Source organism: Bidens hawaiensis, unplaced genomic scaffold (genome assembly GCF_021521415.1).
Source record: "Bidens hawaiensis isolate Kalapana, Puna unplaced genomic scaffold, B.hawaiensis_p1.1 tig00055172_1, whole genome shotgun sequence".
In the NCBI taxonomy this organism is placed as follows: domain Eukaryota; kingdom Viridiplantae; phylum Streptophyta; class Magnoliopsida; order Asterales; family Asteraceae; genus Bidens; species Bidens hawaiensis.
The window spans coordinates 2,881-74,969 of NW_027499964.1; the positions used below are offsets into that span (position 1 = coordinate 2,881).

At 36.7% G+C, this 72,089-nt stretch overlaps 2 protein-coding genes and 1 non-coding gene across 3 annotated transcripts in view; 1 reads left to right on the forward strand and 2 right to left on the reverse strand.

Moving 5' to 3' along the window:
* Window positions 1–32,815: 32,815 nt before the first annotated feature.
* On the reverse strand, window positions 32,816–32,922 carry LOC143600982 (small nucleolar RNA R71). The gene has a single exon (XR_013147573.1). It is a non-coding gene; the product is annotated as a small nucleolar RNA R71 (small nucleolar RNA).
* Window positions 32,923–59,079: 26,157 nt separating this feature from the next.
* On the forward strand, window positions 59,080–66,492 carry LOC143600981 (subtilisin-like protease SBT2.6). The gene is given in 12 exon segments (XM_077078512.1): window positions 59,080–59,259; window positions 59,689–59,833; window positions 60,575–60,969; window positions 61,057–61,152; window positions 61,635–61,707; window positions 61,807–62,092; window positions 63,128–63,450; window positions 63,919–64,186; window positions 65,138–65,338; window positions 65,341–65,417; window position 65,481; window positions 65,880–66,492. Coding segments are annotated over 12 exon segments (2,442 nt in total). The 5' UTR covers window positions 59,080–59,089; the 3' UTR covers window positions 66,287–66,492.
* A 1,173-nt stretch (window positions 66,493–67,665) lies between these two features.
* The window catches only part of LOC143600980 (protein HESO1-like), an 8,410-nt gene continuing 3,986 nt past the window's right edge, over window positions 67,666–72,089 (reverse strand). Inside the window, exons 7-11 of the mRNA XM_077078510.1 lie at window positions 71,893–71,938; window positions 71,318–71,424; window positions 71,127–71,228; window positions 69,235–69,874; window positions 67,666–67,975 (exon numbers count right to left, since the gene is read on the reverse strand). Coding sequence (XP_076934625.1) covers window positions 67,938–67,975; window positions 69,235–69,874; window positions 71,127–71,228; window positions 71,318–71,424; window positions 71,893–71,938 — 933 coding nt within the window. The 3' untranslated portion in view covers window positions 67,666–67,937. The remainder of the gene's footprint in view (window positions 67,976–69,234; window positions 69,875–71,126; window positions 71,229–71,317; window positions 71,425–71,892; window positions 71,939–72,089) is intronic.

The window sequence follows — 72,089 nt, forward strand, 5'->3', positions numbered from 1 at the left end:
TAAACTCTGTGACACCAAAGTTCTTAAATATTAATTTATAATTATAATATAACAATTTTATGAGTTCTCAATATTGAAGCCATAATGCCTATGGGCTGGATGTTTAGTTGATATACATTAGGGTGGGTGTAGAGCCCAAACCAATTAATTATAAGCTTATTAACCCGTTAGGCATTAAAGGCTTCTCGAATTCCATTGGCCCATTATGTTGTTGAAAACAGAAATTTATCAGAAAATAAAAAATATATATTAGAATGGTGATTAAACTATAGTTTATTGGATAGTTAATTGAATGAATTCTTTGTCTTTTTAACACCCAAATGTTAACACAGTATATTGATTAAACCTTTTGACCTCTGATTCTACACCCAAACCATCTTAGGGAATGTATTCTAACACACATTTTAGGCATAGAACTTTGTAATCGTATAAAAACTTAAATATTTGTAATATATGTGAATATACCATTTTAACTGTTGTTTATTAGTTTTATATGTTTCTCGTAGTTTTTTACTTTTTTTTGAGTAAACTGCGGTTTTCGTCCCTGTAGTTTGTCCAAATCTACGGTTTTAGTCCAATAGTTTCAAATTTGCTATTTTCGTCCCTGTGGTTTAATTTCACTTGCAATTAAACCCGATCACACTAACCCCGTTAAGTCTGGCCGTTCACGTGAGGGGTAGTTTTGTCCTTTTTTCTCCCCAAATAAACCCCAGCTTTAATTCACAAGCCTTCTCACGTGAGAGGGCTGGGTGTATTTGAGAAAAAAAGGACAAAAATGCCCCAGAAGTGAGGGGCACGCTGATGGGTTTAACGGTCAGACTTAACAGAGTTAGTGAGATCGGGTTTAATTGCAAGTGAAATGAAACCACAGGGACGAAAATAGCAAATTTGAAACTATTGGATTAAAACCGCAGATTTAGACAAACCACAGGGACGAAAACCACAGTTTACTCTTTTTTTTTAATAGATCAAACAGAAAATATTTTAAGATTGTTGAAATGTTTTAAAATTATTAAATAACCATGTTTGTAAAAGTTATCTAAAATTTAAATCACACATATAAAATTATGATATACAATAAAAAATATTAACATATAATAACCACATTAGTTATTTACAAATTAGTTTAATCGCATTAAATAATACATATATGACTTTATTGGTACTATTGTTTAGAATTGCTATGATATCATATGAGGGGCATGGCATATAACTATGATCACATGGTTGTGTTTAAACCAAAACATAATTGTCATGGCCCCTTATCCCCCACCTCATCCCCCACGTTATCATCAATATTAATAATTCTTTTACGTAACTTTTTTTTTTCCCTTTTTTGATAAAAAGTAATAGTAACAAAGTTTATTAAACTTTAAAAAAATACAAATACAACAATTCCTTCACTCAAGCTAAATATGTTTGTTCAATATATATATATTATGCCCCACATATTGCTATATTAGATAAGGTTTGAGAGTACACACTAAACAATGAGTCAACATGTTAAGTATTATACCGTAATAACATATCAGGTAGTAATATTATACAGTAATAACACGATTGATAATCCTAATAAACATATATGACCAACGAATGACGACACACATGTCTAACTGATGCAAATTAGTTCAAGCATGAAAGATATTCGTATTTCAAGTGGTTACTATTATCTTTATCTAAATAGGATAATATCTTTTAAGGACACATGTAAACTTTAAGTAAGGGCATACGGAAAAGTTAAAATACAAACAGATATAAAAATAAGAATTGAGAGAATGATTTTTAACCACACAAAAAAACTCTTAAGAAATTCAAAAAAACATAATAAAAAAATCATAACTCAAAATATAAATAAAAAGCAAACAAAATTAAAAAACTAAAATGTTTCCCCCGTCATTTCCGTGAAAAAAAAACCGAAAAGACACAAAACACAATGATAAAAAAAAAGACGTAATGATCTTTTTCCCTCAATATTTTTTTTAGAACAAGGAAGACGGTGGAAACATTTTTGTGTTTTTATTTTTTTAGTTTTTTTATTAAATTTTTGAGTTATGATTTTTTTATTAATTTTTTTAAATTTTTTTAGGGGTTTTTTTTGTGTGTCTATAAATCTTTCATATACTTTTTATTAATTTTTTTTTATTTTTTAAGGGTTTTTTGCGTGTCTATAAATCTTTCACATCATTCTCATTTTTATCCCCCATTTGTAAAATAACTTGACCTAAGAGCATCCACAACAACATATCCACGTCAGCTCCACATCATATTTCAAACTTTTCACAAAAACTCCAACTTTCTTTCACAACAACAAAATTCCACAAACCTTATTAAAATATTAAAATTATATATGTATATATAATATGTATATGAGTATGTGAGAGAAATTGACTTTGAAGCCCACTCTTGATGAGAATCCAAGACAAATTCATCGTTTAGATCTAGTATGATATGATTATGTAATCACTCGATTAGGTTAACTCTGTGTTAGTGTGTGAAACGAGAGGAAATTTGGGCAGCACAACGAGGCAAAACGTATAATAATAAGAACTGATTTATTAGAAAATAAGTTACATGGGTTTATATAGGCGATGACTCATTCGCTATACACCACATAGAGAATGAGCATCCCATTCACTACGCCATTCGCTATACAACCATAGCGAATGACCTTTCATACTTTACTTCTTCTCATTTTAACAATCCTAACGAATGAGCACCAAAACTGTCATTCGCTATACAAGCATAGCGAATGAGCTTACATATTTACCAAAGCTACCCCTATACATTAGATCTATTTCCAAATACGTTAAACAAATAACGAGACGATAAACAATGTATCAACTGTAACATTCGTTACTTTTGAAACCCAAAAACTCGACCCATTTTGAATTTTTGGTTTTGTTTATATATGTGTGTGTATAGGGTAAGGTTAAAATAAAACCCAATTGAATTGTGAAAACTCTATAAACTCATTCTCAACCACATTTTTTTAATTAAAGTTTGAATCTTGTGGTCCACAGTTAAAGTGAATAAAAAATGTAAATATAAATATAACTTTTTCTCTCTCCTGAAAACATATATAAAAATTAGTAAAAAAATATTAAAAAATAGCAAAACAATTTTTTTTTTAGTTTTCGATGTTTTGTATTAAATGTTACAACATATATTACGTGTGTAAAAAAACAAAAAGAAAAACGATGTTATATAGAGTTTTCACGGGTTTTTACAACTCAAGTAAGTTTTCATTCTATACTTTCCCTATATATATATATATATATATAATGTTATTAATTAATTTTCATTGCACGGTTTCTATGTGACAATCGTTATTTTGGTATCTTTATTTATTCATATTCGTTAAACCGACCCGGTGTGTTGTTTCAATGTATTTCATTTATGATTCATCATTAATCAAATATTCCCGATAATTTAAGTAAATCATTCATTTATTTTTTATATTTTTCGATCAATTAATAAAACTCCGGGAAATTAAAGTTTAAACAATTCAGAACTATACGGGTTTAATTCAAAAAATTTCCAAGTAAAATAACTTTATTACATTATTATAACTTTCTCAAAATTCAAGTTTAATAGGTAAATATGAATTCATTTTCCGTTTTAATATAATATCAAAGTTTAGAGGCTAATTGAACTCACCTTGCACAATGTAACAAAACCCTAGTTCGTTCCCAAATGAACCGGCTTCAAAGACGGCCTCTAGTTCATACAAGGCATCATTTGAAGTTGTCATTCGTCATAACAAGCACTCCTATTTAAGATATGTACCGTGTACTACACGGGTGGTTAAAAAATGCAACAAAAAATTTAAATCTAATAATATACATAATAACATACCTTATGGATTCATGAGATATAAATAATAATAAATAAAATTTATAATTCATAAATACTAAAACCTCATTTAATACAACATTTAAAGTTATATTTATAACTTTGTTAGTAATCCTATAACTGGTAATAGTATTAATTGTCATTCTAATTGGCTACACTAGTTGAATGACATATGAATGAATATTTTTGTTTTAGTAATACAGGTAGATTCGCTATAAGGCATTATGATTTATTTAGTGAGTGAAGATCACTTTTCAAAAACCTATGAACTTTACAAATGCATTTTCTTTAAAAGACTATGCAACAAATTTATAAGCATCTATCTATAATATATATAAACGAAAACCCAAAAATCCTATTTGTCGCGATGTGGTCGCTTCTCCCTTTTATTAAAGCCACCAGATTTCTTGATTTTTAGATGGGGGACTCTTATTGATTTAACCGAAATTCATGGGTATGGGTCTTACCAAAACCAGATATCTCTTAAACGGGTTATAACATCTCATTAAATTAAAAATTAATCTTACCAATTATTTGATATCAAAATCCTACAAAATAGGAATATACTAAATTTAATATCCAATTTAAAAAGAAAAAGATATCATTTATAATTAATAAACAATTTTATAGTAAAAAACATAAGTGGGTCATGGGTCACCAAATCAAAATAGCTTTTAAACGGGTTATAACATATCATTTATTTATGAAACCCTTTTATAATCAAACCCTAAGTATATTATTAACTTTCTTACAATAAAGAAAATTAAAATCCAAAAAATAAATATTAAAAAACGAAAAATGTAAAACAACCATTCTCTCAAGCCATCAGATTACTTTATTTGTAAATGAAGGCTTCTCACGCATTTTACCCGAATTCACCGGTAAAGGTCTCACCAAACCCAAATAGCTTTTAAACGGGTTATAACATCTCATTATATTAAAAAATAATCTCATCAAATATTTGATATGAAAATCCTATAAAATAGAAATATACTAAAAATTAATATCCTATTTTATTTTTTAAAAAAATATTATTTATAATTAAGAAACAATTCTATAATAAAGAAAATAAACGGGTAATGGGTATTACAAAACCCATATAGCTTTTAAACCGGATTATAACATATCATTTATTTGTGAAACCATTTCATTATCAAACCTCAAGTATATTAATTATTAATTTTCTTACAATAAATAAAATTAAAATCCAAATATACATATATAAATATTAAAAACGAATAATGTAAAACAACCCCCGTAATACGGGGGATGAAATCTAGTAATATATATAAATGAAAGCTTTTAAAAGCTATCTGGTTGCTTTTAAATTCTCTCAAGCCATCAGATTGCTTTATTTGTAAATAAAGACTTCTCATGCATTTGACCCTAATTCACATATATGAGTCTTACCAAACCTAGATAGCTCTTAAACGAGTTATAACATCTCATTAAATTAAAAATTAATCTTACCAAATATTTGATATGAAAATCCTATAAAATAAGGAAATACTAAAAATTAATATCCGATTTTTAAAAAAAAGATATTACTTAATTAAGAAACAATTTTATAATAAAAAAAATAAGCAATCTATCTCTACAAATGAATTGGAATACTTTAACTTTCTTACAATAAAGAAAATTAAAATCCAAAAAGTAAATATTAGCAAAAGAAAAATGTAAAACAACTCCCGTAATACGAAGGGATAAAACCTAGCATTTGATATTTTTCTATACATATTATATACATATACAATTAACAACATATGTATGCATTCTGGTTTGTACATTAGGCTTTAGTGAGTTGTACTTACTTTTGTTTTGTTTTTCTTTATTTTAATCTTTTACTTTTAACCCAATAGTTTTACATTTTTACAATTCAATATCAACACTTTTCACTTTCAACTTTAGTGTCATATACTTTTCATCTTTTTCAAATTTTTTGTTTTACGTTTCTGTGTAAATTTTCGAGCTAATACGTCGAAACGTGTGTGTGTGGTTCAAAGTTTATTCTTTCAACTTTGATCCCTATACTTTTCATCTTTTGAAAAATTTTCGTTTTACGTTTCGGTCTAACTTTTTTCAAGTTAACACATCGAAACGTTCTTGTGGTTTTCAACGTTTTTATTTTTATTTATTTTTGTTGTTTAACGTTGTTTCAAATATGAAAGGCTATCAACTTTTGTCTAGATCGACTTAGTTATTGTTCTCTATGTTTTGTGTTTCACATGCGTAGTTCAATGTTATTACGTCTACTTTATGTTCGGTTATATTTTTTTATGTTTTTTATTTTTTCTATTTCCTTTTCATACGAGTTTTTTCCGGTGTTGATGGTTGCAAGCGGTGGTGTGGCACGGGTGCTACTTGACATGATTTTACACTCCCTCCGCAACGCGTGGGCATAATGCTAGTAGTTATAACAAAATGTAACCCTTTAGGTATCGAATGTAACAATTCAATGTCTAAGATTAACTACTGGTCATGAACAAGGGTTTTATAGTCTAGCATTGTATACTCTCAAAATATAAAATCCATAAATTAAATTAGACGAATGTAGTGTGTACAACCAAATAAACAAACGTGAATATGGCTTTGTACGCTTCCCTGAAACTTTAGATGACAAATAATCAATCACGAAAAAAAATTAATAAATAAAAGAGCATATTTTCTTGTTATTATTCGCTGAGTAAGAAAATAAACTTGTTCTTGTTCATTCATCAAAGAAATGAACTTGTATGTTATTATTCGATCGATCATTTAGGATAAAACGTGTTTTTGTTTGTTGAGAAACTAAACTTATTCATGTTCATTTTATAAAACGTAAACACACTTAATAAATACGAATAAACAAGGATAAACGAATACATCACCGGTGATCGCAATCAAATATAAAAGAGAATAGACATTTTTTTAAATCAAATATTGAAACTTATATAACATTATTAAACTAAATTCAACAAAGAGAAAGTAAAGAAATATCTAAAATTATTTTTAGAGAAAATCCCCTAAATAGCCCTTTAATGGTGGAAGATTCCAAATTTGTCCTTCAAAATCGTTTTTCAAATTTATCACTCTTCTAACGCATCACTGGCAATGTGTTAGGTAGTGTTGCCAACGAGTTAGCTAACATATAGTCAACGATGTTTTAGGCCTCCAAACACATGGTCAACGATGTGTTAGGCATCCAAACACATGGTCAAAAATGTCATAGGCATCCAAACACATTGTCAAAGATGTGTTCGGCCTCTTGTTTGTTTTTATAGTATTATATTATCATAACTAATTTTACTTATATTTGATTTTCTTTTATAACTTTTGATATACAAAGATTTAATAATTTCGAATATTTCTTTGAGACGTGTGTTTTTATCTACATGTTGACATAATTTTTTTTAAAACCATGCCAGGTCCAATTTTATTGAACTTTTCGATATTAATTTAACGCGGCTCGGTTTTGAGTAAAGTGTCGGTCCGTAGATACTAAAAATGCGTCTCAATAGTATATTCGAAATAATATAAAATTTTATACAAAAAGATTATAAAAGAAAAACCAGTGATAATTGAGGCAAAATCAGGTACACCTCAGTATGTATTTACCGATTAAGCAAATAAACGCTTATTACGTATCGATCGAACGATTAACCGAACGGGTCTGGTTATGACCCCGAAATCCGGGGGGGGGGGGGGGCGGCATCTAAGTGATATACGATTAATATAAGCCAATATATTAGTATTATGGCCTTAGTTCGATAGCAAACAAGTTAAACGAAAACCTGCTTGTTTAACTACCCGCTATAGATTTAAACGCGAAAGATAGTTACAAACCAAGCATTGTATCATCCGTTAAGCCGAAAAAGATTTACCAAACACTTATTTGAAATGTTTTAAACGATCCTTGAAAATATTTTCAAATTTTACAAACGTATAGTATGTTTTATAAATTTATACAAAAATAGCTGAAAAACACTCGTTTTCGCGTTGTTTGTCGTGCCCGATAAATTTTTCGCACCAAAAACAGAACCTGAAATAAATTTGGAGTCAGGATTTCACGTTCGGGAACGAAAACCGAGAAATTTGGCCCGAAAATGGGCCTAAGGGGTCCGGCCGCAAGCTAAGGAAACGCCCCCCCCCCCCCCCCCCCAAAGGGTTTCTTTTTTTTTATATATAATATACAAGATATTTTGTTTACATCATAATCAACAAATTCTGGAAATTTCTTATGGTTCTTCAGCAAGACCCAACAAAACCTAGGTATTTTGATTAATTTTATCATTTTTAACTAATTTTAATTATGTTTAATATCATATAAACATGATTTAATTGTCAGAAATCATTCCTAACCATGTAAAATTCCTAAATATGGTCCATACACATGTTTTGATCATACACATGGTTAGGAACCTGTTTTGATAGGTTTTTTTTTTGCCATAAACACGGATTATAAGGTTTAAACGACGTTTTTACAGTTCAAAAGTTCAGTTTACTACCCTAGCCGAAAACCTAAGTTAATGGGCTGTTATGTTGATGAAACTTGCTTGGTTTGTGATATAGGACCCGTATCTAGCTTGCATAGAAGCACAAGAGCCTGAAAACTTGATTAGAAAGGCGAAAACGACCCAAAACTGCTAAGGTAATACCGAATCACTCGCATACGGGCTGTTTAGGTTAAGGTTGTGATGTGCATACTGTCAGATCATGAAATTTTGCAGGGACATCAGGGACCATATCATTGAGTCCCTGTTCAAATTTGGTAATTTTTAGACCATCTGAGAATATTTGGTCAATTTATTACTGAATTTGGACGTTTAATTGGGAAAAATAGTTAAAATACTTGAAAAACTATGAATTTTGTGGGGAACTCAAATTTGATATATTTTGATCACATATAAAATTTAAGAGCATTTGGAAAATTCTAAGTAGGTTTTGTGCATTCACGTTTACTTGAATTTTCATAGCCGTTTTTAGCTCGGAAATGATATTTGGCAAGATTATTAGAGTTTGGAATTTTTCCAGCATGATTTGGGACAGATTCTGATCACTCAGAAATTTTGATTGAATTTTCAGAGATCGTTTGGTATAAAAAGACGATTTTCGGGCTAAATATAGCAAATAGAATGAATTTTTATAAATTAATAAATCAGTAAATAATTCCAGAAATATTTTTATAAAAATATGCATATTTTAATTGATAAGTGGGTAAATTTTCATAATTTAAGGTTTAACGGATAATTAATTGTGCTAATTTAAAGATTAAATAAATTCAATTCTGATAAAAACCGACGAGTTCGTTATTAACAAACCTGTTGGAATATCAGAACACCAAGAGTGATCAAAAATCATATTTTTGAATTAATTAAGTAAAAACGAACTTTTATGAGAAACCCAGACAATTTGGATGAATTGTGCGCATTCTTTTCTTCAAATCAAACTGAATAAACGGAAACGAGCCTCGTGGCGAATCCAGAACCCCAATAAGTGATCTTTCTTTATAACTTAATCATTTTATCGACCAACACATTTACCCAAGCTTACAACCCCATAACTGTTTTCTGAACACATAAACGAACAACTTGGCCCGGCTGGGAAAACGGGTAAACTAAGCCAAGTTCGATTTTAAGTATTAGACATTGAACAACATCACAAACTAAGCCTATTAACATTTTCTTGGCGTACCGGCTATACCCAGATTAGATATACAGCCCAGTTTAGTATTGAGATTATAATAATATTAAAATATTAATATTATTATAATATTGATTATAGGGACCAGTGATTACAAGTCAAACAAACCTCGAACTGACATGCTATTGAATACTGAGTAAAAAGTGAGTTTCATGACCCATCTCTTTAAACAGTTTTACGAACTTTTGGGGTGAAAAGCATGTTTGATTACATATACATATCTGAAACTTGTAATGATGTGAATTATCTAAGTGCTAACACACGAAAGTCCCACATTAACACAGTAATTAACTTCGAGCCGGTGGCTTGTGAATAGTACTATTGGTTTGACAAACCAAACAGAACCGGCATGGTTGCTGAGACTTTATCCCGTTTGCACATGACCATAACTATAAAAAAACGCTATGTAGTGTTAGACATAGCTACTTGGGGCATATTGTGGGCGGAAAGGGGGCCACAATGGTTGATTGGGCGTGGGAAATGGATGGACGCAGCACAAACAGTCAAGGCTTCACTGTAGCTTAACATAATTACATCATTTACATATATACATATATACTTATATCATGATTACCCAAGTGTTAACTTGTGACTATCCATAACTGTTTTCTTGAAACTCGTGAAACTCACCAACTCCAGTAGTGGACCCGTTTTTAAACTGCTTTTCAAGGTTACCAAAGTTGGAATAAAGTGATGTCGTGCTGTCTATCGTGGAATGTTCTCGATGCTATGTGAATAGACGCAAGCTTATTAGTACGAATAGAATAGTTTAACGAACATATTTTGTTGTAACACCTAGTTTGTAAGCAAAGATAGAACAGTGTAATATAAAGTAAATTAATTTGTAATGTTTATTTATAAACAATGTTGTTGATACCTTAGGTGTCTGTTACATTCCCGTTTTACGCTTCCGCGTTGTGCTAGTTGGCGTGTGACAAAAGTTGATATCAGAGCCATTGGTTGTAAAGGATTATGTTATCCTTAGGGTAACTAAAATATAACAGTAGGCTCGATTAACTCTGGGAAAATAAATAATAATTTAATATTATATACTGATGGATGCCGGGATGAACTAGTAGGGCAAGTGAGTTGTTGTGGTCCGGAACATAATAACAGACTTGCTTATACGAGGGAATTTTTAATCACGGAACATGCGGATAGGTAAAAATGGCAACATATGTGTATAAAAGGTAATACTGAGTATGTATATATATATAACACCCATACGTGCTTATCTTGAACAAGGTGTACGAATACGTGTACGTATTGTACTATCAATAATGGTAAAATCTTATTATAATGAATATTATATTGAATTATATTTAATACTAATTCTTATTATAATTAAAATTAAAATTTTAATAAAACTAATATTATATTTTATTATAATTAATATTAAATCCTGGCATAAGTAATTAACCTCCCATACACTAGTTAACACTAGAAATAAATATGATTATTAAAACTAACCATTGTACAGGATATGGCAAGGAACAACGACTACGTACTGGAAGAAGAACCAGTGATATCTATTGAGGAGGAGGACACAGAAGAGGACCCTGAAGAGGAACCGGAAGAGGATCCGGAGAAGGATGAGGAAGAGGTTGAGGAAGAAGTAATTTGTAGAGAGCTACCTAGTAATGAGCCTGACCTATCCGGCTACAGATGCGATAGTTAACTACTCAGGTCATAACACAGAGGCCAGAACGAAGTTACCAGTCAGTACCGTTCACCTGCTAGAGTAGCCAGATCTCCTACTCCACCTATCCACTTGGGGAGAGCCTTCATGTCCTAGGACAGGTACTCCACCCTCTCGTTCATTGAGTGTACCTACCTCTAACCCCGACCTCCCAAACATAGAAAACAACACTTGGATGACTGTCCTGACTGACTGTGCGATAGACCACTCGATAGCCATAGCTAACATTAACCAGGGGAGGAGAGACGTGACCCAATGCTTACAGACCTTACAACAGATAGTATTAAACTTACAGCAGTCAGATGCTTACCACCGCTGCTACTTGGATACGGTGACAGTCTGACTGTTGAGCTGTTACTGGGTGATTACGGCGCTGTTGTTTTTATGTTTATGGTTAGTCCATCGTTTTTATAGATAGATGTAAGATGTTACTGGTCTGTATATGTGGTCTTTTGACACTCCATGTATGTATATAGTATTATGTCATGCTGACATGGAGTATGATTTTGTGTATTATTACAAGCATTGACCCTTACAGGGTTAAGTCTAACCGTCACTTAACGACAGATTTTGATATTTACATGCAAGCACTGGCCTTTATCAGGCTAAGTCTATGTACCTTTGGTTATCAATGTACAGAGCAGTTTATGAAATACAATGTGTTGTTTGATTTATTTGTACGATCTCTATCGTGATTATTGTTACAATGTGTCATATACTGGAATTAGTATTAATTGGTTTATATATTATTATCATTATAGAATGGCCCTAAAGAAAGCTAATCCTATGACTGAGGCGGAAATAGCCGAGATGATTGCACGGCAAATGCAGGCAGTGATCCCACTTATTGTAACACAAGTAACTGCCGGTGTCAATGCAAATATACAAACAAACCAACAACCAATCAATAATGCTTCCCTAACCAACACTGAAACTGTCAAAAATAACAATCCCCCACCTAATATAAACATCACTCTAAATGCAAATAATCCCCCACCAGATAAAAATAATATCAACAACAATAATGACCCCCCTATAAATACGAACACCGTGGGAAATAATAATCCTCCACAGAAACCAAACAATAACAATAACAACCCTAATCCCCCTCATGGAGAATACTCAATCAAAAACTTCATGGCCTGTAAACCGATTGACTTCAAGGGCACCGAATGGCCAAACGGGTTGATTAAATGGATTGAAAAGACCGAATCTGTCATCAATATCAGTAACTGTCCACCCGAAAGCGTAGTCAAGTATGTTGCGTCTACGTTTACTAATCACACCCTGATGTGGTGGAATACTACAGTACAGATAAAAAGGCAAGATACAGTTAATCGCATGACCTGGGCTAAACTTAAAACATTGATGCTGAAGCATTTTTGCTTAAAGAATGAAATACAGAGGTTAGAACACGAACTCTGGAGCCCGGAAATGAAAGAAGCGGATTATTTAGGATACACAAACCGCTTCAACGAACTGGCTTGTTTAGTACCCTGGTTAGTAACTCCGGAAGCAAAGCGTATTGAACGTTATATTTGGGGTTTGGTCCCAGAAGTGAGGAGTTTGGTTATTCTGTTGGTCACATGTCCTTTGAGAATGTCGTGTCCCAGAAGTGCAGACCGTTAGTGTGTCAGAAGTGTAAAAGAACGGGGCACAATGGCCTAGTTGCAGAGTCAGTATGGAGATTGTCAACCGACCAACCCAAGCAACTCAACCTCGCCGTCCGCAACCACCTAAACCGCAACCGATTCGTCAACAACCCATCCAACAAAACCCAGCCCCAGCAAACCGCCATGCTTGCTATGAATGTGGTAGCACGGAGCATTTTATAAAGAACTGCCCCAAACTATATCAAGGAGTAGTTGCTGGACAAAACCAAGCATCGACGCCTAGTGCGCCTAGAGGATGCTCGTTTGTAATTGGGTCAGGAGAAGCACGACTTGACCCGAACGTAGTAACAGGTACATTTGTAGTTTCTGATCAATATGCTTCTGTATTTTTTGACACGGGTGCCGATAGAAGTTTCGTTTCCACTAGCTTTGTATGCCTGGGAAATATGCCGATTAGTGATCTTACAAATCCCTATACTATGGAACTCGCTAACGGTAACTCTATTACTGTCAACCAAATAGTTCAAAACTGTTATATTATTCTAAATGACCACCCATTCCTTATTGACCTACTCCTAGTAGAGTTAGGAAGTTTCGATGATATAGTCGGCAGGGACTGTTTAACCAAGTATAAGGCAGAAATTATGTGTAATGACAAGATAGTTAAAATTCCCCTTTCGGATAGTGAAATGATTATGGTACAGGGAGAGAAGTCGGGTTCGATATTACCTCTCGTGTCTCATCTCAAAGTGTTGAAATGTTTACGCCAAGGGTGTATGGCGTTTTTGGCAAACGTAACCGTAGAGAACCCTGATGAGAAAAACATTGAAGATATCCTCGTTGTATATGAATATCCCGATGTCTTTCCCGAAGATTTACCTGGATTACCACCGAACCGATAGGTTGAATTCCATATTGACCTAATCTCAGGATCAACCCCTATTTCTAAGGCACCTTATCGATTGGCACCCTCTGAAAGAATTATCCAACCAGTTACAAGAATTGTTAGATAAGAGTTTCATACGTCCTAGCTATTCTCCTTGGGGAGCACTGGTACTGTTCGTGAAAAAGAAAGATGGAAGTTTTATAATGTGCATTGATTATCGGGAATTAAACAAAGTTACCATTAAAAACCGATCCCCTCTCCCACTAATAGACGACTTGTTCGACCAACTTCAAGGGGCAAATTATTTCTCAAAAATCGACCTCCGATCCGGTTACCATCAAGTTAAAATCCAAGAGGAAGATGTGTCTAAAACGGCATTTCGAACTCGCTATGGTCACTATGAATTCTTAGTTATGCCTTTTGGACTGACTAATGCACCCGCAGTTTTCATGGACCTCATGAACCGAGTTTGTAAGCCGTACCTCGACAAATTTGTTATTGTATTTATAGATGACATTCTGATATATTCGAAAACCAAGGAGGAACACGAGCATCATTTACGAACCATCTTGGAGTTGTTGAGGCACGAGAAGCTGTATGCCAAGTTATCAATATGCGAATTTTGGCTAGAAGAGGTACAATTTTTAGGGCATGTTGTTAATCGGCACGGAATCCATGTAGACCCGAGCAAAATTGAAGCCATTATAAATTAAGCCCCGAAGTCACCGAAAGAAATCCGCCAATTTTTGGGATTAGCTAGATATTACCGGCGCTTTATTGCTAACTTTTCCAGCATAGCCCAGCCTCCTTTTCACCAAAAAAGATCGTGCTTATGATTGGGGAGAAGAACAAGAAGTGGTTTTTTAAATTGCTGAAACAAAAATTATGTCAAGCCCCGATACTGAGTCTTCCAGAGAGAACTGATGACCTGGTAGTTTATTGTGACGTGTCCCGGAAAGGTTTAGGATGCGTACTTATGCAAAGAAACAAAGTCATAGTATATGCTTCTCGACAGTTAAAGGTGCACGAGAAGAATTACACCACCCATGACTTGGAACTGGACGCGGTTATCTTTGCGCTTAAGATCTGGAGGCACTATTTGTATGGCACTAAATACACAGTATACACCGACCACAAGAGCCTACAGCACATATTTGACCAAAAAGAACTAAACATGAGGCAAAGAAGATGGGTAGAACTGTTGAATGATTATGACTGTGAGATTCGATACCATCCGGGCAAGGCTAATATAGTAGTAGATGCCTTGAGTAGAAAAGACAGAATCAAACCACTAGGGGTCCGAGCACTTGGAATGATTGTCCAAACTAGCCTTACCAAACAAATCCGTATTGCCCAAAACGAAGCCCTAAAGGAAGATCACTTGGGAAGACTTACACGGGACAGAACAAAACTTTGAGGAAAGAACTGACGAAATTTTGTACTTCAAAAACCGAGTTTGGATTCCCACTCTTAACAAATTGTGGGACTTGATCATGGACGAAGCCCATAAATCCAAATATTCCATTCACCCAGGGACAGATAAAATGTACAAGGACTTGAAGGAGTATTATTGGTGGCCGGGTATGAAGAAGGATATAGCCACGTTTGTTAGTAAATGTTTAACTTGTACGAGGGTTAAGGTCGAATATTAAAAACCTTCGGGAATGCTGCACCAACCGGAAATACCTCAATGGAAATGGGAGCAAATTACCATGGATTTTGTAAGACACCTTCCCAAAACCTCCCGAGGAAGTATGGGTAATAGTTGACCGATTAACCAAATCTGCACACTTCCTTCCAATCTCTGATCGTGATAGCCATTTCACCTCTCTATTCTGGCAAGTTGTACAAGAAGCCTTGGGAACCCGAATTGACCTAAGCACCGCCTACCATCCCCAAACCGACGGTCAATTTGAGCGAACCATACAAACCTTAGAAGATTTGTTTCGCGCTTGTGTACTAGACTTCGGTGGGAACTGGGATCAACATCTCCCACTGGTTGAATTTTCGTATAATAATATCTATCACGGTAGTATTCAATCGGCACCATACGAAGCGTTGTACGGTCGAAAATGTAGATCACCCCTGTGATGGACTGAGGTTGGAGACACTCAAATTACTCGATCTGACTTGATTCAAGAAACCACTGACAAAATCCGTAAAATCAGAAACAAATTGAAAATCGCGCGAGGCCGACAGAAAGCGATGCTGACGTTCGTAGAAAACCGTTATCCTTTGAAATAGGCGATAAAGTGTTGGTGCATAATGTCAGTAGTTCAGTGTCTAGTGTCTGTAATCGCGTTTGTAATGTTTTATGTTTTGTATAAGCGAAGTTGCTAACAAGTTCGCTGATATGGGCGAACTTGTTAGACAAGCGAAGTTAGTGACAACTTCGCCTGAACATGCCAGGCGAAGTTGTCGTGATTATATAAGCCATCTGTTACGGCTTATTAATATTATTGATTCAGTTTTACAGTTTTCGTGTATTCGAGTCAGAGAGAGTCTGTAATCAAGTGATCTTCGTATCACGTGTTTAAGGTTGGTATACAACGTGTTTGATTATCGTGTGTTAATCGTATTGCTTTCTATACTCGTAACGTCTTACGTAGGGATTCCGCACCTGCGTAGTACGTGATATCTCGTGTAGATCCGGCTGGGAACCTACAATTGGTATCAGAGCATTTGCTCGATTGTGTGGTTCGGGATTATCACGCGGGTATAGAAATCGTTCCGTTCGACTATTCGCGGGACGAGTTTTCTGAGTTTTTGTGTCATACTCATCTCCTACAAGCTTAAACAACCCATAACACCTTCACAAACCTCGAAAAACCCAGAAATCTAATCTGCAGAAACTTCGTGTTCATCAGGCGAAGTTGCCGTCACTGTTACTAGTGTTTCGGCGAAGATATAAGGTTAAGCGAAGTTATCCACAACTTCGCCTACCTCTTCAAGTTCGCTTACCTCAAGCGAAGTTACCCACAACTTCGCCTACCTCCCAAGTTCGCTCAACTTAAGCGTAGTTATTCTCAACTTCGCCAATCCGGCGAATTTAAGAAAGTGAGCGACGTTACAAATTCACGCGAAGTTAAGCTTTAAGCGAAGTTATCCACAACTTCGCCTACTGTGCTGTTTGAAAATAAAATTTTTGATTTTCGGATTTCTTTGAGTTTTGAGAAAGATGTCTTCGATAAACATTACCGAATTAGTAAAGATGGAAGTAGAAGCAGGTTCGGCTACAAAAGCACCCAAGATGCTTACGAAAACTGATTATGTAGCGTGGAAAGACCGTTTTGAACAATATGTCAAGTATCAAGATGCGAAGATGTGGGTATGCATACAAGATGGTTACATTCCACCTACTACTAAGTATGAAGGTCGTGATCAGATCAAGAAGTACAAAGAAATGGAAAATGAAGAGAAAAAGATGTATGAGGCAGAAAGTAAAGCTCATGCAGCAATTACAATGGCGCTTCCACAAGAGATTCTGCACACTTTCAGAAAGTACAAGACTGCTAGAGAGCTTTGGGAAGCTCTTGAAAACCGTTTTGAGGGCAATGTGGGAATTCGTGCTTCGAAGATTAAACTTCTAAAAACCCAATTCTCGGTGTTCAAGTATCTGAAAAACGAATCACTTGATGATATCATCACCAGATATTATCATCTGATGACTGAACTCAACAACTATTCAATCGCATACAAAGAAGATGAGATTGTTGAGAAGCTTCTTGATGCTCTCCCACCAAAATGGGAGATGTATACAGTGTTGATGAGAGAAGATAAAGACTTTGCTGACTATGACCTGGAGACAGCAGTTAACAAGCTAAGAACGTTTGAACTGAACATGGTACGAAAGGAGACACCTACCGATCAGGTTCAAGATCCGGGTATGTATGGGGCAAAGGTTAACTCTGGATCAAGTTCGAAAACGGAATCATCTGCTTATTACTCTAAGGGAGAGTCAGGCGCGAGCTCAACACATGAGGGACATGTATCTCTCAACTTGAACGGTGATGTGTGCTATGTAGCTGGAGGGTCAAATGCTTCTCAACCTCAAGCGAACAAGAGTAGTTATTCCCCGAGTGTTTCAAACAACAACTACTCGAAGATACCCATGAGTGTCAAATCTGCTGAACAGCAGTTTGCTCTCTATGCATCTTTTATTGCTTCGTATGAGAACTACATTCAGGGTAAGATCGTTGATCCTGCAGTTTTGGATGAAGACTATGACCAGATCGATGCTGATGATCTGGAGGAGATGGATCTGCAGTGGCAGATGGCCATGATAGTGAGAAGGGTAAAGTGGTTCATGAAGAAGACTGGCAGGAAGTTTGTCGGTGAGAGGCCAGGGTTTGATAAGTCGAAGGTTCGCTGCTACAACTGTCAGCAGAATGGCCACTTTGCAAAAGAATGCAAGAATGAACGTGTAGAACGCAGTCAGAACAGATCTACACAGCAAAGTGGTAGTGGTAATGACTATAGAGCCATGATTTCCAGACAGAACGAAGAATACAACTGGAATCTGCATGTTGAAGAAGTATTTGAACATGCCAACTTGGCAAACATCGAAAATGCAGATAGTGAGAAGGGAACTGGCGAAAATGAAGCGTACATGGCAGATGTAGCAGACCAGCTCTCCGAGGTAAGTACCGAACTCCCTTGTGCTAAGTGTGAACTTCTGTCTGAACAACTGACAACTCTAACTGATCAGTTTGTTAGTTTGGATGCGCAATATAAAACTTTAAAAGAAGATCATCACTTCACTAAAGCTAGAGAAAATAGTTACAAAGTAAAAATTAAAGCTAGTGAAACAGATATTAAAAGTCTTAAAGCAAAGCTTGCTGAAAAAATTAATATGATTGATCTTAGCTATGAGGTTCTAGAAGAAAAAACCAAACTAATAGCTGAAAGAGAAAAACAGATAGCTGATCACCAGGTAAAAGTGGTGGAACTTAACAGGAAACTGGAACAATTCAGAAATTCCTCCGCTATACTTGATCACCTTGTTAGTGATCAAGGTTCTCCAAAAAAGGGAGGAATTGGTTATCATGAAGTTCCACCGCCTTTCAATCATAATTACACTTTTAACCCTTGTAATCAGAAATCTGTCGATGTTGACTATGGTCAGACAGTTACAGTTCCAGTTACTGCTAAAGAAGCAGAAGTTAGTAAGCCTGTTGCAAGTGTTAAAATCTCTGCTCCGAGTCCTGTCTCATCTAACTCGGACAAGTCTTATGAGTCGAGTGAGACAAATCAAGAGGAAGTGTTACCAAAAAGTGGAGAAAAAAAGAAAACATCTGAAAAGAAGTCTCCACTAAACCCGTATGTCCCACCATATGTGAGACAAACGGGCAGTAATACAGCCTCAACATCTAAGACAACTTTTGATAAGAAAGTTGAAAACAGGTGTTGTTTTAGATGTAATCAACAAGGACATCTTGTTGCTGATTGCCCTCTGAAGCAAAAATTCAGAGGTGTGAGGCCTTTAAAATCTGAGAAAAGAGCTAACAGTAATCAATTTAATGATAAAACTGAAAACCCATCTAATTTCAGAAAATGGACTAATCCAGGTTTTTAAAGAAATAGATCTCAGTTTTTCACTGGTAACACCCAAACCATAACTAATAATTCATTTAATTCAAGACGGTTGGGATGGCCTCATAGACAAGCCACAAGAAGGTATCCTGTTAGGACTCACAGAAATGATTATAATACTAACTTTGGACAGCCAAGGTACGGGATGTATCGACCCAAGACCAAGAGGTCTTGGGTCCCAAGATTCTAATAATTTGCTTTAATCGTGCAGGAACAGTTGAACAGGGCTGCCAACAATCAATGGGTTGTGGATAGCGGCTGTTCCCGGCACATGACGGGTAACAAGAAATTGTTACAAGACTGGAAACCTGTTCAAGGTGGGAGAGTGAGTTTCGCAGGAGAGAGCGGTGGAAAGATCACAGGAATTGGGACTGTGACTAACGGGAAGATGACGCTAGAGAAAGTTAACTTTGTTGAAGAACTGAAGCACAATCTGCTGAGTGTTTCGCAGATCTGTGACAAGGATTATACCGTGCATTTCACGAAGAATGAGGCGATAGTGTTGTATCCTGGTTTTAAGATACCAGAGGACTGGATTGTTATGAAGGCTCCGAGAGTGAAGAATACGTATATCATGGATATGAGGTCTACTGAAATGGCCACTGAAGAATCGTGTCTTTTGTCGAAAGCGACTGAATAAGAGTCCGAATTATGGCATAGGAGAATGGGGCACATTCATCTTCGTAAGATGAACTACCTTGTCAAAAATGGGCTTGTGTTGGGGGTTCCCTTGAAGAATTTCAACTTCGAAGACAAATGCTTATCATGCAAGAAGGGAAAGCAACACAAGAAATCCCATCTCACCACGAAGGTCAATTCAATTGTCAGTACCCTAGAATTACTTCACATGGATCTCTTCGGTCCCGTGAATGTAAAAAGTCTAGGAGGAACATCGTACTGCTTGGTGATTACTGATGATTTTTCTCGATACTCGTGGGTATATTTCCTGAAGTCGAAGGATGAAACTGTTCAGATGGTAATAGATTTGATTACCAAAGTTGAGAACATTATGGGAAAAAGAGTTAAATACATCAGGAGTGACAATGGGACTGAGTTCAAGAACTATCAGATGGAGATCTTCTGCCAACAGAAGGGGATTGAACACCAATACAGCGCACCGTATACTCCGCAACAAAATGGAGTGGCTGAGAGGAAGAACAGGACTTTGATTGAAGGAGCCAGGACCATGCTGGCTGATTCGAAACTTCCCGTGGTGTTCTGGGCTGAAGCTGTTGCTACAGCCTGTTATATCCTTAATAGAGTGTTAACTGTTAAAAGATTAAATAAAACCTGCTATGAACTAATGCATGGGAGAAAGCCCAACTTGAGTGGTCTTGAACCATTCGGGTCCTCGTGTTCGATATTAAAGACCAATTCAAAATTTGGTGAAGTAGCCGACGAAGGAATCTTAGTCGGATACGTTGTTGGGACTCCCAACAGACGGGTCTTTAATACATCGACCAGCAAGGTTGAGGTGGTGTGTAACACTGATATCACAAGTTACAAATCACCAAAACCAAGCACGGGACCCGCTGGGGTTTTTGACTATGATAGACTTTTTAAATCTTTTAACATGCCTTATTTGGATTTTGCAGAAGATGAGGAACGAATTGCTACGAAGATGATATGCGATGAGGAAGACACTTTGGTGCAAAGACCACAGTATGATGAATGTCAGCCTTCCTCGTCAAATGCTGTCAATACCCCTGCTGCCTCTACTGAAGAGGAATTCATCAATCCGTTTCACTCTCAACATCAATCAACCACGGATGAGCTATCTTCGAACTTGGAAGATAATCTAAACGTCAGTTCGGTTCCGACTACGAGAATTCACAAAAATCACCCGTTGGAGAATGTGATAGGTGATCTGTCCGCCGGTGTACAAACAAGACAAAGCTTGAATGAGCACACCTGTGTTTACACAAGCATTAAAGACACCGGCATTATCAACGAATGCTTGTACACCTGCTTTATCAGCCAGATTGAACAAAAGAACTATCAAATGGCTCTTAAGGATAGCTCGTGGGTCGAAGCCATGCAAGAAGAGTTAGCTCAGTTTAAGAAAATGGAAGTATGGAACTTGGTCGCAAAACCAAGAAATGTGCATGCGATTGGCACAAAATGGGTCTTTAAATGTAAGAGAGATGAGAAAGGGGTTGTTATCAGGAATAAGGCGAGGCTGGTTGTTAAAGGCTTTAATCAACAAGAGGGGATTGATTACAATGAGGTGTTTGCTCCTGTGACAAGATTGGAAGCCATTCGACTGTTTTTGGCATTTGCTGCTCATAAGGAGATGAAAGTTTTTCAGTTGGATGTGAAGAGCGCGTTCCTAAACGGTAAAGTCGATGAGGTTGTGTATGTTGAGCAACCTCCGGGTTTTCCTGACCCTGACTTTCCCGATCACGTGTACAAGCTAAGTAAAGCGATGTATGGACTACATCAGGCACCTCGTGCCTGGTACTCAACGTTATCCGATTACTTGCTTGAGAATGAGTTTGAAAGAGGTAAGATTGATAGCACGTTGTTCTTCAAGAGAAAGGGAAGCGACTTTCTGCTGGTGCAAGTCTACGTGGATGACATTATCTTTGCTGCATCAAAGGTCACCATGTGTCAGGAGTTTGAGGCCGTCATGAAGAAGAGATTTGAAATGAGCGCTATGGGTGAACTAACTTTCTTTTTAGGATTGCAGGTTGATCAGAAGAAAGACGGGATGTTCATTCGTCAGACAAAGTATGTCCATGATGTTCTCAAACACTTCAAGATGGAGGACAGCACTCCATATGATACTTCAGTCTGCGTCAATCACAAATTGGGTGTTGATTCAGATAACGATGCAGACGTGGACCCAACCCAATATCGGGCTATAATAGGTTCTTTAATGTACTTAACTGCTTCTAGGCCTGATATAATGTTTGCTGTTTGTCTTTGTGCACGCTTTCAGGCAAACCCAAAAGAATCTCATTTGAAGGGTGCAAAGAGGATACTGCGGTATCTCAAGGGCAAGCCGAAGCTGGGGTTGTGGTACCCGAGAGGAGGAGACTTGGAGCTAGTCGCTTACACAGATTCTGATTATGGATGGTGCAATCAGAGTCGGAAATCTACAACTGGTGGATGTCGGTTTCTTGGTGGCAGATTGGTGTCGTGGCAATGCAAGAAGCAGACTTCAGTCGCAATTTCAACCTGTGAAGCAGAATACATGGCAGCATCCAACTGCTGCTCCCAGGTTCTTTGGATTCAACAACAGTTGCGCGACTATGGTCTGAATTTCTCACTTACTCCTATTTGCATTGATAACACTGCTGCTATCTCAGTAACTAACAATCCCGTGAAGCACAGTAAAACTAACATATTGACATACGTCATCATTTTATACGGGATTGTGCTGAGAAGAAGCTGATTGAGCTCGAAAAGGTTGATACGTTAGATAATTTCGCTGACTTATTCACGAAAGCGTTTGACAAAACTAGATTTCAAAACCTTGTTGAGCTGAATGGGATGATCAATCCTGAGTAACCATGCTTTGTGTTTGATTAAAAAAAAAAAAAACGTCACTATCGCTTAGAATTATGTCGGTTGCCTCAGTTTGAAGGACAAGTCTTAGGATATGTTTGGTCCTCATTTCCACTTGTAGAATATGAGGATAGCCATTAACCAGATGACTGAAAGTGACCGGGGCGGTTTATGATGAGTTTTCATTCTTTCGCTTAAAATTAGTCGATCATACTTAGTTAGAAGGACACATACTAGTATGTGGTCGGTCCAGCTGATCCATTGGATCTTCGGGATAGCCGTTAACCTGAAGACTTTGATTTGGTCGGGGCGATAGAAGTTAAATTTTTCTTTTCGGGAGATGAAATTATTTTTCAAGTCTACTACTTCGTAAGAAGTCACTTTACTATGTTTAACAGAAAATTGATCCAACCTTGGAAAGTGATAGATATACTGATTCTGTGTGCTTAACTAGTGAAGTTATTAGGCTTAAAAGTCTTTAGAACAGTCATTGTATGTCATGGTAGCTTTTTATGGTGCGTAAAAGTAGAAGTGATACTAACTAAATCTACTCGATTTTTTGTGGAAACTCCTTAAGAGTTGTGCGTGTCTTCATACATATCTTTTCGAATGATAGGCAGAAAAGCGATTACCCAGTCATACACGAGCCCGTGAGTGCTCTGATTCCGTGAAGTTAGCGTGTCAAGACACTGCAGTGATCCAGATTCGGGACTTGCAGTTATTTTCTACTTGAAATTGTGTATATACATGTTAGATTAAAAAAAAAAAAAAAATTTAGAGTTCATAATGCTAATGATTATCAATCAAGACACAAGAAGGTGAACGGGAAGCAGAGTCTAAGATCGAAGAGTAATTACTACTTAATCAGACACTACGGGTCAAGGTTAATTCGGGGTGACTTGGGGAAAGCCAAATACGCTTTGAGAATAGATAGGAGGCATCATAATCTCTGAGTTGTTGCCCACTTAAGTTTTGAGTTTAATTGAACCTAACTCGTATCACAGAAACGATGAAAACCATTCTAAGTAGATTACCTGCTTACAACCTGTTTCTTTATGTCATAATACAGTTGAACACGGATCTGTGTGACAGTCACGAAATTAGTATGATTCCTGTTCGGATCTTTTCTAAAACATGGTAGTCCCTGTCGAGACTGAAATTTGATCCCGTGTACCTTTATTTTAAAAGTTTTTCTATTTTTGGAGTTGTATGATTTTATACCTGGTTACTTGGTCTTGATCGTTTCATTTAACACTTTAAAGGATGTTTTTAAAACTTAATTGCAAATTGTTCAAATTATGGGGTTTGTTTTGAAAAATTTTTAATTTCAGCGAAGTTCTGCATAACTTCGCCTTATAGGCGAAGTTATCCACAACTTCTCCGGTACATCTGTGGCCCTATATAAAGAAGTTTTAAAGTCAAACAGTATCATTATTTCAAATTCACAGCGAACTTATCTTTCTAAACCTAGGCGAACTTATCGATTCTATTTCATCAATCTTCTGTGTTCATTCTTTTCGATTCTAATCCGATTCAAGGTGTGTAGGGTTCCATATTCGTATAATCATTGTCGTTAATGTTAATCACAGGTCGATACGACCCGTTTCGTGACCTCGATTATTTGAAACCTAAACACCCGATTTTCAAACTTGATATTACGTGTTTGTAATATACCTGAACGTATAAAACTTCATAAAATCATGTGTTACGGAGTCCTCGATCTCCAATTTCATCATCTACACGTCGTTCGATAAACCTATCTGTTGCCGATTCAATTTCGGCGAAGTTACAGTTTAGGCGAAGTTATCCGTAACTTCGCCTGAGGTTTAACTTCGCCTGAGGTTTATCTTAAGAGGCGATGTTGTGATTAGGCGAAGTTCTCATTAACTTCGCCTGGACCATTTTACTTAACTATTATCAGACGAAGTTCAAGTTGAAGCGAAGTTGTTTTCCAACTTCGCCTCACCTTTAACTTCGCCTATACAGAATTGATCACAACTTCGCTCATGGTAACAGGCGAACTTGTGATTCGCTTTGACGTTTATCTAACTTAACCTGTTTGTTGCAGATATGGCTGCTGTTGCTGAAGCAGGAGGTGCAGGCGGTGATGACGGAGGTGATCAACAAAGACAGTTCTTCCCGGGTCACAACATGTATATCACCTTAGACCCGGAAGCGAGCGGAGTTGATGATTTCCGCGAAATCATCACATTCCTTTTACGCTCGAGGATATTCCACGCCATTACAACGACTCTGCCGATATCCTTACCCAACATTGAGTATTTCTGGCAGACCGTGGAATACGACTGTAGAGTCGAACCCCGGTGATGCGAGCAACAGTAAACAATCAGATTGTTCAGTTCTCTTCTGAACATATCCGGGCGGCTCTGCGGTTTGGAAACGAGACAAGGGATGACCCGACAGAGTTTGTAGCTCCTTTCCGTGATGGAGCATTTTTGAGGATGGGTTATTCTGGTCCCTTGGGGGATTCGCAGAGAAGGAAGGGATTTCTGCTTGACCAGTGGCGCTTTCTCACGCATGTTATGATAGTATGCATGTCAGGGAGAAAGGCGGGCACTGATGGCATGGGCGCGACCATGCAGTCAGCAATGACTGCTCTGACATACAATAAGCGATTCAGCTTTAGTCAGATGGTCTTTTATAAGATTGATCGTCAACGAAGAGCGATGGCGCGTGAGCGGTTCATCATGTATCCAAGATTCCTTCAAATGATCTTGAATCATGTTGCTCCAACACTTCTCAGCGCCGTCCGATCCGATATGTTGAGAGTGTGAACAAACGAATCTTCGCCCAATGCAGATCCTCCAGTGCGAGGAGCAAACCTGAGCTTCGTCCTCGCCATACTCCACTCTTTGGGTACTTAATCAACCCGGGGTATGTGCCTGCTCGTGGGGATAAGTTTAGGGACCCGGCACCACAACAGGCAGGAGCACCTCAAGCTATACCTGCTGCTCCTGTTGTGTCACCGGAGGAGAATGTGGACCTTGATGCAGAATTTGGTGGTCAAGGCTTCTTTGATATGGATAGGGTGGATCCGGAGGAAATCGTTCAGGTCACAGTTGAACGTGCCTCGACTGTGCATGTTACTAGGGCAGCTACAACGGTGGCTGGCTCAGATTCTGATGATGAAGTGGCAGAGGCCAGAAGGATTATGGTGACTCGAGAAAGACTACATAGGAAAAGAAAGAGAACAGATGATGATGACGAGTCAGATTATGAGGAAGAGGTACAACAGTTGATAAGGAGGTCAAGAAGGGAACGGATAGGTGCAGGATCAGGAGCCGGTGAGAGCTCTAGGGTGGTACGTTTCACTCCACCAGCACTATCCGGTATGACAATGGTTCCCTCATCACTACAGGTTACAAGGCCAAGCGCTACGGGTGTTCCCGTGGTGGCTACCTCGTCTACATTTGGCCTCCCACCCACTACTTTCCAACTTTCGACTCCCGAGATCGTTTCATTGCCGCCTCCGACCGTTACTCAATCGGAGGTTGTGGCACAATTTATAGAGTCGACTGTTGTGGCCACTGCAGGGTTTTCAATGACGATACCACCTGCGGTTACGTCTATTTCTACTTCTGAGGTCCCGGTGACATCGGAAATCCCTCCTCAGTACACTCACGATTTATCGCATATGAGGTTCGATTTCGATGCAACCCTCTCAGATTCAGAACGAATAGCAGCACTTGAACGGGTCGTGGCAGAGCAGTCAAAGATTAATCTTATCCAGACCCAGGCTATTCAGCGCCTAGTTGCAGAGAATCAGATGCAGTCGTCCCTGCTGGTAGAACATGGAAAGATCATAGATGCTCTGAAGGAGTTCTTGGCATCTCAGGGGGAGACGAGCTGTAAAGGCGATGAGTTGAGGACGAAGAGAAGGAATGATAGAGACGATGATCCCAATGCGTCGAAAGATGCAGGTGGTGAGCTACCAAGAACTACTCAAGCTCTTGGAACTTCCACAACTCAGGGGGAGTCGACATCTGCAGTTGGTGGTGATGATGTGGTGGTGGTGGACGTAGAAGAGATGGATGATAGCTTGGTTGGTGATGATGATGTATTGCCAAGTGATGTGATAGAAAAGATTGGAGAAGATATTGTGATTGATTATGAGATTGAAGAGGGAGAGATAGTAGAAGAGAATGTGGAGCATGACATTCCAGATGTTGAGAAAGCCGATATGGGTAATGAGATGGCAAATGATGAGACTGAATGGGAAGAGCAGCCTAGGTGGAAGGAAGGCTATGCTCAGTGGTTCGTCAAAACGAAGAAACCGGCGGTCCCTACAATGTTTAAGAAGAGTTACAATATTAAAGGCTATGCTGAAGCGAAGAAAGGGATTATTTGCTGGATCTATGATGAGCAGTTGAGGCTCTTCGTGATTAAAATGTATGACGGTGTTCAGTATTTTAAAAGACTGTTAAGATCGTTGAATACACTGCCGGAATGTGAAGTGAAAGACTTAGCCAGATTGGGGTTAATCAATCGAAGTGACGATAATATGGCTAGAGTTATTGGGAAAATTGTATGGAAAGAAAGTATAAAAGAGAAGAAATTTGAGCTGTTAAAACCACAGAAGGGAAAACTTGTTGAAGACAAGGATAGAGGTTTGAGAGCTGATGGAAAGCCTTGGATGGTCATGAAGTATAAACCGATCCGGTGTTTGAAAGAAGTACCGATGAAGCTTATGCCCAAGGATGTGCTTAAAGACCTAAAGTGGTGGTTTGTAGATTGTGAGACAGCTGAGGCAGTGATGGAAGACGAGGATGAACAAGAGCTTCTAAGAGTTTACGATCCGATGCATTTGGTAAACTTATCGCAAGCTGATCTGCAGGTGCTCAATGAGAAGAAAATCTTTTATATTCCTGCTTGGAAAGACGAAGCGAGGAAATATCAAAGAGTTGTGTCGGTTTGTGTTAGAGAAGGAGTGCATGCGTGAAGATACAAGATTGAAGATTACAAGACACGTGTTTGAAGCTAAAGAGATGAAGCTACTGCCAAGGGGGAGTCTGTTGGTGCATAATGTCAGTAGTTCAGTGTCTAGTGTCTGTAATCGCGTTTGTAATGTTTTATGTTTTGTATAAGCGAAGTTGCTAACAAGTTCGCTGATATGGGCGAAATTGTTAGACAAGCGAAGTTAGTGACAACTTCGCCTGAACATGCCAGGCGAAGTTGTCGTGATTATATAAGCCATCTGTTACGGCTTATTAATTTTATTGATTCAGTTTTACAGTTTTCGTGTATTCGAGTCAGAGAGAGTCTGTAATCAAGTGATCTTCGTATCACGTGTTTAAGGTTGGTATACAACGTGTTTGATTATCGTGTGTTAATCGTATTGCTTTCTATACTCGTAACGTCTTACGTAGGGATTCCGCACCTGCGTAGTACGTGATATCTCGTGTAGATCCGGCTGGGAACTTACATAAAGTATTCCTCAAAGTATCCCCGTGGAAAGGCGTTATTCGATTCGGTAAAACCTGTAAACTTGCTCCACGATATATTGGGCCTTATGAAGTTATTTCTAAGATCGGTCATGTAGCCTACCGACTGAAACTTCCTTCAAAGCTGAGTTCTATTCACGATGTCCTTCACATTTCGAACCTGAAAAGTTACCTTACTGACTTAACCGAAATTGTACCACTAAATGACTTCAACATAAACGAGAAACTAAACTTCGTAGGGTAACCAGTGGAAATACTAGAGGGGAAAATAAAACACTTAAGGCACAACAAAATCTCTCTGGTCAAAATTCGGTGGAATTCAGAATGGGGACCCGAATTCTCGTGGGAGCGGAAATCCGAATTTAAAAAGAAATACCCGCACCTATTTCCAAAGAAGGGCAAAGTTGAACAATCGAATTTCAGGGAAGAAATTTTCTAACGGGGGGAGAATGTGACAATTGAGGCAAAACCAGGTACACCTCAGTACGTATTTACCGATTAAGCAAATAAACGCTTCTTAAGTATCGATCGAAAGATTAACCGAACGGGTCAGGTTATGACCCAGATATCCCGGGGGGCATCTATAAGTGATATAAGATTAATATAAGCTAATATATTAGTATTATGGCCTTATTCGATAGCAAACAAGTTAAACGAAAACATGCTCGTTTAACTACCCGCTATAGATTTAAAAGCGAATGATAGTTACAAACCAAGCATTGTATCATCCGTTAAGCCGAAAAATATTTACCAAACACTTATTTGAAATGTTTTAAACGATCCGTAAAAATATTTTCGAATTTTACAAACGTATAGTATGTTTTTATAAATTTATACAAAAATAGCCGAAAAACACTCGTTTTCGCGCTGTTTGTCGTACCTGATAAGTTTTTCGCGCCAAAAACCGAACCCAAAATAAATTTGGAGTTGGGATTTAACGTCCGGGCATGAAAACTGAGATATTTGGGCCAAAAATGGGCCAAAGGGGTCCGGCCGCAAGCTAAGGAACCCCCCCCCCCCAAAGGGTTTCTTTTTTTTTATATAATATACAAAATATCTTGTTTACATCATAATCAATAAATTTTGGAAATTTCCTTCTGGTTCTTCAGCAAGACTCAACAAAACCTAGGTATTTTGATTAATTTTATCATTTTTAACTAATTTTAATTATGTTTAATATCATATAAACATGATTTAATTGCCAGAAATCATTCCTAACCATGTAAAAATCCTAAAAATGGTCCATACACATGTTTTGATCATACACATGGTTAGGAACCTGTTTTGATAGTTTTTTTTTTGACATAAACACGGATTATAAGATTTAAACGACGTTTTTACGGTTCAAAAGTTCGGTTTAATACACTAGCCGAAACCCAATGGGCTGTTATGTTGATGAAACTTGCTTGGTTGGTGATATAGGATCCGTATCTAGCTTGCATAGAAGCACAAGAGCCTGAAAACTTGATTAGAAAGGCGAAAATGAACCAAAACCGCTAAGGTAATACCGAATCACTCGCTTACGGGCTGTTTAGGTTAAGGTTGTGATGTGCATATTTTTAGGTCATGAAATGTTTTAGGTACGTCTGGGAACATATCATTGAGTCCCTGTTCAAATTTGGTAATTTTTCGACCATCCGAGAATATTTGGCGAATTTATTACCGAATTGGGATGTTTAATTGGAAAAAATAGTTAAAATGCTTGAAAAATTATAAATTTTTTTAGGGAACTCATATTTGGTATATTTTGATTATATATGAAATTTTAGTGAATTTGGAAAAGACTAAGTAGGTTTTGTGCATTCGCATTTGATTGAATTTTCATGGTTGTTTTTGGATCGGAAATGATATTTGGCAAGATTGTTAGAGTTTGGAAATTTTCCATGTTGATTTGGAACAGATTCTGATCACTCAAAAATTTTGGTTGAATTTTTGTAGATCGTTTGGTATAAACGGACGATTTTTGGGCTAAATATAGCAGATAAAATGAATTTTTATAAATTAATTAATCAGTAAATAGTTCCAGAAATATTTTTTTAAAAATATACATACTTTAATTGATAAGTGGCTAAATTTTTATAATTTAAAGGATTAACGGATAATTAATTGTGCTAATTTAAAGATTAAACAAATTCAATTCCAATAAAAACCAACGAGTTCGTGATTAACGAACCTGTTAGAATATTGATATAATGCTAAATATATATAATTCCCTTGTATATTTTATATAATATTTTATTAGTTTTTATTATAATTTGTATATTACTAACATATTTGAATAATATAGGTTGCGGAGGTTTATCGTGGTTAAAAAGATCGAAAAAGCCAAACCGGTGAACTGGAGCATCAGAATTGAACCGGACCGCATCAGAATTGAACCAGACCGCATCAGGAAATGAACCGGACCGGTCAGCCCCCCTCATCCGGAGCACCGAGCGACTGGGAAGCAAATTCACGCCGAGCTGCGCTCTGGACACACAGTTTCACGTATTTTTTCGTGTTTTATCAGTTTTGGGCCTAGAAAACTTATATAAACACCCCTAAACTTAATCCTGGGCATACCCTGCGAACCAGAGCAGAATTGGAGTTTCTTGGAGCTTATGGTTGCAATATTTGGCAGGTTTGAAGGCAAGGAATCAGCCGGTGAAGTGCCAATCGATCAAGAACGAAGACTACGGGTTTTATCACCTATTTTCTTCCGTTTACATTATTTTTCACCATGATTTCCTTTAAGTTTGTTTTGTTTTACTTTAAGATGCTAGGCTAAACATTATAGACTGCCTAGGCTTATGATGAACCTACTTTGACGACGTGTTTTGATTTGAGATTTTTTATCGTTATGGTTTTATGATTTAGTAAAAGGTTTAATTATATTAAATTGATGCGTATAGATATTTAGGATTGTCTGATTAATTGTTATTATTCCATAGTTGCCTTGATTATTGTTTGTCATTATAATAGGTTGCTATTAGGTCATCTACTTTGTATTTTTGACTATTTTATGATTGATTCGCGATTAGATCATAGGAATAATAATTATTAATTAAATAAACCTAAGTGTACTGCTGAACTAAATCTGTAAAGTGCTAGGTTATTGATAGATCTTTATTATTTGATCTTGCTAGATTTAGTTCTTCGTAAGGAGTCCGTCTAGGTTTGATTATTTAATTATTGTCTATTGAATCAATTGAATATATTACACTGCCTTTGATTTCTGCGCTGTATGGTAGGATTTCGTATAAAGGAACTAGTTTATAAATAACTAGGTGACCATAAGGAAACTTGATTTTTAATACCGATGTGCGTTAAAACTTATTAGAAATCCAGAGGTGTCTCTTGAGAAGGGTCAGGGGTCCTGTTCGGGTTTTCTCTTAGGTGTCTATTTTACGATCCCAGTCCATAACTAAATATTTTTCCAATTAATTAACAACTGAAATTTAGGGGATTCTAGCCTAGGTAGTTATCTCATCATCATCTGAATTAAGTCCAAGTTCTAAGTTTAGTCGTTTTTAATTTTCTTAATTAGTTTAAATTAGTTTATTAATAAACCCCCCTGAAACAAATAATAAATAAATAGTCGTGTCTGTAGTTGAGTCTAATTTAGCTAGTTTACGTAATTAAAAGAGTCTCGTGAGTTCGATATCCGGACTTACTTAGCTGTACTAGAGTCGACCGGTTCACTTACCAGTTAGTAGTTTAGTTAAGAGTCTAGAATTTATTACTTAGTGTCTAGATTAGCGTGTTTTTATTAGACTACTTTTAACACATCAAGTTTTTTGCGCTTGCCGGGGACTCTTGGCCATTGCGCAATTAGCTTTGATTAGATTTTTCTGCTACATACGTGCTACTTTTGTTTTGTTTTGTTTTTGAGTCGTAGGAGTCTAATTAATTTTAGTTTAATTTTAAGTCTAGTGTATTTTATTTATTCTTAGTTTTTATTTTCGTATTTGCATAGAGTCTATTGATTTGGTCTTGTGTGTTTTTCAGGTTTCTGCCACATCTTCGTTCACAAGGACCAACGCCGTTAAAGTCTGAGGCCAGTCCGTCATCACAGATCATCATAGATTCTCCACCGAAATCATCACCACACATTTCACCACCGTCGTGTCCCAGAACCATTCCTGATTTTCAAATGGCCGACAACCGAACCGTTTACCAACAAGCCTTCGAGGGTTTCAACGGAGATCACTCTCCCATCATCACTCCCGCAATCAATAACCCAAATTCATGGCAGATTCCCTCTTATGTCATAACCAATCTCACCAAGAGTAATCTATTCCATGGCCATGACGATGAAGATGTACCAGCGCACATCAACCGTCTCACATGTTTGCTCAGAACGTTCAATTTACAAGGTGATAATGAAGATACTCTTTTCCTTTTCCTTCACTTATTCCCGTTTTCACTTACGGGTCGTCGTGCCACCACTTGGCTTGATTCGCAACCCGCTGGAGCATTCACTACTTGGGAGGCGTTGCGTACCGCTCTCTTGAAGAAATGCTTTCCGCCTGCCAAAGCATCTCATCTCCGAGATCAGATTCATTTTTTCCACATGGAGCCGGATGAGCCGTACTATCAAGCATGGGAGCGTTTCCAGAACTTACTGTCCCATTGTTCATAGCATGGTCCTACTCCATGGGCCCTTGTTAAGAACTTTTACAATGGGCTGACATTTGAGACTCAGGCTCGTTGCGACACTGCTGCTGGAGGTAACTTAATGGATAAGAAAAGTGTAGTTGAGTGTAATGAATTGTTTGAAAGTTTTTCCTAGTCCGAGTTTGCTAAAAAACCACGTCATGGGAATTCAAATCCCGTCACTAGTACACCCTCATCCGTCCGAGGTGTGCACCAGGTTAATCTGGATACTAGTGTGGCGACTGCCTTAGAGAGTCTAGCCAGTGAGATTCAAAAGCTTAAGGCTAAGGTAGATAAGTGCGAGTTGTGTAGAGAGGGGCATGGGACTTTAGATTGTCCGTTGATGCGTCAGGAGCAGGTAGAGTTCATAGGAGGGCAAAATAGGGTTCCTAATACATTTAATGGTAATAATAATTCAAACTGGAACAACTATAAAAATAATAACTATTAATTCTAATTAGCGTTCTTCCGGTACACCCCCAAGTTTCCAATCAAATTCAAATCTTAACCGGGGGCAGGATCAGTCGTTTAGTGGGGATCAAAGTAGTGAAGGTGGGAGTAATGGGCAAGATTTGAGTACTGGTATTGGTAGGTTAGAGGAGATGATGAAGCAAATACTAGTTAGAGATCAGGAAACTCAGAAAAAAGTTGCCGATCATGATTTTCTTTTGAGGAATCACCAGTCCGCACTCTTAGATCTTCAGAGAACCGTAGGTGATATAGCCCGACGTTTAGATGAGACACCCCAGGTTAGTTTTTGGGTTCCACTCAGCAAAATCTGGTAGCTCAGTTAAATGCCATTTCTACTCGTAGTGGTAGGGTTTTAGGCCCGGAGAGAGAGATTGAGGTAGAGGAGAGAGATGAGTTAGTTGATAAGGAGATAGTGATAGAGACTCCTGAGAGGGAGCAACCTAGGCTAGGCCCAGCAAGTACCGCACCAACCAGTGAGCCCATAGTTAGAGGAAGTGAGGAAAAGAAACCGAGAGATGTTAGGCCTTCACCGCTTATAGATCATGCTCGTTTCCCGTATCCAGCTCGTCTTAAGAATCAGAAATTTAGTAGAGAATACGGGAACTTCTTAGATATGTTTAGGCAGCTTAGGATTAACCTTCCGTTTATCGAGGCCCTCCAGCATATGCCGAAATATGCAACATTTTTGAAAGATCTTCTTAAACAAAAGGAAAGTCTGGAGGAGCTTTCAACCGTTCCACTGAACGGAGAGTGTTCGGCAGTAAGGTACCTGAAAAGTTACCCGATCCCGGTGTTTTTACTGTTCCATGTTTGTTTGGTAAGGATACCTCGTGTCAAGCGTTAGCGGACCTAGGAGCTAGCATAAACTTAATACCATATTCGTTGTTTGAGAAGCTAGGCCTAGGAGAACTTACACCCACCCGCATTTCAATATCTTTAGCTGACCGTTCGGTAAAGTACCCAAGGGGAATCGTAGAAAACTTGCTCATGAAAGTCGATAATTGGGTTTTCCCCGTAGATTTTGTGGTTTTAGATATGGAGGCCGATGAGAGAGTTCCTATTAGTTTAGGTCGTCCATTCTTGCGTACTGCTAGGGCACTTGTTGATGTATTTGAAGGTAAGATCACTCTTAGAGCCAGTGACGATAGTGTCACTTATGTTGCCAAATCCATGAGACACCCGAGTGGTCAAGACGGTCTCATTGATCCATGTCATCTCGTTTATGCGATCGAGTCTTTTATTCCGGGCATGGATCCACGTCTTGAGCACCCCCGTTCCGTCAAAGTTTGTTTGGAGGAGGAAAGAGAGGTCGAGAGTTCTCGAGAATCGATGAAGTTTGATATAGAGAGAGGCAGTGGAAAGCGAAAGTTTGTGGAGTTTGGAAAAATTGACGATGAATGGTCGTATCGTGATGCAGTTTCTTGGAGGACCATGGAGTTTTACTGTGGTAGAGGAAGCTCCACTCGGACAGCCGAGTAGTTCATATAGGAGAGTGTCTTGAGTGAAAGCTCAAGTGTAGAGTTTGTACATTTGTCCTGTCTTTATTTTTGAGTTTTTTATTTTATTTTATTTCATTTTTTTTATTGAGTCGTGTCGAGTCACTAACGTAGATTTTTGTAGTTTTCTTTGTTTTTGTTTTTAAGTTTTGCAGGTTTTGAGCTAGAAAATGACCCCCATGAAGAATAACGCAAAATTCAAGTGTGGGGATGGAGCAGCCGAACTATATACTTTTTATTATTTGCTGCTATTTATTCATGTTTTATACATTGGGTGGGTTGGTTGGTCTGGTAAAATACTTAAGTGCTTCACATCTATCAAATTGATAAGATATTTTTAGATATTGTTTGTTGTGTTTTCCGTTTCCGTTCATGTGTGAGAGAAGGAGATATCATTTGCTGAGAACGTTTGGAGTTGAAGTGCAGCTATGGAAGAAGACTTTAGCATCATATCGTCATACGCATACTACTAGCTAAGTCTTTTCCATTATTTATCTTGCTTGTTTATTTTTATTTTTGTTTTTCTTTTTAGGTTTTTTGTATTCCGAATTTATTTTTATTTTTCGTCCTTATCCTTGCATTGAGGACAATGCTAAATTTAAGTGTGGGGATAGGACATTTGAGTCACAGTTAAAGTTTATTAAAAAAAAAATAATAAAAAATAAAAAAAAAGTTTTGAAAAATGTCCCTTGATTTTGTTTCTTTTTGTACTTAAATGGGAGATGAGGATATTTATCGGGAATCGGTTTTTCAAACTACTAATAATAACATATAATTAAAGAAAACGTACTTAACTTGGGATGTGTCGGTAGGCCCAACTAGTCTTGAAAGGTTTCCCATTGCATATTCTTAATAAACCTATTAAATCTTAGATTTTGTGGGTTCTCATCCTAAGGGGGGACAGTGAAGCTGAAATTCGATAAGGCATAGAGAGTATTACCATAAGCTGATTACCCTAAGGTGATGAGAATTGAATGCACTTTAAAATTAGCACGCGACTCCGTTTTATGTAAATAAATAAAGAGTGGTGGTGCCCCGCAAATGTCCAATTTTATACGAGCTTTAATCTTTAGTTATATATTTTTAGGTTAAAGATGTCTAAGTGCACAATGAAAAAGATAAATAAATAATAAATAAATAAGCATTCCAAACGTTGATTTGAAAAGAAAAAGTGAGAAAAGTTATGTAATGAAAAATGCCAAAGAAGCATTCTCAAAAATAGAAAAAGAGGCCAAAGTGCACATACTAGATGATACACTATTGGGGATGGCGACTCTGATGATACACTATTGGGGCTCGAAGTTTTTAGTCAATAAATATTTTCTTAGAGCATATATAGGACAAAGTTCAATAATATTTAGGGCATGCTCGTACGACCTTACTTGACCTATCATCCATTAATTCCATCTATGTGCATTTTCTTCTTACCATTAAAGGGTTCTTATCTTACGGTGATATGTGGAACCAGTTTGCTTCAACTCGATTATTTTTAATTGTCTTTACTATACTTGAGATGGGGTAGGTGAATCTTAACTCTAAAGGTGTGAGACCCATAGGTTTTTGATATCACATGAACTTAAATGCTTAATGTGCATGGGGGCTTGATAGGCTGGTGGCTGGGTTTAAGTGGAAAACAATATCGGAAATCACTGTTTTTACCCAACATTGATCATAAGTCAAACACGTAGCACATTGACTTTCTAATCCAATCCAGTACCTGAAAAACATGTTAAAACGGGTCAACTACAAATAGTTGGTGAGTTTCACGAGTTTCAAGAAATCAGTTGTGCGTACAACAATCATAGTTTGTAAATACGCAAGTATGTATGTATGTACGTTCACAAGTACGTTTGTTTGTATGTTTATGATGTAATTATGCTAAGCTACAGTGAAGCCTTGACTGTCTGTGCTGCGTGCATCCATTTCCCACGCCCAATCAACCTCTGTGGCTCCCATTCCGCCCACAACATGCCCCGGTAGCTATGTCAAACACTACATAGCCTGTTTGTATATGTATGGTCATATGCAAATGACGCTATGTGACACGGCAACCAGGCCGATTCCGTTTGGGTTTGTAAACCCAATAATACTATTCACAAGCCACCGGCTCGAAGTTAATCACTGCGTTTGTGGGGACTTTCGTGTGTTAGCTTTTAGATAATTTCCATCATCAAACAATTCAGAGTATATATATATATATATATGCATCAACATGTTTTTAACCCCAAAAGTTCGTAAAACAGTTTAAAGTGAGGTCATGAAACTCAAGGTTTAATAGGGATTCAGTAGCGTGACAGTTCAGGTTTTGCTTGACTCGTAATCACGGGTCCCTATAATTAATATTATAATAATATTAATATTTTAATATTATTATAATCTCAATACTAAACTGGGTTGTATATCTAATTTGGGTATAGCTGGTATGCCCAGAAAGTGACAATAGGCTTAGGTTGTGATGTTGTTCAATGTCTAATACTTAAAACCGAACTTGACTCAGTTTCCCCGTTTTCCCGGCTGGACCAAGTTGTTAGTTTATGCATTTAGAAAACAGTTATGGGGATGTAAGCTTGGGTAAATGTGTTGGTCAATAAAATGATTAAGTTATAAAAAAAGATCACACATTGAAGGTCTGGATTCGCTACAGGGCTCGTTTCCATTTATTCAGTTTGATTTGAGAAAAAACGTGCACAATCTATTCAAATTGTCCGGGTTTCTCATAAAAAGTTCGGTTTTACTTAATTAATCCATAAATATCATTTCTGATCACTCTTGATGTCTTGATATTCCAACGAGTTCGTTAATCACGAACTCGTCGGTTTTTATCAGAATTGAATTTGTTTAATCTTTAAATTAGCATAATTAATTATCCATGAGTTCTTAAATTATGAAAATTCAGCCACTTATCAATTAAAATATTTATATTTTTATAAAAATATTTCTGGAATTATTTACTGATTTATTAATTTATAAAAATTTATTTTATCTGCTATATTTAGCCTGAAAATCATCCGTTTATACCAAACGATCTCCAAAAATTCCACCAAAATTTCTAAGTGACCAGAATTATCCCAAAACAACCTGGAAAAATCCGAAACTCTAACAATCTTGCCAACTATCATTTTCGTGCCAAAAACAAATATTAAAATTCAATTAAGCGCAAATGTACCAAACCTACTCAGGCTTTTCCAAATGTTCCCAAATTTCATATGTGATCAAAATATACTAATTTTGAGTTACCCACAAAATTTCATAATTTTTCAAGCATTTTAACTACTTTTCCCAAATAAAACGCCCCAATTCGGTAATAAATTCGCCAAATATTCTTGGATGGTCGAAAAATTACCAAATTTGAACAGCGATTCAATTATATGGTCCCTGATGTCTCTGCAAAATTTCATGACCTAAAAATTTTCACATCACAACCTTAACCTAAACAGCCCGTAAACAAGTGATTCGGTATTACCTTAGCGGTTTTGGTTCGTTTTCGCCTTTCTAATCAAGTTTTCAGGCTCTTGATGTCACACCCCAACCTAAGGCAGAAATTTCAGGGCGTGATCCGATTTCTCACAGCTCGAAGATACTATCATAATATAAAAGTGACAATATCTAATTAATTATTTTATTTCAAACATACACACAATATCCAAATACAACAAAACTATTCAAGTAAATAAATATGATAAGTTTAAATCCATGTTTGTCTTCATTAAAACCTAAGGTCTTTCTAAATGTCCATACTTCAACTTCAATACAAGCAACCTGCATATGCGTAGAAAATGGAGTTTGTCAACAACACATGTTGAGTGAGATAATCACCAATTTTGACACAACAAATAATATATATATATATATATATATATATATATATATATATATATATATGAGATAGATTATTGATAAATGATAAGTGATAAATACACAAACCAACCATGTGATAGTAATCAATCAAATCATAAGAAAACATGTATATAACCAAATCACAACCAAAGACTTGATAGTGTGCCAATGAATCATTGCCAAGCGAATCGGGCATTGATTACAATGACTGAGATTGTCGGTTTACCTTTGCCAAGTGAATCAGGCTCCGGTTACTAAGACGGTCATATGATCATACTAATGAGAATCCAATACTTGATAAAATACAAACACACTTAAACAAGTAGAAATTAGCAAATAGCATTTAATTGATATAACACACAATGATTATGTTTGCGCTTGTTTAGGATATATATATAATAGAAAATATGAATAAATACGCATATGTCCCCAAAACATTTGAAAATAGTGTAGAAAACGGGGAATGATCAAACTCACCTTAGATTAATGTCACACCCCAACCTAAGGCGGAAATGCCGGGGCGTGAGCATGATTGCTCATAGCTCAAGGTAACTATCATACAATAATTGTGACAATATCTAATAATTTATTTTATTCCAAATAAAACAATAATATCCAAAAATAGCAAATAAATTCCAACAATAATCCATAACAAATAAAGAAATAATCTAGGTTAAAATTTAAGTAAATTGTCTTTATGATTTCCTAAAGTCTTGACTAGTAATCCAATACTTCAAGTCCTTAGTTCATGCAAAAACCTGCATATACGTATAAAATACAATAGGTTTGTCAACAATAATGTTGAGTGAGCAAGTTATTAAGTTTTGCAATAATGTATAATATGAAAAGATAGCAAAACGTAGGTAAAGTGGTTAATAAACCAAACCAATGTGCAAATAAAGTGTCAAGCGAACCATTGCCAAGCGAATCGGGCGCTGGTTAAACTAGACGGTCGTATGATCATACTATAATGAGAATATGGTGGACCTCTCCGAATGCGCAAATTAAACAAGTAATCAAATAGCAATTATGTCTAGCAATTCACATACATTACAACGTTTGCTAATGACTAAGATATATATAATACAAATACTTTAAGTACGTATACGCCCCCAAAACGTTTGAAAATATGTGAAAACGGGGGAATGACAAAACTCACCTTAAGGATTAAGCGAGTTAATATGATTTTAAAAATAAACGAAGAATCTCCCGATTAATGCGCCGAACGAAGATAATAAACAGAACCTTAAACTTAACGGAATGAAAGTATAAGTAAAAGCGAAACTATTGCCGCTAGAATCAATCCAAACGGATAAGTATAACTCGAGTTATGTCGATTTTAATGTTTAAACGAGTTGAGTCTGACCAGAATCCGAACTTCGAGTCGGGGGGTTGGGGTTGGGTCAGAACCCTTGAAATTTAATTACGAGAAGAAAATTCTTCTGGACCGAACATTGAATCCGACCAGAAGTGTGAGAAAAAGAGAAGTCAAACAGATTGACTATTTTACCCTTTATCGGGTTTTAGAGCAATTGACCGGCCAATACCCTTCAATCTCAGAAATTGATTGAAGGTTATCGACTAGAGGAAGTTTATGAACAAAACTCAGTTTACAACTTACCCGGAATGTGAATGAACAACGAGATATAACGAGTCAAAGGTCCTTGGACTAGCAAAGTCAACCGGTTATGAGCGGTTCTTCAACAAAAACACCAAAAACCGAGCTAATCTGAGACGGGCAGCAGGTATGACGTCTGAGAGGATGATGTTTAGGGTTTGTGTAAAGATTTGTGGTAGGGTTTAAGGCTTGTTTATATATAAAAACATAAACCGAACTAATTTTAGTTTTTTTGGCCCGTTAAGCAAGTACATATGTTTTAATGAAAGAATCAAGGAATATAATCATAAAGATTCATTCTTGGGCAGTAAATAATGAATTAGGACTTGTATCTTGACTATAATACATTTACTTGGTCCTTACTTCTCGCGATTCATGCTTAAAATAACCGATTTTATGCCATAAACGAGCTAATAAACAAAAACGAACTAAGATTTATCGCGAACTGACTGTGCAGTAGCACTGACCAGCTTCTGGACCACCACCGCACGGCGCTCCGGCGTCTAGGTGGGTCAAGTTTCAGCCGTTGACAACTTTAGTCCCTAATGTTTGTATTTTGGCCATTTTATGAACTTTTAAAGATATAATTAGGGTTTAAACAATGAGTAAACAAGAAGGGCTTGATGTGAATATAAAGAAACTTAATAGTTCATAAATGCAAAGTTATTAATAGAAATTAGGATCCGAATAACGTTCAAACACGGATAAAACAAATACGATAAAACCTGAAATGTTATAGTATCCCCTACTTTTAGGAATTTCGTCCCGAAATTAGAGAATAGCCGTAGCGAATAGGTGAGGATACTTCTCCTTCATTTGATCTTCACGTTCCCAAGTAAACTCAGCTCCTTGCTTCGATTCCCAACGCACCTTGACTAATGGTATACGACTACGCTTAGTAACTTTATCCTTGTGATCCATGATCTCAACGGGTCTTTCAACGAAATGCATGGTCTCCTCAATATGAACTTTATGGAGAGGTATTTGAAAATTACCCTCGGCAAGACACTTCTTCAAATTCGAAACATGAAATACCGGATGAATATTTGAGAGTTCAGATGGGAGATCAAGTCTATAAGCAACAGGACCAATACGCTCAATGATTTCAAAAGGACCAACAAAACGAGGAGATAACTTCCCTTTCTTTCCAAATCTCACAACACCTTTCCATGGAGATACTTTGAGTAGAACACGATCACCAACATTAAACTCCAGAGGTTTCCTACTCTTATCCGCATAACTCTTTTGACGACTACGAGCAACGAGTAAATTTTGGCGAATTTGAGCAATACGATCAGTCGTTTCTTGAATTAACTCCGGACCAGTAATTTGAGATTTACCAACTTCATTCCAACAAATAGGAAAATGACATTTGCGGCCATAAAGAGCTTCGAAAGGTGCCATACCAATACTAGAGTGAAAGCTATTGTTATACGAAAACTCAATAAGCGGTAGATGAATATCCCAATTGCCACCAAAATCGAGGACACATGAACAAAGCATGTCTTCAAGGGTTTGAATCGTACGCTCGGATTGACCATCAGACTGTGGATTATAAGCAGTACTAAGATCCAAACGAGTTCTCAAAGCGGATTGGAGAGATTTCCAAAAACGAGAAGTGAAACGACCATCTCTATCGGAAATAATGGTTAATGGAGTTCTATGATGACAAACAATCCTTTCAACGTAGATATGCGCCAATCGATCAACCGAATACGTTTCTTTGATGGGAATGAAATGAGCAGACTTCGTCAAACGATCGATGATTACCCAAATACTATCATGTTGCTTTCAGGTAGAAGGAAGCTTAGTAATAAAATCTATAGCAATATCTTCCCATTTCCATACGGGAACGGGAGGTTGCTCGAGCAAACCATAAGGTCGGTGATGCTCGGCTTTGACTTTACAACAAGTGAGACATTTTGCAACGTAGAGAGCAATGTCTTTCTTCATTCCTGGCCACCAAAAGACGGAACAAAGATCAGCATACATTTTATCAGCACCGGGATGTACGGAATATCGTGACTTATGAGCCTCGTCCATTATGAATGTGCGAAGATCATCACGATCGGGAATCCATAAAGGATTAAGAAAATAAAGTAAACCATTGGGCTTGGTTTCCAATTGAGATTCCGCACCACACGACATCCCGTCATACATATTGCCTCCGGTGACGGATTTGTGTTGCGCGTTAAAAACACGCTCTTTGAGATCATTTTGAACGAGAACACACATAAGCAACAATGATTTGACTTGTTTCTTACGACTGAGAGCGTCGGCCACGACATTTGCCTTACCGGGATGGTAGCGAATCTCGCAATTATAGTCGCTAAGCAACTCGGCCCAACGACGTTGTCTCATGTTGAGTTCCTTTTGATCGAAAATGTGTTGGAGACTCTTATGATCGGTAAATACTACGCATTTAGTACCATAGAGATAATGTCTCCGAATCTTCAAGGCGAATACAACGGCACCAAGCTCGAGATCATGCGTCGTATAATTCTTTTCGTGAACCTTGAGTTGTCTCGAAGCATACGTTATAACCTTGCCCCGTTGCATGAGAACACAACCTAGGCCTTGGTTAGAAGCATCACAGAATACAATGAAATCTTCACTACCTTCGGGAAGAGCAAGAATAGGAGCATTGCAAAGCAAGTCCTTCAAAGTTTGAAACGCTTCCTCTTGCTTTGACCCCCACTCATAAGGTTTACCCTTATGTGTAAGAGTGGTGAGGGGCAATGCAATCTTTGAGAAGTTATGAATGAAACGACGGTAATATCCCGTCAAACCAAGAAAAGAACGAACTTTAGTGGGAGATGTCGGTATCTTCCAATTCTTGACGGCTTCAATCTTTGCGGGATCGACATGGATACCCTTGTCGTTAACGATATGGCCCAAAAATTGAACTTCTTTAAGCCAAAATTCACACTTCGAAAACTTGGCATACAATTGTTCATTCCGTAGGAGGTCAAGGATAGCATGTAGATGCTCTTTGTGATCGTTTTCGGATTTCGAGTAGATCAAGATATCGTCGATGAAAACAATTACTAATTTGTCCAATTATGGTTTACACACACGGTTCATGAGGTCCATGAAAACCGCGAGTGCATTGGTTAGCCCAAAAGGCATAACACAAAATTCGTAATGCCCATATCGAGTACGGAAAGCAATCTTGGGTATGTCATCTTCATTAATGCGAAGTTGATGATAACCCGAACGGAGATCGATCTTCGAGAAGCAAGCGGCTCCTTGAAGTTGATCGAAAATATCATCTATACGAGGGAGCGGGTAACGTTTCTTGACGTTAAGCTTGTTGAGTTCACGATAGTCGATGCACATGCGAAATGATTCATCCTTCTTCTTCACAAACAAAACAGGTGTGCCCCAAGGAGAAGAACTCGGGCGAATAAAATCCTTATCGGAGAGTTCTTGCAATTGGCTCGAAAGCTCTTGCATTTTAGACGGTGCAAGACGGTAGGGTGCTTTAGCGACGGGATTAGCTCCAGGTACGAGATTAATGCGAAACTCGACTTGACGAATAGGAGGAAGTCCAATAACATCATCAGAAAAGACGTCGGGAAAATCGCACACAATAGGAATATCTTGAATCTTCTTCTTCTCCTTATCTTTCTCCACCATAAGCGCCAAAAATGCAACGTACTTCTTACGCAAATAACGTTGAGCTTGGAAGCACGACATGAGATTAATCTTAGATGCAGGCGTACTACCGAATACTTTAAGAATACGACCATCTTGAAGAGGTATACGAAGGAACTTATCAAAACAAACGAACTCGACGTGATTTAAAGCCAACTAATCCATCCCAACTATGACATCAAAACTCCCCATTTGCATCGGAATAAGATCTATCCGGAACTTGACCTTATTAAGAACTATGACACAATCCCGAATAACCGAATCGTTAGTAATCGAATTCCCATTAGCTACTTCTACGGTAAAAGGCTTAGACAACCTATCCCAAGGCTTATCAATAATGTATGCAAAGTCTAACGAGACAAAACTCTTATCGGCACCAGTATCGAATAGCACGGAAGCAGAATGGTTATTAATAGAGAACGTACCATTCACCACATCACTTGAGCTTTGGGCTTGATTCACATTCATCATGAAGGCACGACCATTCGAACCTTGAGGAGTTGGTGCAGCTTGATTGGTTGGAGGGGCTTGAATAGCAGGGACTTGAGCAGTAGCAGTCGGTGGAGCCATAAGTTGCAGAACTTGAGGAGCATAGGAGTGAGGTGCAAAGCTTTGAGGGAGCGGGGGTTGATAAGTTTGGATATGGTAGGCTTGGCTAGTGTAGTATGGTGCGGGAAAAACTTGGGCTTGATGAGCATAATACGGTGGAGGCATCACATGGGCTTGATTGGAACGAGCTAGCACTAAGCACATATTGCGGAGATGACTAGGATCTCCATAATGGTAGCAAGCACGGGTATTTGGAACACCGGCTTGAGCTTGAGGTTTATTAGCAGCTCGAGGAGCAGACGGTGCGGGTTGTTGAGGAGCGGCTAGTGCATTTGGAGGTGCACGACAAGTTTTGGCAAGATGCCCATAACGGTTGCACGAGGTGCAAAGGCGGCAAGTGGTTGATGCGGGATGATGACGGTTACAGATTGAGCACAGAGGATGCGGTCCATTATACGGCTTCTTGTTGGATGCATTTTGGTTAGGGGCTTGGTTGTTTGGTTGGTTCACAGCATAGTTTTGGTGATGAGTCTTGCGCTTTTGGCCATTGTTGTTGTTCTTGTGGTAACGGTTAGAGTTGTTGTTTTGGGCAGGCTTTGGGTCGGCTTTAGCATCAATAGTGGATTCGGCTTTACTCTTTTCAGCAGCAGGCTTGGAGTCCTTCCGGGATAAGGTACCATCACGAACATGATCATCAGTCAAGGAAGCAGCGAGGGTTATGGCTTCCTCTAGCATGAAAGGGTCTCGATTGACAACGGCGTCATGAAAGATCGTGGGTAGTCCACGGATATACTTGCGGATACCGTAGGCTAAAGGGGTTACAAGATGTGGTACCACTCTGCTTAGTTCTTTGAATCGGTTCGAGTAAGTAGAGTTATCACCACCAATTTTCTTTAGCTCATAAAACTCCGTCTCGAGCCTATGTAGTTCGTGCTTGGGACAAAACTCTCTCATCATGGCTTCCTTAAGCTCCTCCCAAGGCATGGCTAATGCTTCATCCACACCTTGGAGGTCCTTGAATGTGGTCCACCAAGTAAGGGCACGTTCCTCGAAAACACTAGTGGCAAAACGAGTCCGTTTGTCATTCGGACACTCACTATGGATAAAATGTTTCCATCCTCTCAAACCAGCGGAGAAGCTTTGTAGCATTCTCCTCACCAAGGTAAAGAGGAGGTTTGGCACTCGTGAAGTTCTTGTAGTGGTAGTTGTGGGTGGGTGCAGCCGAAGTAGCAGATCCATTCGAGTTGATGTTTTGTAGTTGAGCCACCACCTCGGGTAAAGCAGCAGTGAACTCCTTCGTGATGCGAGTAGCCAAACGGCGATCATGAGCAGCCGATGGACGGCGGTTGCTACGGCGACGAAGTTGAGAAGACATTCTGCGGGGACCAAACGAGAAATATGATAAGAATTGGGTAAGTTGTGTAAACGAGTCAATGAAAGACAATGAGTAAACGTGACTAATACGTGCTAGTGGTTGTCATGACTTGAGGCTAAGTCGCGATATAAAATAATGTGATTAACTTTGAGATAGTTAATTAATTAAAAGGTTTATTTCAAGTTTAAAGTGTAAAATGTTATTGGGTTGGGCTTTCCATGGGCTTCCTATGGTAGCTCAAAACTTAAAATAAATAACGAATTAAACCAAGTGAGTTGGCCTCCCATGAGCTTTCCATGGCAATTTGAGTAGCCCAACTAAATTGTAAAACCAAGCTTCGTGAATTGGGTCTCCCATGAGCGTCCCATGGTAGTTTAAATGACCCCAATTACATAACGGGACTTATATATTGAGAATTGGGCTTCCTATGAGCGTTCCATGGCATTTTATTGGCCCAATTAAATAACGATTAACAAACAATTTGAGTTGGTCGGCCCATGAGCATTACATGGCATTTTAACTGACCCAACTAATTAATGAATTAACAATTCAATGGTGTGGGTCGACCCATGAGCGTTACATGGCATTTTAACTGAGCCCACTAATTATCGAATACACGAATCAAAATGAGTAGTCGAAGAATCTCGTGAATCACCACAATGATATCTCCAACAAAATATCGAATCAAAACGGGTTGTGAAATGGATAGTTGGAGTGCACATGGGTTGTCATGAATTTTCCACCCAACTAAACATTTAAAATAATTAAAACGCAATTTTGGAAAGTTTCAGAATTTAACCACGAACCACCGTGAATTCGGTTTTTATAAAAGGAATGCAACCGGTTGATTGGTCACGTTTGATTCACTTAAGGTCCGGTTGTATGACATATTGTCCAGCTTTGGCCTAGGGGCTTGAATACTGTGGTCAGGTTATCCTCCAGGTAAGGAATAGCGTCTTACCTTGGGTTCTCGGAACCGTTTTGCCAAGGCCCGACTCATAGTTATCGTACCCCTTACAATTACTACCGAACACGTCATACCCCCATGCCCTAAGGAGAGGGAGTAAAACCAAATCTTAGGAATTCTTAAGGGATTTCCCAAATTAAAAAATGCAATCTACTAAACATTTTAAAAGATTTTTAAAAATTTGAAAAATATTTTGAAAGTGAGGCTTAGCCTCAGATCTTGTGTGTGTAATAATTACCAAAAATAAAAGATCTAGTGAATATTTATTAAAAATAAAATATTTAATAATAGATAATTACCTAAAATAAAAGATGCAACTAACTAACTACCTTAAACGAAAAGATACGTTAAATAACTACCTAAAATAACAGATATGATAAATAATTACCTAAATAAGCTACAAAGAATTAAGGAGCAATTAAACAGTTCATATAGGCAGGTATAGGGTTCCTAACATATGACTAGGACAATTTCTAACCACCTATCTTAAACTTTCGGCTCTGATACCAATCTGTAACACCCCAACCTAAGACGGAAATGCCGAGGCGTGAGCATAATTGCTCATAGCTCGATGTAACTATCATACAATATTTGTGACAATATCTAATAATTTATTTTATTCCAAATAAAAGAATAATATGCAAAAATAGCAAATAAATTCCAACAATAATCCATAACAAATAAAGAAATAATCCAGGTTAAAATTTAAGTAAATTGTCTTTATGATTTCCTAAAGTCTCAACTAGCAATCCAATACTTCAAGTCCTTAGTTCATGCGAAAACCTGCATATACGTAGAAAATATAATAGGTTTGTCAACAATAATGTTGAGTGAGCAAGTCATTAAGTTTTGCAATAATGTATAATATGAAAAGGTAGCAAAACGTAGGTAAAGTGGTTAATAAACCAAACCAATGAGCAAATAAAGTGTCAAGCGAACCATTGCCAAGTGAATCGGGGCCGTTTAAACTAGACGGTCGTATGATCATACTATAATGAGAATATGGTGGACCTCTCTGAATGCGCAAATTAAACAAGTAATCAAATTGCAATTATGTCTAGCTATTCACACACAATACAACGTTTGCTAATGATTAAGATATATATAATACAAATACTTTAAGTACGTATACGCCCCCGAAACGTTTGAAAATATGTGAAAACGGGGGAATGACAAAACTCACCTTAAGGATTAAGCGAGTTAATATGATTTTAAAAATAAATGAAGAATCTCCTGATTAACGTGCCGAACGAAGATAATCAACAGAACCTTAAACTTAACGGTATAAAAGTATAAGTAAAAGCGAAACTATTGCCGCTGGAATCAATCCAAATGGATAAGTATAACTCGAGTTATGTCGATTTTAATGTTTAAACGAGTCGAGTCTGACCAGAATCCGAACTTCGAGTCGGGGGGTCGGGTTTTGGTCAAAACCCTTAAAATTTATTTACGAGAAGAAAAGTCTTCTGGACCGAATATTGAATCCGACCAGAAGTGTGAGAAAACGAGAAGTCAAACAGATTGACTATTTTACCCTTTATCGGGTTTTAGAGCAATTGACCGGCCAATACCCTTCAATCTCAGAAATTGATTGAAGGTTATCGACTAGAGGAATTTTATGAACAAAAAATCAGTTTACAACTTACCCGGAATGTGAATGAACAACAAGATATAACGAGTCAAAGGTCCTTGGACTAGCAAAGTCAACCGGTTATGAGCGGTTCTTCAACAAAAACACCAAAAACCGAGCTAATCTGAGACGGGCAGCAGGTATGACGGCTGAGAGGACGATGTTTAGGGTTTGTGTAAAGATTTGTGGCAGGGTTTAAGGCTTGTTTATATATAAAAACATAAACCGAACTAATTTTAGTGTTTTTGGCCCGTTAAGCAAGTTCATATGTTTTAATGAAAGAATCAAGGAATATAATCATAAAGATTCATTCTTGGGCAGTAAATAATGAATTAGGACTTGTATTTTGACTATAATACATTTACTTGGTCCTTCTCACGATTCATGCTTAAAATAATCGATTTTATGCCATAAACGAGCTAATAAACGAAAACGAACTAAGATTTATCGCGAATTGACTGTGCAGTAGTACTGACCAGCTTCTGGACCACCACCGCGCGGCGCTCCGGCGTCCAGGTGGGTCAAGTTTCAGCCGTTGGCAACTTTAGTCCCTAATGTTTGTATTTTGGCCATTTTATGAACTTTTTAAGATATAATTAAAGTTTAACAATGAGTAAACATGAAGGGCTTGATGTGAATATAAAGAGACTTAATAGTTCATAAAGGCACAGTTCTTAATAGAAATTAGGATCCGAATAACGTTCAAACACGGATAAAACAAATACGATAAAACCCGAAATGTTACAATTAAAGACAAGTGAGTATAATTAAGAATAAACGAGTCAACGGATAAGCGAGTCGTCCAATACGCGTCAAACGAGATAACAGATCAGAACCTGAAACTTTGTGATATGAAACTATAAATAAAAACGAACTTAATGCCGCTAGAATCAATCCAAACGGATGAGTAGAACTCTTGTTATGTTGAATTAAACGTTTAAATGAGCTGGTACTGACCAGAATCCGAACAGCGAGTCGGAAGTCAGGTTTTGGGAAGTAGCCTTAAAATTACGTTACGAGAATAAAAGTCTTCTGGACCGAACATTGAATCCGACCAGAAGTATGAGAAAAAGGATAGTCAAACTTGTTGACTATTTTGCCCTTTAACGAGTTTTAAACGATTTGACCAGTCAACACCCTTCAACCACCGAAATTGATTGAAGTTTATTGACTAAGGAATGTATATGCATGATTCCTATGTTTACAACTTACCCGGAAAGTGAAAGAATCAAGAGATATGATGAGTCAAAGATCCATACGCATGCAAAGTCAAACGAACAAGCATTGTATCTTCAACAAATAAGCAAAAACCGAAGAGTTTGGTGATGGTCAAAGGTAGGTGACTGCTAAGAGGTTTCTCTAGGGTTAGGATACATGTTTGTGGTAGAGAATTATGATGTGTTTATATAGAGATTACAAAAACGAACTATATTTGGATGATTTACTCGTTTAAGTAACAAAATACGATTTTAATGAGAATATCGATGTAATATATCAAAGATTTGGTGATTTATCAGTAATTTAAGAATATGGACTTGTATTTTAGTTATAATCATTTTCTTGGACCTTAATTTACCCGATTTATGCCAAAAATAAGTGATTTGAATGCTAAAAACAAATTAGGAAACAAAATAAGCTATTTAATGAGAAAATCTAGTATAATAACTAACAAAATTTGGCTTGGACACTAAGAAAACGAAATTGGACCGGCTATAACATTTCTTGGAGTTTAAGTTTCATTAATTTAATCGAAAATAGGAAAGAATTGGCAAAACTAGTCCCTGTAATTCCCGAAAATACGATTTTTAGCCGTTTTAAGCGATTTTAATGGTTTCTAAGGGCTATTTGGCATAATTCAATGTTGTGAAATTATAAAATAAGTTTAACCAAGTTAAATACCAATAAATACAAGTTTTAAATAGTTCGGAAGATCCAAATTACGTTCCCAAATCGATTGAACTTAAACGAATACAAATACGAAAAAATCCGAGATGTTACACTTGAGCTTCTATGAAAGCTAGATACAGGTCCTATATCATAAACCAAGTAATTTTCATCAACAAAACAGCCTCCTAACTTAGGGTTTCGGCTAGGGTATAAAACCGAACTTTTGAGCCGTAAAAACGCCGTTTAACCCTATAATCTGTGTTTATGGCCAAAAAAAACTATCAAACCAGATTCCTAACCATGTGTATGATCAAAAAATGTTTTTGAACCATTTTTAGGATTTTTGCATGGTCAGGAATGATTTTTGGCAATTAAACTATGTTTATATGGTATTAACTATAATTATTAAGTTAAAAAAACATGATAAAATCAAGATTACCTAGTTTTTTTTGAAGGGAATGATAGAACGCAGATTTTGAAGCTGCTTTGGGGTTGGACTTGGTTGAAAATGACGTTTAAGTAGCTTACTAATGAAGTTATACTAAAAAATGGGATGAACCCCCCTGTGAACGGAAGTAATACTTAGGCCCATTTTGGGCCCATTTGGCCCAATATTCTGAATCCACAATCCCCAACGCGAAAACCCAAGTCCAAATTTATTTCGGGTTCGATTTTTGGCGCGAAAAAACATATCGGGTACGTCAAACAGTGCGAAAACGAGTGTTTTTCGGCCATTTTTGTGTAAATTTATAAAAACATATTATTTGTTTGTAAAAATCGAAAATATTTTCATGGATCGCTTAAAACATTTCAAATAAGTGTTTGGTAAGTCTTTTTCGGCTTAACGGATGATACAATGCTTGGTTTGTAACTATCTTTCACGTTTAAATCTATAGCGGGTAGTTAAACGAGCATGTCTTCGTTTAACTTGTTTGCTATCGAACTAAGGCCATAAAACTAATATATTAGCTTATATTAAATGTATATCACTTATAAATGGCCCCCCAGGATATCTGGATCATAACCAGATCCGTTCGGTTAATCGTTCGTTCGTTACACAATAAGCGGTTAATCGCTTATTCGGTTTGTAAATACTGAGGTGTCTCCAGTTTTGTCACGAATATCACACTAAACATTATAGACTGCCTAGGCTTATGATGAACCTACTTTGTCGTTGTGTTTTGATTTGAGATTTTTTATCGTTATGGTTTTATGATTTAGTAAAAGGTTTAATTATATTAAATTGATGCGTATGGATATATTTAGGATTGTCTGATTAATTGTTATTATTCCATAGTTTCCTTGATTATTGTTTATCATTATGATAGGTTGATATTAGGTCATCTACTTTGTGTTTTTGACTATTTTATGATTGATTCGCGATTAGATCATAGGAATAATAATTATTAATTAAATAAACCTAAGTGTACTGTTGACCTAAATCTGTAAAGTGCTAGGTTATTGATAGATCTTTATTATTTGATCTTGCTAGATTTAGTTCTTCGCAAGGAGTCCATTTATGTTTGATTATTTAATTATTTTCTATTGAATCAATTGAATATATTAGACGGCCTTTGATTTCCGCGCTGTAAGGTAGGATTTCGTATAAAGGAACTAGTTTATAAATAATTAGGTGACCATAAGGAAACTTGATTTTTAATACCGGTGCGCGTTAAAACTTATTAGAAATCCAGAGGTGTCTCTTGAGAATGGTCAGGGGTCCTGTTCGGGTTTTCTCTTAAGTGTCTATTTTACGATCCCAGTCCATAACTAAATATTTTTCCAATTAATTAACAACTGAAATTTAGGGGATTCTAGCCTAGGTAGTTCTCTCATCATCATCTGAATTAAGTCCAAGTTCTAAGTTTAGTCATCTTTAATTTTCTTAATTAGTTTAAATTAGTTTAAAATTAGTTTATTAATAAAACCCCCTGAAACAAATAATAAATAAATAGTCGTGTCTGTAGTTGAGTCTAATTTAGCTAGTTTACGTAATTAAAAGAGTCTCGTGAGTTCGATATCCGGACTTACTTAGCTGTACTAGAGTCGACCGGTTCACTTACCGGTTAGTAGTTTTAGTTTAGTTATGAGTCTAGAATTTATTACTTAGTGTCTAGATTAACGAGTTTTTATTAGACTACTTTTAGCACATCAATTATCAGAACACCAAGAGTGATCAAAAATCATATTTTTGGATTAATTAAGTAAAAACGAACTTTTAGGAGAAACCCGAACAATTTGGATGAATTGTGTGCATTCTTTTTTTCAAATCAAACTGAATAAACGGAAACGAGCCCCGTGGCGAATCCAGAACCCCACTATGTGATCTTTCTTTATAACTTAATCATTTTATCGACCAATACATTTACCCAAGCTTACAACCCCATAACTGTTTTCTGAACGTATAAACGAATAACTTGGCCCAGCTGGGAAAACGGGGAAACTGAGCCAAGTTCGATTTTAAGTATTAGACATTGAACATCATCACAAACTAGGCCTATTAACATTTTCTGGGCGTACCAGTTATACCCAGATTAGATATACAGCCCAGTTTAGTATTTAGATTATAATAATATTAAAATATTAATATTATTATAATATTGATTATATGGACCAGTGATTACAAGTTAAATAAACCTCGAACTGACATGCTATTGAATATTGAGTAAACAGCGAGTTTCATGACCCCTCTCTTTAAACAGTTTTACGAACTTTTGGGGTGAAAAGCATGTTTGATTACATATACATATCTGAAACTTGTAATTGTGTGAATTATCTAAGTTTTAACACACGAAAGTCCCACACTAACACAGTGATTAACTTCGAGCCGGTGGCTTGTAAATAGTACTATTGGTTTGACAAACCCAAACGGAACCGGCACGGTTGCTGAGACTTTATCCCGTTTGCACATGACCATAACTATACAAAAACGCTATGTAGTGTTAGACATAGCTACTTGGGGCATATTGTGGGCGGAAAGAGGGCCATAATGGTTGATTGGGCGTGGGAAATGGATGGACGCAACACAAACAATCAAGGCTTCGCTGTAGCTTAACATAATTACATCATTTGCATACATACATATATACTTATATCATGATTACCCAAGTGTTAACTTGTGACTATCCATAACTGTTTTCTTGAAACTCGTAAAACTCACCAACTCCAGTAGTGGACCCGTTTTTAAACTGCTTTTCAGGGTTACCAAAGTTGGAATAAAGTGATGTCGTGCTGTCTAACGTGGAACGTGCTCGATGCTATGTGAATAGACGCAAGGTTATTAGTACGAATAGAATAGTTTAACGAACATATTTTGTTATAACACCTAGTTTGTAAACAAAGATAGAACAATGTAATATAATGTAAATTAATTTGTAATGTTTCTTTATAAACATTGTTGTTGATACCAGAGGTGTCTGTTACATTCCCGTTTTACGCTTTCGCATTGTGCTAGTCAGGGTGTGACAAAACCAAATATAAGTAAAATTAGTTATAACAATTAATACTAAAAAAATAAACAAGAGGCTAAACATATCTTTGACCATGTGTTTGGAAGCCTAACACATCATTGACTATGTGTTAGCTAACTCGTCGGCGAGACTACCTAACACATTGTTGGAAATGCGTTAGAAGAGTGACAAATATAGAAAAACGATTTTGATGGGACAAATTTGAAATATGATGAGGGACTATTTTAATAGTTTTTTATAATTTTTATACATAAAGTAATAATAGTAAATGTATTAACTTCTTTCAATCATATCGTTACCGGACAAAGTGTTATAATATATGGGGGGGGGGGGGGAGAGTATAAAATGAAAACCCACTTGAGTTGTGAAAACCCTATGTAATTTCTTTTTTTTTTGTTACACACGTAATATATGTTGTTACATTTAATACAAAACATTGAAAAATCAAAAAAACATTTTTTTTGCTATTTTTAATATTTTTTTACTAATTTTTATATATGTTTTCAGGAGAGAGAAAATGTTATATATATGTTTACATTTTTTATTAACTTTAATTGTGGACCATAAGATTTAAACTTTAATTAAAAACATGTGATTGAGAATGGGTTTCTAGAGTTTTCACAACTTAAGTGGGTTTTTATTTTAACCTAACCCATAACATCTAAAGCTAATATTTATTCTTCAAAGTGAAAGAGTAATAAATCTAACTTTTTTTCAATCATCATTACTAGTCGAAGTGTCGTATGTACATTGTCCCGTTGGCATAATCCTAAAAGGCAAAATTCTTAAAATGTCTCAAATATGGAAATAGATTCTATTTTTGTACCTCAAACTTAATAATTCCAAAAATGATCTCTCTTACTTATTTTTGACCATGTGTTAGGAAATCTAATGCGTCTTTGCGTCGTTAAAGACGTGTTAGATTTCCTAACACATGGTTAAAGATAAGTTAGGCATCTAAACACGTAGTTAACGACGTGTTAGCATCAAACACATAGTCATAGATATGTTAGCCTTTTGTTTGTTTTTTTAATATTATATTACTAGTTTTATTTATATTTGTTTTTCTTTTATAACTTTTAATATATAAAATTTTATATTATTTCGAATATACCAACGAGAAATGTTAGCTTTTATCTACATGTTGACATAAATTTTATTTAAAACCGAGCAGGGTCAATTTTATTGAACATTTTGATATTGATTTGACACGGCTCGAGTTTGAGTAAGTTTATGTCAGTCCGTAGATAAAAGCAAGCATGTCTCGTCTGTATATTTGAAATAATATAAAACTTTATATATTAACAGTTATGAAAGAAAAACAAATATAAGTAAACTAGTTATAAAAATATAATATTAAAAAAACAAATAAAAAGCTAACATATCTTTGGCTATACGTTTGATGCTAACATATCTTTGCCTACGTTTTTGGAGGCCTAACTCATCTTTAACAATGTGTTAGGAAATCTAACGCGTATTTGACGACGTGCTATGCAAACATGCCGTTAAAGACGTATTAGATATCCTAACACATGGTCAAAGATGAATTAGAGAGTGACATTTTTGGAATTATTAAGTTTGAGGACAAAAATGGAATGTATTTCCAAAACAGGGCCTTTTTGGGAATTTTCCCATCCTAAAAGCATCCTCTTAAGTAGTTACGTGTGTAAGACTTGATTAGGGTCGTTTTCGAGAATCGTTAAAAAAATTTAGGTTGGGGCGAAAAAAAATTAGGCCTTAAATAAAAAAGTTTTTTTTCTTGGGTTTAAACAATTAAATTTTATATGAGCTTATTTGGTTATGATTTAGGCTATACGGTAATTTGTTTATATATAAAAATGGCTTAAATGAGTTGAGTAATGGATTTAAATATTAACAATCCATATATTTTTTTTCAAAAAAACAAAATATTTATAATTATTAAAGAAAATTTGAGCCTACCAGGATGATCGGGCTGGGGGCGGTCCCCCCCCCCCCACCCACCCACCCCCCAAGCCGACTCTTGACCCAACCTTAACATGTTTAGTGGTATTCTCAGACTCGGGACCTGACCCTATTGTAAATAACTGGGTCTGATCAATTCGAATCTCACGGGTCTTACCCGGTATATTTAAAGAGAAAATGATCAGACCCGTAAGGCTTGACTCATACCCATTTATTGATATTTTTAGAACCTGGGAACCGACCATATTGTAAATAACCATGTCTCACGGGTTATGATCACCCCTATTAAGTAGTCGTTTTATTCGCAAAATGTTGTGAAAGAATTAGGATAACTTTTCAATTTCTTCGAATTCCACGAACAAGACGGGGTCATAAGGTGAATAGACAGCATAGTGTAGTAGTGTACATAGACATTTTCTTCACAAGGTGTGTAAAATTGGGTTAACTATTTCAATCGAATCTTAAATGATGCTTGATTTGTTTAACGACAAAACCATGAGGTCATTCTCCAGTCTCACGTGGGTTGGGTTAAGGCACGACCCCCAAAATCTAAATTAAATAACTAAATATCCACTACTTCAGTATGATTCTCATCATATTTTAATGACACACAATACTAAGGGGTGGGGTGTTTGAGATTCTTTATTTTAGCCTCCTTAGACTCTCTTTTATGGGCTGTAAGGAGTGTTTTAGGGGGCGATTTGGGGATGAAACATTGCCAAGGAGCGTCTTGGAGGGGTGAATTTGGTTGGGGCGGAAGAAGGGGTGGCATGGAGGTGAGGCCATCCAATTTTTCTTTCTCTCTCACATTATATATATATATATAGGCTAAGTTTAAAATAAAAACCCATTTGATTTGTAAAAACTCTAGAAACCCATTCTCAACCATATGTTTTTAATTAATGTTTAAATTTTGTGGTTTACAATTAAAGTGAATAAAAAATGTAAATATAAATAACTTTTTCTCTCTCCTGAAAACATATATAAAAATTAGTAAAAAATGTTAAAAAATAGCAAAACATTTTTTTTTGATGTTTTGATGTTTTGTATTAAATGTTACAACATATATTACATGTAACAAAAAAAAACAATGTTACATAGGGTTTTCGCGAGTTTTCACAGCTCAAGTAGGTTTTCATTTTAACCTTACCCTATATATATATATATATATATATATAATTGAGCAACAAAGAGACAACAAATCAGCGGAACGTTATGGAGAGCAGCAACAAACCTACGTGACGGTGATGTGACACTCTGGAGGGCTTTAAAGGCCCCTCTATAATGAATGGTCTTATGACTTATAGACAACTTTCTCACTCGTATCATAAGGACTTTAGCATCATTTAACTTTTTAAAAAGTTATAAGGGGTCTAAATAAGAGATTCCAAACTAACCCTAAATAAGTTATTAATTATACATATATATTGCACGTGTCAAGGTTTTCTGGGGACGAATTAACAAAGGAAATGGAATCCGACAACTTGATTAATGCCTAAATTGTAACAGCTTTAGTTTTCTTGTTTATTTTTATACTATATTTATTTTTATATTTTAATAATAAAAAAAAACACCTAGACACCAACAAAAACAAGAAGATTGTACATGTTCAATACATTTTTAGAATCATTTTCCCCTTTATTTTTTGAATCATTTTTAGCTATTATGCCAAGGCTTTTTTATGGAGAATTAGGTTTAATTCCTTCGTACAACATTTTGAGTAGGGCATGGGTGACTTTATGCCAAGGCTTTTTGTGATCTCCGGTTTGATTCTGCGGGTAATCAGGTTTTACAGTGGGCCTTTGGACGGATGTGTTTTCTTGGAACTTGAAATAACTTGGGCGCTTAACGGCTCCGTATTACCGTATAGATTGGTCGGGCCAGCTAGCAGTGATCTTTTGTCATTAGGTCACCCTGTACGAAGTATGCAGATAATTCTTTGTTTATTTGCCGTTCAAAAATTTAAAAACGAAACAAAAAATATATACATATTATTTATCACAAGGTTTTCTTAGTTTTGTTATAAACTAACATTACCCAAACGTTGAGGAAATAAATCTATGGGAATTCGATGGTTTCAGTTACATGCATTATTCTACCAGAAGTAAAACATTCTCAGACTAACACCCTCTTGAGTCTCTAACTTCCGAATCCTAATGCCCAAAATACTTGCCAGTCGGCCACTCCTGCCTACGATAAAGTGAAGTGAATATTTATGCCGGAGGCTGCAAGGTCTCAAGTTCGAATATGATCTAATTGAGTTTTATCGCAGTGGGCATTCGAGCGGCATGTTTTCTCTGGAACTCCTATGAGAGCATTTAGCCTGCCCCCTATAAACATGTGAGCGAGTTTTATAAATTATATGGTATAGTTATGAGTGATTGTAAGTAAAGGAGAAAGAAGATACTATATGGAAAAGTTAAATATAGGTTTATACTGTTCACACCGTATAGTTTTTTAATATTTTCTAAAAGTGGTTGTGAGTAAAATAAAAAGAAAAAAATGATAAAGGTATAAAAAATATTATTTAATTAAGCATAAAAGAAAAAAAAGTAATGATATTTATTGTATTATATAGATATGGATATGAAAATGCTACGAGGTTGCATTTTGTCATTGAATTATCCCACTTGTCTGAAAATTGAAGGTCAATTAATAGACACAGGAAGACTCCACTTTTGTACCTTCTCCAACTCTTCCCAAAAAGTGAACAAAACACCACACTAACCACTGTTGTCCTTTCACTCAACTTTTCCATTATTATTTTTTTACTCAAAACTCATCATTCCACATTTCTGTTTGCCACTTGCTACTGTAGATCAGTTACCACTCCATCAAGTTTTCGTTTTATTCTTTTCTTCCCACAAATCACATTAATGTGAGCACTTAAAAGTTCTCACCTTTTAATAATATTATTATTCCTTCTTCAGGGTTTTGAGTCTTGATTCTTGATTCAATAAGTGAACTTCACAAAATCACTTTTTTTTTTTAATTTTAATATTCTTTTCTTGTAAAGATTGGTTTTTTCTTAATGGGTATGTTCTTGTGTGTATAAAAATCAGGTTTTTGATGTAATTCCAAGTGGGTGCTGCAGATAGTTAGATCCATATATCAAACTGGTATGATTCTTGAATCTTGTTTTATTAAATGTTAAGATTTTATTGTTAATATATGTTAAAACAATCATGTTCATTGGATTTTATTTTAATGTGTTATGAAGCATATTAATAATTTGCTTGGTTGGAAACAGATTTGTGGTGATGAAGATGAAGATGATGATGTTTTTGGTTTTATTTGGTTTGATGGTTTTTGTGAAATGTGAGGTTTATATTGTGACAGTTGAAGGAGATCCAGTGATAAGTTATAATGGTGGCATTGATGGTTTTGAAGCAACTGCTGTTGAATCTGATCACAAATTTGATGTTACTAGGTTAGTGTTCTTGAAAGGGTGTGGCTGTATATTCGGGCCCGTATGATGCTAACTCAAGTATGCACACTAGAGTCCGTCATATCATATGATAGGGTGAAAAATGGTCATTCAGGTCGTGTTGTTAGTGGTCACATCAGTCATTTTTTTTTGTTAAATGGATTGCTTATATATTTCATTATTTAAAGAATTATAAAATTACATAGTTAAATGGATTTAATCGTGTCATAAACGTGTCGACCCATTTACGACCTGAAACTGTTTAACTGGAGCCCAAACCAGTTGAACTTTCGGTCGTGTTAGCGGTGTGTGGATAGTGTACCATTGGTGTTTCTTTAGACATAGTCTCTGAAATGAATCATGCTTTCATTTTATGATTATTATCGCATTTCAAGCATCGTGCTTTTGCTAACTGTTTTGCTTTATACGCAGTGAATCGGTTATGTCATACTCTCAACACCTTGAAAGTAGGCACGATACACTACTTGGATCACTATTTGAAGACGAAACCTACACAAAACTATACAGTTATAAGCATCTTATCAACGGGTTCGCAGTCCACATGTCCCCCGAACAGGTCACAATCCGAACACTTTACTTCCGCTTATACTGAGTTTTGATCACCAAATTCACGGGTTTGAGTTTAGGCTTAGCGGTTTGGGTCAGTTTTGGGTTTATTTACTTCAACCATTTAAAAAAAGACGTGTGTTTTGATCATTTGTGGTGATCATGTAGACTTAGGAGTGTAAACGAGCCAAGCCAAACCCAAACTCAACTAGGCTTGAGCTCGGCTCGTTTAACTTACTAGAGCTTGATTTGGTTTTGATCTCTAGAAATCTCGAGCTTGCATCTTTATTTTTTATAATTAATTTATATATATTATGCATATTTTAATTATAATTTTTATATAAATAATATATATTATTTAGTTCCCTTTTATCATAATTTTATATATAACAATAAGTATTACATATATGTATATCTAATATATTAATTAATTTATATAAACTTATAGTTATTTTTACATATATTTAAATTATAATTTTTATATATAACGTAATATATATTTTGTTATATTTTATCATAGTATTATTACAACACATAATAATAATTATTGCATAAATGTATATTTGATATATTAAATAAAAGTTTTATAAATAATAGGCACGTTTAGGCTGGCGAGCCAGCTCAAGCTCGATAAGTGAAGTTCAGACTCGGGTTCATTTACTAAACAAATTTAGGTTTAGACTCGAGCTAGGATCTCGAGCAGCTTGGCTCGTTTACCTGTTTACTTATATGTTTATTCGAATATTAGTAGGCAGAAACGCTTAGGCGAGCCCCCGGTGTGAAGTCAGTTGATAGAGATTGGAAGGCGAGAAAACTTACAACCCACACACCACAGTTTCTAGGACTCCCAACTGGTGTGTGGCCCACAGGTGGCGGGTTTGATCGGGCGGGAGAAGATATTGTTATCGGGTTTGTAGACTCGGGTATTTTCCCGCACCACCCAAGCTTTCAAAACACCTTAACCGAGCCTTATGAACCGATTCCAAGATATCGAGGGAAATGCGAAAATGATGCCGACACGAAGAGGAGTTTTTGTAACGGGAAGATTGTCGGGGCCCAACATTTTGCAAAAGCAGCTACGGTTTCTGGTGCGTTTAATCCCGAGGTTGATTTTGCTTCTCCTTTGGATGGTGATGGTCATGGAAGGTAGGTGTTTTTTCTTAAATTTTTTATAAATTTTTATAGTTTGTTATCAGGCTTTTAGTTAAAGACGCTATGATTATTGCTTTGCAGTCATACTGCAGCCATTGCTGCGGGAAATAACGGGATTCCAGTACGGGTACACGGGTATGAATATGGAAGAGCAAGTGGAATGGCGCCTCGTGCTAGGTTTGAACACTATTCTTTTGACCCGTTGGCCCATTTTTCTTTAAACGGGTTGATTCAGTTGTGTTGTGTCAAACAGTTTTTTTAGGTGGAAGTAACGTAGTTTTTTTAACACACCCGACCCAAACTTTTTGACTAGGAGTGGTAATTTCCAAAACAACATGGAAATAATTTGGTTTTGGGTTGGTGTATCTAGCCTGTTTAAAAAAAGGGTCGTGTTCGGGTTCACTAGTTTAATTAAACAGGTTGTGTTTAAGTTGACTGCTTAACTCGTTTAGTTATATAGGTCGACCCACTAACCATATAACACAATGTATACAGCCCACCAACTTAATTAACACGTTTACAACTTGGTTATCACTCACCAACTTGTTTGGCATGTTTAGAAAAGTGGGTTATATGGGTGGTGCTCTGGCTAAAAAATTCAACCTGCCAACCGAACATGATTAAAACCTCTTTTTTTGACCCTTTACAAATCTGAATAGGATTGCGGTGTACAAGGCTCTCTACCGGCTCTTTGGAGGCTTTGTTGCGGATGTAGTTGCAGCCATTGAACAGGTTTCATTTCATTTCTTGTCAGGCCCGAGTAACAAAACATATTTTCATCTAGTTCATTTCATTTATTACTCTAACTGACATCAACTAACATGTTAACAGGCGGTTCATGATGGTGTGGACATTCTAAACCTCTCGGTAGGGCCCAACAGCCCGCCAGCTACCACAAGGACCACTTTTTTGAACCCATTTGATGCGGTTCTTCTCTCAGCTGTAAAAGCTGGAGTTTTTGTTGCTCAAGCAGCCGGAAATGGTGGCCCGTTTTCCAAAACTTTAGTGTCGTACAGCCCGTGGATTGCTTCCGTAGCTGCTGCAGTTGATGACCGGAGATATAAAAACCATTTAACACTCGGGAACGGGAAGATCCTACCTGGCATCGGCATGTCTCGTATGTTTGGTTATATTTTATAGTGGTGTGCATAAAACTGAAAAAACTGAAAACCGGACTCGGACAAAAAACCGACGGTTTAGTTTTATGTTTTCGTGAAAACCAGATTTTCGGCTCGGTTTTGCATTATCAAAACCGAAAAAACCGAACCGAATTTATGGATTTTATTTTTTATTTGAATGTTATGTAACTATTAAGACTTTTAACAAATAGTGTAACACAAATAAGTTAGCCCAAATGTATAATAATCACTTAATCATTAATTAACAAAAAGGTTTAGGCCCAAGTTCATTATTTTGAGCCAATTTTTTTCCCGCCCAAAAACTTTTATCCCAAATGGTAAAACCGTAAAACCAAAAATCCCGAAAGCGAACGGTTTTCAAAAACCTAAAAATCGAATTTTTGGTTTTTTGTTCGGTCTTGCTTGTACTTAAAACCAAATCGGACTGGATTTATGGATTTTCATTTTTTATTTCAAATGTTAAGTAATTTATATTTTTTCCACAATTCATTATTTTGGGCCATTTTGTTTTTCTGGCCCAAAAATCTCAAGCCCAAATGACAAAACCGAAGAAAACATATCCAAACAAAAACTGACGATTTGGTTTTTTGTTTTTGTAAAAATCGAATTTTCGGGTTGGTTTCGGTTTCACATGTAAATGAAACCAAAAAGGCAGGACGGAAATGAATTATGGATTTTCATGTTTTATTTTGAATGTTAATTAATTTATTACAATTTAATAAACTGTGTAACCTAAATATTTTAGTCCAAATGTATAATAATTAGGTAATCATTTATTAAAAAGATCAGGCCAACATTCATTATTTTGGGCCAAATTTTTTCCGGCCCAAAAATTTCAAGCCCAAATGGTAAAAAGCCGAAACCGAACTGAAAAACCGAAGCCAAACGGTTCTCCAAAACTCAAGAACCAAGTTTTCGGTTTGAACCAAAAGTTAACCTGAATCGACCCATGCACATTATTCTGCTTCTGACTATTTCATAAAATTAATCTAACTTTATATTAATCAATGCAGCTGCAACTGGTATGAATCAAAAGTTTACACTCGTGGCAGCTAACGATGTGTTGTTGGACTCTTCGGGAAAGTCAACTACCGCGGATTGTCAAAGACCCGAGGTTTTAAACAAAAATATGGTCAAAGGGAACATACTTCTTTGCGGGTATTCGTTTAATTTCGTTATCGGGACCGCATCGATGGCTAAAGTGGCTGAAACCGCGAAGGCTCTTGGTGCAGTCGGGTTCGTTCTTGCCGTGGAAAATGCATCACCGGGCACAAAGTTTGACCCGGTACCCGTTGGCGTGCCCGGAATTCTCATCACTGATGTCAGCATGTCATCGGTATGTGTATAGGGGTGCTAAATGGGTCGAGTTTGTGGGTTGGAAGCCGAATATCATGTTAGACACATGAACCCGTGTTCGACACAAATATTTGCGGGTCGACACTAGCATGAACACGCCCGTTAGACACATTTATTTATTTTTTGAATGGGTTATAAGAAAGTTGAAGGGGCTAAAGTGGCAAGTTTAGTTTAACTAACTAGTATTTTATAAACATATATTTTGAAATAAAAATGGGTTAAGCGGGTCAGCCTACGAACCGCCGGATTGAAACGAGCACGGTCCGTTTAGCTAAACGGGCTTGACCAGAAACTGACCTGAACCCAGTTATACTAAACCTAAACCTGTGAATTCCGTGTTAGGTTCATGTCGTGTGAGAAATTCACACGCGCACTTCTATACTAGTTTAGTTAATTTTATTGAATAAACAACTTTATAAACGTTATAACCTTTTTTATATTGGTTTAGGATCTTATCGATTATTACAACGTGTCCACTTCAAGGGACTGGACGGGCCGGGTCAAGAGTTTTAAAGCAGTCGGGTCAATTGGAAACGGGCTGGAGCCGGTTCTTCACAAATCAGCACCAATGGTGGCATTGTTTTCGGCCCGAGGCCCGAATATAAAAGATTACAGCTTTCGAGATGCAGATCTTTTGAAGCCTGATATTCTAGCACCTGGTTCTTTGATTTGGGCCTCATGGTCCCCCAATGGAACAGATGAGGCTAATTACATAGGTTATAATACGCTTTGGACCACTTTTGACCTGCTTTCTTTATAACTAAACTTCTTGATTTTGCCAGTTTGACCTGTTAAGAGATAAAATGCTATATCTGAATTGGCCCGTTAATAAGTAACGGGTCGAAATTTCCAGCTCTAACTAATAATCTGATATAATTAAAAAGTAATATACTAAAAATATTTCTGTTTAACTAGATTTTATAAAACATGATCTGAATCGGCCCTTTAACAGGTAACGGGTCGAAATTTCCAGCTATGGCTGATAATCTGATATAGTTAAGCATTTCCCTTTAACAAAATATCTTGCTATTACCAATTTGACATGTTAAAGATAGAAAAAAACAATCTGAATCGGCCAGTTAATATTTAACAGGTCGAAATTGCCGGCTCCTAATGGATAGTCTGATATATTTAAATATTATAATTAAATATTTATTTTTAACTAAATTTCTTGCTTTTACGAGTTTGACCTGATAAAACGTAATCAGAATCAGCCCATTAACTAGTAAGGGGCCGACGTTGTCAGCTCCTAATGGATAGTCTGATATATTTAAATATTATGATAAAACATTTATTTTTAACTAAATTTCTTGCTTTTACGAGTTTACCTGATAAAACGTAATCTAAATCAGCCCATTAACTAGTAACGGGCCGACTTTGTCAGCTTTAGCTGATATAACTAGAAAGTAATATGACTGAGGTCTGAGTATTTCTTATTGAGTAAATTCCTTTCTTTTACCAATTTCACCTGCTGCAGATATACATAATTTGAACCGGCCCGTTAATAAGCAACAGGTCTTATTTGGCAGATCTAGTTGATAATCTGATATAGTTAAAAAATATAATATAACTCAATACCTCCTTTTAGATGTGGAACCAGCATGACCGCACCACACATAACCTGCTATAGCTAATATAATTGAATATTTACTTTTTTGTATGAGCAGGAGAACACTTTGCCATGATCTCTGGAACCAGCATGGCCGCACCACACATAGCCGGGATCGCAGCTCTCATTAAGCAGAAGCACCCTCAGTGGAGCCCGGCTGCCATCAAATCGGCCCTGATGACAACCACAAATACACTTGATAGAGCCGGGAGCCCAATCCTCGCTCAACAGTATTCGGGCTCTGAAACCATGACATTCGTCCGGCCACACCATTTGATTATGGAAGCGGTCATGTTAACCCCCGGGCTGCTTTGGATCCGGGCCTCATTTTCGATGCAGTTATGTTTTTTTTCGGCCCATTTACTTTTAGTTAATTACAGTTAATTACTAGTTTTTATTAGGGTTTAGTCGTCTTTAGCCCATGGGCCCGTTTATAGGTTTGTTTAGGGTTTCTTGAGTTTCTTACATGTTGAGTGTTCTCAATTGCAATCACAGTTCAGACCTATAACGGGCCCGTATTATGTTTGTTTAGGGTTTTTCAGTTTCCTATATATAATATATTGAGGGTTCGGGGTTCCTACTCGATTGTAATTCCCGTTCAGACCTATAATGGGCTCAAACCTATAACGGGCCCGTTAATAGTTCAGAACTATAACTGGCTCAAACCTATAACGGGCCCGTTATAGGTTTGTATAGGGTTCCTTGTGATTACAGAGTACAGACCATTTGGGTTATGTTTCATCTCAAACGGGGCCAAATAAAAAACATCACCTAAAAATGTTATTATTTATTTTTTGAAGGCTACGAAGATTATATCGGGTTCTTATGCACAACACCCGGGCTCGACTCGCACGAAATAAGAAACTACACACACCTACCATGCAACTACACTCTCGGCCACCCGTACAATCTAAACTCACCATCCATCACAGTTTCCCATCTTGTCAGAACCCAAACCATGACCCGAACCGTGACAAACGTGAATGAAGAAGAAACATACACGATCACAGCCCGAATGTCACCAGCCGTGTCCATTGAAACGAGGCCGCAAGCCATGACACTGAAACCAGGTGTGTCGGGTAAGTTCACGGTGACTTTAACCGTACGGTCAGTCACCGGGATGTACAGCTTTGGGGAGGTTTTGTTAAAAGGTAACCGAGGGCATAAGGTTCGGGTGCCGGTTGTAGCCATGGGTTATGACCAGTAGTTTGTGTTGGATTGATTATTGTTTTGTAAAAGTGTTGGGTAATAAAGAAATGGTAGTTGTAAAGAGTATTAAGTTTTGATGGTTTGGTTGTACTTTATGCTTCTTCGATTGTACACCGTCGGGGGTAAAGGCATAAAATGGAATGTTGGGATGCAACTGAGTCAAGCCAGTGAATTTTCGGTTGTGTCGGCTCGGCTTGATGTAGTGTTGTTTTGATGTATGTTTATTTAGAGTTGTAACTGTTAGAATTACAGATTTAATGTTGTAATGATTTGTATTTGTTGTAGTAGAGTTTATATATATATTTTTTATCTTAATGTCAAAGCTTTGAGCTTTTGGAAATGCTTGATGTTATGTGATGATGCATAAATACACTTTTTGTGTTTCATTTCGGTTCGGTTAATAACTAAAATCAAATTTGGGCTAAATACATTAAATTGATGTTATCTTATCTGAGTCTTGTTATATCACAAACGTCATCGTTACAGAAACTTTCATTGATACTTGATAATTCTTGAAGTAATATCTAAATGTATCAAACATATGGTAAAAATGAGTTGGCTTTTGACAACTTTATGACCTTTTTTTTTTTTTTTTTTGTGTGTGTTTTTATAGATAACTAATGCATTAAGTGTTATTACAACAAACTATATTGTTATTGTTAAGGTGATGTCTGTTTATTTGAATAGATTGATTTAGGCATTTGACACATTTCATTTTTAGCTAAGTTTTACAATCTGGTTTCTTTGACGTGTTGATTTGACATAGGCAAATAATCAAGGAAGAGCTGCTGACCCGAATCTTACAAAGTACAATGTGAAAGTTTTACCTGTGAATTTTTTAAACTTGTTCAGCTTCATTATATAATTGTGGTAAACTGGTAATTATGACTTAGCAACTTATGAATGGGTCAATTCTGGTTATGAATTTTATTACCTAACATGTCAAATGTGTATTTTTTTTTTTTTTTAAAAAAAAAGGCTAAAATTCAACCCACCCTTATTGTTAAAAAATGTCATGTCAGAGAAAAACTAACAGAGTTGGAATTCTCTTTGTTTGGAAGTCAAAAGAATAAAAGCTAAGGATGATACTAAACATTTGAGTGTTTAGTTAATGGCCAACAAGTTAAAAAGTATTTTAATCCACTAACCCCTTTAAAATCAATTCAAACTAATTACAAAAATGCCAATTCATCAACAGCTCAAAAAAGTGGTTCTCATTTTGTTGAATGGTTCTTAAACTTTTAAACATTCTCACTTGAACCCAACCACCTACAAGTCTACACATTAGAATGAAAAAAAAAAAAACTGAACAATGCAAAACAAAATTAAAACAAGAGACATAAGCACTAAAACAATCCCAACTGCACATAATGCAATTTAATTTAAAATTAAGCCAGGTATGGTAAAAAGAACATCAAATGCAACTGTGGTTAGATCCACATGATGTTCTCTGCTATCACTTAGAATCTAAATGATGGGCTTGAGTTAAAGTTTAACCAAAAAGATGCATTTCGGCCCGCTATGATTATAAACAACTATCACTAGCACGCTACAACAAACAAACACAAGCAAAAACAAACCCGACACATAGCCACAAAGAAGTGTAGTCTGGTTAGTCGTTTTGCACATGTTTGTTTATAACCCGAACCTCAACGGTATGGTGGACCATGTGCGTTGGAGGAACTCCCTGTAGAAAGAAGACAAATGAGTTTGTAGGTGCTAAAGTTTATTTATACATTAGGTTATGTATTATCTTGGTTTGTAAACAAGCCAAGCCAAACCAAGCACGAACCAAGGTAAGCTCAGTACTCATTTAAATTAAAGCATAAATTCTAATATAGATAAACCTATAACCCAAAAGCTTAACACAACCTTAATATAAAAAGAGTTGATTACTCAGAAGCTATGCAGTCGATATCGCCGATATATTACCGACATATCAGTGATATATTGGTTATCGGTCCCTTGGCGATATATAAGTTAGAATATCGGTTCAGAATGTCGGTACCGATAATATCAATGATATTGACAGATATTGGACTAATATTTGACTGATATATCACTGATATTCTTGATATTAGTGTTTTAAGTCTTAATCAATTCCTACTTGCTAAGATTGTTAGTGTTTTGCAATTTGCAAAAGGTTAATTTGTTAATGGTAGGAGACTATACTGAATTATTAGTGTTAAATTGCTATATATATGAATTTTACATGATATTAAAATTCTGCGATAACCGATATCTGATATTTTTCCTTATTAACTGCTTAGCTCAGAAGGTTCCTATGGTATATCCATATTGCAAGTATGGCCCTTAACACTTAGAAGTGTAACACATATGGTCCTTGGAACTGATGGGCGTTAGTTTTCTAGTTAAGTGATGTGAAATGACTAAAATACCCTTACTCCTAAAACACCCAATAGACAGATGTCCCTATTTAGTCATTTCACACGCAGTTAACTCAAACACCTGTCCATTCCAAGAACTATCTGTGTCACACTTTCAAAATAGTCAGGAGCATACATGTAGACTGAATGACCAAACTTGCAATGCGGACATACCGCAGGGACCATCAGAGAAATTAACTCTATATAATTTAGGATTTTTTTTAGTTTACAAATTATGCATTATGTGCATGTTAAAAATATTTCAGTTTTATAAAACATTAATGTGTAAAAATACAAACGAGCCAACCTGGCTCGACTTGTTTACTAACTGGACAACTTAATAAAAACCGGTTAAAAGTTGTCCAAACCGGTATTTTTAAAATATACAACTCCAAAAATCATACTGTTTAGAAACTTTAGAAAATATTTAAAAAAGATACAAGTTTTGTGAATAAAATAATGAAAAAGATGTTTTTGGGTTAACCCGACCCGAAACCCTATTGACCCATTAAACCCATTTTGACCCAAACTAGGGTTTGTACAGTTGCATAATAAATACCATAAGGAGGTTGTTGAAGCCTTCTTTCCCTAGGGTCCCATGCATGCTGCAGCTCATGTGACCTTCTAAGGTGGTCCGCCACAGAAGCAGCTCCGTGGTCCCCAACCCTACTGCTAGGAGAGGTGGGGCCCCAGCCTTGTGTCCACCCGGGCACACCCCAAGCAGGTCCCTTATTTTGCGTTGCAGGCACAGTCTCTGCAACCCTCATTCTTTTAGTCAACTGATAGTCAAACGGCTGCTCGGTCCAAGAATTCGCGGGGCCTGTGGTAACAGCCCGATACAGTGGCGAGACCGGTACCGGTACACCCCAGTGACCCGTTTTTGGTTGACTTGTTGACCAATTAGGACCAGCTCTCAGATCCATCACAGTGTTATTCACGGTCAATAAGGGGTTTGTTGCCACGACATGTCGGTTATTTTCATAATTTTCTTGCCAAATAGTCAACTGTGGGTCAACAGGGGGATGAGGCATCACATCAATGCCAAATAAGGATTCTTTTAACTCTAGTTCTTGAATTCCAGCATTCATGAAATCATCGAGACTTCGATTGGTGAAATGAATACATTCATAAATACTTTCCACTTCTGATTCTCCAACCGCTCTAGCCACATTTTGGGTCCGGTCCGTAAAATCCTCAACCTATAGAGATTAAACATAACCCAAATCGACCCATTAATAAGTAAACTGGTTCAGTTCACCAATTCTACATGAATTTAGGGGTTGTGTCGGGCTGGGCTGGAGAGTTGATGACAGATTAAATTGTTCAGTCCGAACACAAACCGTATTTTCTATTTATGTTGAAAGCATCAACCCTAACCCACACATGCTTAACATTGTGTAACCTGAACACGACCCGTTAACTCATTATGGCGTATCAACTGGGTTGGCAGTGATAACCAAGTTGTAAACGTGTTAATCGAGTTGGCGGGTTGTACTAAAACGGGTTGGTAAGTTGACCTGTTAACTAAACAAGTTGACGGGTCAACTTGTTTAACTAAAAGGGTTAAATAGGTCAACCGAAATACAACCCGTTTAATTAAGCACGTCAACCTAAACTCGTTTAACCCATTACTCATAACGTATCAAACAGGTTGGTATAAACCAAGTTGTAAACGTGTTAATCAAGTTGGTGGGTTGTCAAAAAAATGGGTTAAACGGGTTAACGAGTGATCAACCTGTTTAACTAAACCGGTTAGCGGGTCCACCTGCTTAGCTAAATGGGTTAAATTGGTCAACCCAAGCATGACACGTTTAACTAAACAGGTCACCCATTTAACCCATTTGTCTTAACTTGGCAGCGATAACCATGTTGAAAACATGTAAATCGAGTTGGTGGTTGTGAACAAATGGGCTAAACGGGTTAAGTGAGTCGCCCTGTTTAACTAAACAAGTTAGCATAACAAGTTAGCAGGTCGACATGTTTAACTAAACAGGTTAAACAAGAAAACTTGAACACAAATCATTTAATTTAACATGCCAACCAAACCACGGCCCGCTTAATCCATTTATCTTAACGTCCCAAATGGGTTGGCGGTGATAACCAATTTGTAAACATGTTAATCAAGTTGGTGGGTTGTAAAAAAAATATTAAACGGGTTAATGGGTCGACCTGGTTAACCAAACAAGTTGGCAAGTCGGCATGTTTAACTGTACAGGTTAAACAGATCAACCCAAACACGACCTATCTAACTCATTAATCTTAATGTGTCAAACGGGTTGGCAGCGATAATTGTAATGAGTCAATCAAGTTGGTGGGCTGTAAAAATATGGGTTAAACAGGCTGGTGGTGGGTCGACATGTTTAACTAATTGAGTTAAACAGGTCAGCCCGAACACGACCCGTTTAATTAAATAGGAAAGACGACCTGTTTTTAGACAGGTTAGGTACTTACACTCATCCTGGCTATTTTAGTGTTCCAAGTTTTAGATGTCCAATGCCCTAAATAAGGACTCGCACACAAACCTTTGGGCCAAAGTTTTTCAGCCGATGCTAACTGCAAAACCCGTTTACAATTAAAAAATAAAAAATCAAAAATGTAAGAAATAAAGATTTGTTACCAACAATAACATTTAATGATGCTACCTTTGTTAGAAACGACACGAACAATTCACCTAATGTTTCTTTGTTTCGTATACCATAGTTCTTAAAGCTTCTAACCGATCTCTTCACGGACTCGGGATCCTCTCCATCTAGAAATTTCTCGTGCCAAAACAAACGCAAAAACCATGAGTTCTCTAATTAAAAAAAAAAAGCAGAAGTAATTTTATATCCAGTAAAATGCAGGCATAAAAACAAATCGAATGAACACAAACGAAGCATGTTTGTGTTTGCTAGTTTAACTTTAACCAAAAAAATGATCAAACACGGACAATTAAATAAACGCTGTCTTCTTGTTCGCGTTCGTTAAGAAAATGAGCGTGTTCGTGATCGTTTATGTTCATTCGTTAACAGTATAAACGAACGGTTCACGACGTAAACGAACAAACATAACAGAATATGGATGAACAAACATTGAATATCAAGTTTTAATCATTTGATTTTAGTTAAGTCAGCAGATGTGACCACAGATGATTGAATATCACACATATTTGTAGTTTTGCATAAGACGAGTTCTCATATGATTTATTTAGTTTTACTTAAATAAGTCCCAACGGTACCTTTTAATATGGCAGAAAATGGAGGTAATATAGGAGGGTCTCGAGTCTGCAACCAAAAATCGACAATAAAACCAAATTTTACGGTTAGAAAAAACAAAATAAACTGCTCATGTGTAATTTTCTCATAATAATAATATGTTTTAATCCAGACAAAAAAAATTTACCATAAATAAACAAGTTCTATCTAGAGTTTTCCA